Source organism: Nothobranchius furzeri, chromosome 7, assembly GCF_043380555.1.
Source record: "Nothobranchius furzeri strain GRZ-AD chromosome 7, NfurGRZ-RIMD1, whole genome shotgun sequence".
Lineage (NCBI taxonomy): Eukaryota > Metazoa > Chordata > Actinopteri > Cyprinodontiformes > Nothobranchiidae > Nothobranchius > Nothobranchius furzeri.
This window is the reverse complement of record NC_091747.1, coordinates 31,000,895-31,072,983: the sequence shown is the minus strand read 5'-3', so window position 1 is coordinate 31,072,983 and position 72,089 is coordinate 31,000,895. Positions and strand designations below refer to the sequence as shown.

Below are 72,089 nucleotides of genomic sequence, written 5' to 3'. Positions count from 1 at the left end.
GGATTGTAGAACACTTTGTTTTGATTCAAAAAAGAGTCAGGCTTATAAAAGAATTTATTTTTAAAACAATTCAAACATGACAGGTTAACTAACATTTACTGTGAGTGGATGGAGCTAGAAGGAGCAGGTGTAGTGTACGGTGCCTATGTGTGAATGCAATGTTATCAGAACTTCCGTATCTAGGGAGCTGAGTTCTGGATGTAAAAGAATTTGGTTTGCTTTAAGCTAAGAAGTTGGTTATTATCAAAAGGCATCAGACGTTATCTGTGTGTCTACTTCACACGTTCTCAGAGACCCTATTTGTGGATCCGAAGGTCAGAGAGGTTGGATGACCTCTGGCACCGAGGGCTGTAGAAACCGTAGTACCGACTCTTCAGTCCAGAGATGTCTCGGGCCACGACAGATGGATGGAACCGCGCGTCGGAGTAGGGCTGGGCGGCGATATGGCAAAAATAGAATATCACGATTTTTCCAATATTTTATCACGATTTCGATTTTATCACGATTTTTTAACCCATGAATAGCATAACTTCAATTGCGTATTAAAGAAGAGAAACATTGAATAAATAAACATTTATTCATATTAGGGATAATCAGCACAGTGCTAACACACTTATATTTTAAACTCACACCAGAGATGATAAAAGCCCTGAGAGAAACAATTACAAAAATCTGTTTTTCTCGTTTTTCAAGTAACTTAACATAAATGAAAATCGTAAACATATTTAAAGAGCAAACATGTCAATTGCAAACGTATTGTGCAAACATTAACTTGTTCAAAATACTATGTAGCTCCCAGTTGCTCATGTAGTGGATAGTTAAGCTCAAATACGGCTCTGATGTGCGGCTGGACCAGAGATCGCTTGTGGTAGCAAAAAACTGAGCATTCTGAATATTTTCTGCAACAAGTCTCTAAATAAAGTAAAAATTTCCAGTGCAGATTGGAGACAACCCATAGAAGCACTGATTTGATCTCATTTCAGAGAAAAATAGAACAGGTTAGATGCACCTAATAAATAAAATTACTAACAAACTCAGGAATCTTTCTTTGCTTCACTGTTCTGGTGCTGAAAATATCACTAATGCGGATAAAAGGAGATACACAGATGAATGCTCCTCTTATTATTTGGAAACGACATTTACTGCAGCTGGCAGAGGCAGAGATTGTTTCTATTGATACACGGAGTTTACAGAATCATTTTAAATTTTAATAGGGGAAGACTGCAGGAGGGAGCGGTAAAATACAGGGGGTCCCCAGCAAAAACAAGAAACTACGAGTCTGATGAAACCCGCTGGTTTTCCATCAGGCAGTCATGGGGCAGCTCCAACGACCCAGTGACCGAGCTCAGTCCGGCTCGGCAGAGGGTGGACGAGCCGAGGCAATGTCATGCTCTGCTTAAGAAGTGGTGTTATTTTCCTGCTTCAGAAGAAGCGTCCAACGTGTTTTTACGCTTTCTCCGAGACATGTCATGTCGCTAAGTTGTTAGCGCCACGCGCTAAGGAAACCCTGCGTTCCTCTTCGGAACGAAAACGTCGTTGTCACTCTCAGCCGCGGCCGAAGCCATGTTTGTTCACACACAGGTGAAAACAAGAAGCGGGGCACTAATATATTACTATGACTCACTCTGATTGGTTAAGGGTCAAACAAAGGCGTGTCATTCGCCTGGGGTAAGTTCCATTTTCATTCAGAGGCAGAAATTCAACAGCAGAGCTGTGAATCGTGATAAAACAGGTCTCTCAAAAATGACAGACCATCAGATGTGTAGATCGTAAAACGGTCTAAAATCGTCATATCGCCCAGCCCTACGTCAGAGACTCTTAAGCAGTCAACAAACAATGTCAGCTTGTTCTGCAGGAACTGTTTGCTGTATCAGCTTTGCAGGTGCAAAAAGATTTTGATGACATGTCAAAAGCTTTGATGGGTTAGAGAGGTTTTGCTTCAGATGCCGGTCTGAAGCTTTCACAAGACCTGAGCTGAACTGCTGAACTGAACTGCTGAATCACCAGAGTGATCCAGTTTTAATGTTCTCATGTTATGATTTGTGTAGCCAACCAGAGGTTGACAAGTTGAGGAATATTACCAAGGCAACCTCAGAAACACGCCTTCCTTGATACCGATGCTCTGATCTGGGGTAAAAGACTATCTATGTGTCACGCGTTTGACTGAACTTTACTTTGTCCTTGTATGAGTGCAAATGGTGATGACCTTGTCATATCAACGTGCTGAAACATATGTCAATCAATGTAATCATAACATAACATTAATTTCAAACTTCAATCGCTCAAGCACAGATTAATGAAAGCATCTCATTATATTATGATTATTATAAGTAGCCATAAACAAACATTTATTTAATGATTATTTAACTTATACGTTTTAAAAGTTCATATTTAATTTAAGAAATCATTCTTTGATTTAGCAACTAATCTGAGCTGCGAATGTTCCTTATTCGGAGGCATGAAGAATCCTGTAGGACGATAAGGGAAGCTTGGACCTTGAGGAGAGAACATCATTGTTGACAATACCTTATCATGTGTTCAGAGCTGCAGAGAGGCTCTGAGCTCCAGCTGATGGGATGAAGGCAGGCCGATTTAAAGGGAAAACATGCAGTCTCGTGTCTCCATTTTGACCAGATGTTGAATGGTCAAACAGTACCTAAAAACTGACCATTGCTGGACGTTACATAACCCCCCTTTTCAAAGTCACGGGGCCCTGGCGGAAACCACGGGTCGTTGAACAATCCCAGAGGCCCTAGGGACTCAGTCGAGGAAGGAAAAGTTAGTTCCCAGGCAAAGGCATCAGGAGTAAGGAAAGCAAACCCCCACACCAGAGAATAGTCAATGGTACTCCCAAACTTGAAAAGGTAAATCCAAACAGGCAATGAGAATTCCACTTAACATAATCCACAGGAAGGAAGAAGATGAGCAGGGACCGGAGCAAGCCCCAGGCGAACCGTAGAACTCCAGCAACCATGGCAGGAACCACATGACGGCCAGACCCAAGCGAACCGGACCCTCAGGCAGCAGAATCAGCCAATGGTGTAGAGAGGTCCTCCCAGGAAGTGAGGACCACAGGCAAAACCCAGGAGAGGAGAAGAGCACACATGCAGGGCACTTGAATGTAGACACACATAGATTGCATCTGATGTAAATTAACAAACAAAAATTAACCTAGCACTATATGTGCCTATTTGTGCTATGTGAAGCAAATTATGTGAACGGAGTTCAGGTGAAGGAAATGAATGCAGTAAACTACATGTGCTGGAAAAGTGTTGCTAAAAGAACAAAATTAACATAACCCTATAATATATGTAAGGGAAAATCAATGCTTTCGAGCAAAAATGTTGTCAAAACAGAAGGGCAAAATAATCTGTAGCCCATAACAGGTAAAAATCAAACTAAAGTAGATCATACATACAAAATGACGAAAAGGAATCAGCTGTAATGAAATAAAGCAGAAATGTAAATCTGTGAATATATCATTAAAATAAGTAATAAAATCATTACTAGTAATATAAAGAAGAACCGCTAAAATGTAAATCAGTGGTGTTGGTAATCAAACCTATATGTGAATATACCACAGTAGGAATCAGAGATTAGTAGATAAAACAAAGCATAAAATGGACTCAAATCAGTCACAAAATGTTTAAAAATTGCAAAAATGATCTAAATCACTAGGAGTTGGAGGGCAAGATGGTTGCGGCAGAGTAAGTCATGGTTGGTGTGGCTCCCATCTTGCTGTGGCAATTTGGTCCATTATAGAATATGATAGGTAATTAGATTTATCCCATATTACCTTAAAGGACGACACACCCGGAGAGAGAGAGTAAACTGATTATTTGTAATGTCCATGTGGGCGAATCAACATGTGAGAAGCTGGACTCAACCAACCAGCCCCCACTCTGCTCCAGCCTCAGCCTTCTGCTCTTACCAGCTCTGCATACCCTCCACCATTATGTTTGGTAATTAAATGTTAAGTAATATTTAATCTCCATAACCCTGGAACCTGAAATAAACACACATGACAACAAGGAAGACATTTTACCCTGAGTCCCCAAAACATGGAGAGTTAACACAGAGAAACCTCCTCCGAGGCTTCCCCATGTCACTCCCGTGTGCTCCCAGTTCGTCAGGGGCTTTATTCACAATGGATGGAGGAGAAGGAGGGCCTTCTCAGGTTACAGAGGTACAGAGGTTTCTTACAATCAACATCCTTGCTCAACCTTTCATGAACAGCCACAGTAGTTGGCAAACACAGAGATTCATGATGTGTTATGGCATATTTTAGGCCTCAAAAAGGTACAATTATAAAAATACCCAACAGAATACATCTCAACAGTCCCTTCAAACACAAGAGATAACAGTGTTTCATATCAAACTCATCCTCACTGAATGAATAAATGGGTACAAATCTGCAGAAATGTAAATATACCGGAGGAGCTAACGCGGCTACTGGTAGGCCCGACGCCCTTTCAGGCCAGAGCTCGGGTAAGCCCCCGGGAGGACTCGCCTCCGACCTCGCCAGAACGCAGTGATATGGACGTTCTGAAGTCTGAGATTCTCCTGGCTCTGAAAGCTGACATTTCAACCGTCAAAAAATTGGAACTAAAGAACGCTCTGGCAGAGGACTTCGCCTGTTTAAAAGGCGAACTCCAAGATGTAAAAAACGAGATTAAGAACTACGGCCGTCCTTCACGGAGAAGTTGACCAGGTGAAAGCGGAGATAAAGGAAGTGCAAGATGGCCTGTCTATGTGGTCGGATGAGGTGATGTCACTGCAAAATACTGTGAAGGGTCTGAATAAAGAGCTCTCGGAACTAAAAGAAAGGTGTGAAGATATGGAAGCACGTATGAGGAGGTGCAACATCAGAATCCTCGGTGTTCCGGAAACACCCGGCTCCAGCTCTACAGCGGCGGTAGCTAAACTTTTAACCCAGGTGCTTCACCTCGTCAAGGAGCCGACAATTGATCGCTAAGCTCCCGGGGGGGCAGGTGTGTTACATTCACAGACTGTTTTGCTGGCATGAGAGTGGGGGTGGGGCAGTTTACTTCATAGCTGTGGAGCTAGAAGTTCAGGCATGGCGCAGAGGAAACACTGGGAGTGAACACGCGGTTGGGTTTTAGTAATTTATTCTCTAGCATCAGCATCTGCCTGTGCTCATACACAGTCCCTAAAAATGCTGTAGGTCTGATCAGTTCCATGAACATAACTCCATTATGTTTGTTTCTGTTACAGTGCATAGAAGCCAAGAAGTACTGCTGGTATTTTGAGGGTGGATATCCCATCTACTTTATGTAAGTTTGACTCTATTCTGTGTTAACCAGCAGTGTTGGGCAAGTTACTTCAAAACTGTAATGCATTATTTATTACTTGTTACACTCATTTTAAAGTAATTCATTACATTGCAATATTACTGATTTTAAAATGTAAGCCATTACACTACTTTTGCATTACTTTAAGTTACTTTCACCAAAACAACTTCAATATGAATCTGGTAATCTGACGCTCAGTGAGCTCATGACATATATGTGGAAAGTGATGTGGTGTCTGAGCTAGGACTGCTGTTAAAAACAGTCAGATATAATAACAGTGCTTTAAATGATTGTTTATTAAATAAAAGCAACAACAATCTGTACTCTCAGCACGCTGCCATCTTATATTAACTGATCAGGGAGTGAGGTGGTGGGGGCTCCAAGCCTATATTTGCCTTGGTCCCCAAATGCCTTGATACGGCCCTGGATGTGGGACTGACTTCTGGGGTGATCTGATTCTATCACCTGTATAAATATTAAATGCTTATATATTATTGCTTTTCACTGGTAAAAATGTGTATTGGGGATAAATCTACCTACTTTTTTCTTTTTAAGCACTTTGTTTTGTTTTCTTGATTTTATTTGAATAATTTTCTGCCCTTTCTCTCTCTAGCCTTCCTGCATGCTGCATGTTTTCTCCGTCTTCCAGAAAAACAGTTTGCTAGATTTCCTACTTTCTAACTAATCAGCCAAAGGGCTCTACCGAATGCAAAAAAAAAAAAAAAAATAGTAATAAAAAAATAAAAAGCTTCATATGCACTGCGCTCCAGCAGCAATGAGTTGAAATCACTGGGGCACAGATTATGAACTCGGCTGAAAAGTACATGAAGTACCAGAGAATATGGGCTGATACAAACGATCACAAACGAAATACTTTGTTTTGGTGGAGCGATTTTGTGAATATAACAGCGGCTGCGCGCAGGACGCAGCTGGAGTATTTGAGCCATTACCGCTGCGTCCTCTCTGCTCCTAGAATGCCCCCAAAGCTGAGTCCATAAATGACGCCATATATGTGGATACTGGATCTTTTTTCAGGCTTCCCGCAATTAGAATTTTTAGGAAACCCACATCTTGATTCTGGGTTTAAAAATGCATTGTAATTACCGCGTTACTGACAATTGTACCGAGTAAATATTACCATTTTCTTTCCCTGTAATGCCTTACATTACCACATTACAGCAAAAAGTAGTGCATTACAGTAATTAATTACTTTTGTACCGCGTTACTCCCAACACTGTTAACCAGAAGCCTTGATGTTTGTCTCTGTAGTCTGTTAGAGCCGTTTAAAATAATCATATAATCGATGCATTGCGATGCGGACATAAATGATTATGCATCGATGCAGAAGCGCACTATAATCGATTATAACATAATGTTTGTTTTCCAACCGCAACATGAATCTTTTAGCCTAGCATTGGCTGATTTTGTCCCTTGATTCATACGTCATATGGAGCGACAACTGCAGCTGCGCACTGGCGCCTTTGCGGTCATGGCGGAACAAAGCTCAGAGTTAGAGTTACAGATAAAAGACCATCCAAAGACAATGAAAGCAGACATATGGAGCCATTTTGGATTTTACCAACAATCAGAAAGACATGATTTGGACATGTCATATGCCGTGTGTAAAACCTGCAAGATTAAATACGTCGGGAACACCACCAATTTAAGGAATCACGTTAGCCGTTTCCACCCTGAGTTGCTAACAACAACACCGGCTGTTGAACCGCCCAGCCCTGCGCAGCCAAGAATTGATGCGGCTCTCTAAATAATACCTCCCAACTCAGAAAAAGGGAAGAAAATAACCCAGGCTGTGGGGGCTTTCATTGCGAAGGATTTACGACCGTATTCAGTCGTGGAAAACCCTGGGTTCAAACACATGTTAAAGACACTGGAGCCACGATACAAGGTCCCTGCACGTAGCCACTTTGCAGAAAAGGTAACTCCTGCACTGCATGATGAAACCAAAGCCAAGATATTAACCTCCATGAGCAAAGCTAATTTGGTAGCAATAACATGCAATTCCTGGACTTCAGTGGCAACAGAGTCCTATATTACTGTGTGGCGAGTGGAGCAGAGGTAGGATCCAATCGCGGGGAGGAAGAAGGCGAACAGGTAGGTCCGTTTAACATAGTTTTATTAGTGAAGCACGCTGGACACTGAAACAATGACACGACATGGAACACAGAACAGAAGGGACGAGGAACGGGAGCTATGGTGACTGGGAAACAAGAGGCAGGTGGGAGCAATTAACGGAGACACAGATCAAAACCCAAGAGAAGACAGGACAGGGTGTGACAGTACCCCCCCCCTCTAAGGGCGGAACCCAGACGCCCACAGGAACAAGGAGCAGGGCGGGAGGAGGGGGACCCGGAGGGAGGGCCCAGAGGAACCGAGGGACCACAGGAGAGGTGGCAGGGATCAGCAGAGTCAGGGGGCCCGCGCCTGCGGCAGATGAGGAGGCGACGGGCCCTTGGAAGCCGGCGCCTGTGGCAGAAGAGGAGGCGACGGGCCCCTGGAGGCTGGCGCCTGTGGCAGATGAGGAGGCGACGGGCCCTCGGAGGCCGGCGCCTGCAGCAGAGGAGGAGGCAACGGGCCCTCGGAGGCCGGCGCCTGCGGCAGAGGAGGATGCGACAGGCCCTTGGAGGCCGGCACCTGCAGCAGAGGAGGAGGCAACAACGGGCTCTTGGGGCCCGGCGTCCACGATAGAGGAGCTCCGCAGGCTTGGCCGGTGACAAAGTCTCTGCAGGCTGGGCCGGCAACAAAGTCCCTGCAGGGTGGACCGGCAACAAAGTCTCGGCAGGCTGGGCCGGAGCGACCCCCAGAACCACCAGTGGAACCAGAGACGGAGGAGACGTCAGACCAGAGGAGACGTTGTCCTCTGGACAGGAGGAAGCGTCGACCCTGGGAGTGGAACGAGCGTCGACATCTAGGGTGAATAAGGCAACTTCCGACGAGGCGACTTCAGCGGAGACGTCGACTTCAGCGGAGACGACTTCAGACACGTCGACTTCAGAGGAGACGACTTCAGACACGTCGACCTCAGAGGAGACGACTTCAGACATGTCAACCTCAGAGGAGACGACTTCAGACACGTCGACTTCAGACACGTCGACTTCAGAGGAGACGACTTCGGACACGTCGACTTCAGAGGAGATGACTTCGGACACGTCGACTTCAGAGGAGACAACTACGGACACGTCGACTTCAGAGGAGACGACTACAGACACGTAGTCTTCAGAGGAGACGCCTTCGAACACGTCGACTTCAGAGGAGATGCCTTCGGACACGTCGACTTCAGAGGAGACACCTTCAGAACAGGAAGGGGTGTCGACCTCAGGGGCGTCGACTTCAGAACAGGAAGGAGCGTCGACTTCAGAACAGGAAGGGGCGTTGACTTCAGAACAGGAAGGGGCATCGACTTCAGAACAGGAAGGGGCGTTGACTTCAGAACAGGAAGGGGTGTCGACTTCGGAACCGGACCGGGCGTCGACTTCAGAACAGGACCGGGCGTCAACCACCATCGACTTTTGGTCCGGGGGCGTCGGCTTCTGATCCGGGGGCGTCGACTTCTGGTCCTTCGATTTCTGGACCGTCGGCCTCTGGACCAGAACCGGAACCGTCTGCTTCTGGTCCGGGGGAGTCGGCTTCTGGTCCCTCGACTTCTGGACCGCCGACTTTTGGACCGGATCCGGTACCGTCTGCTTCCGGGCCGGTACCTTCTGCTTCTGGGCCCGATCCGTCAGCTTATGGGCCAGTTGGGGTGCAGCCTCCGAGACCACCGCCGGAACCGGCCGAGAGAGAACCGGCCGAGAGAGAACCGGCGGTGCCGGAGACCGTGAGAGCAGGGAGCACAGACCGTACAGCTGTGACTCCCTGAGGCGGAGCGTCCAACAAAGCTGGGCCAGCTCAGCCCGGTGACCGGCGAGCTCCGCTGGGTGAACCCCGGGCTCGCTCCTCTGGCCCTGAGATGAGGAGGATAGAGCGTCCAGGTGAGACTCCTGGAGGCTGATGAGTTGGCGGAACCGGCCGAGCTCCGCCTGGAGCTCTATCAGCCGGGCTGCGAGTGCTGCTCCTCCCCCTGCAGACGACGGAGGCGCCAGTTCGGCAGGAGACGGGATGGGTGGTCTGGCCGGGGGCGAGTCCGAACTGCCGCACCGGGCACGGCCAGCGGCGGGCTCGCAGCTCCGTCCTGAAGCGCAGGGCTGCGTTGGCTTTCGGCGTCTTTTCCCACGCCGTGGACCGACTCCGGGGGAGCAGATCGCCAGCCTCGTGCCCTCATAGCTGGAGCGATCCAGGAGCGTCTCCCCATCCCAACTCCCGTCCGGTTCCGGAAGGGCGGCGGGGAACGCTGAGGCTGACGGCCGGGGACGCCGGGGACGCCGCCGGCGGCGAGGCGGAGCTGGGGCTGGAGAGGGAGAAGCCGGCTGGTGGGTCGGGGTAAGCCACTGGAGCAGGTTCTCCCACGGAAGAATCTCCCCGCTGGATCCTGTAACGGGTCGTGTCATTCTGTCACGCGCGTGCCTGGCGAGTGGAGCGGAGGTAGGATCCAATCGCTGGGCGGAAGAAGGTCAACAGGTAGGTCCGTTTAACATAGTTTTATTAGTGAAGCACGCTGGACACTGAAACAATGACACGACATGGAACACAGAACAGAAGAGGTTTAAATACACGAGGAACGGGAGCTATGGTGACTGGGAAACAAGAGGCAGGTGGGAGCAATTAACGGAGACACAGACCAAAACCGAAGAGAAGACAGGACAGGGTGTGACAACATGAGCGAGGACTGGCAGATTATTTCCCACGTGCTGCAGACGAGAGCTGTTTATGAGTCTCACACAGGTGCACATCTGGCAAAGCTACTTTCAGATGTTGTTTCAGAGTGGCAGCTGTCAGATAAAGATATTGTCCTGGTTACAGACAACGCTTCAAACATGATTCTTGCAGCTCAAATCAGAAAACTCAAACATGTCAGATGCTTTTTCCATACCTTGAACCTGGCATCACAGCGTGGGCTTCGAGTTGCATCGCTTACTAGGCTTCTGGGAAGAATCAGACGTATATCCACATTCTTCCATCGTAGCATGACAGCAAGCCACTGTTTAAAGGTAAATCAGAAATGCTTGGGTCTGAAAAATCAAAAACTACTCACAGATGTATCAACAAGGCGGAACAGTTCCTACGACATGGTCCAGAGGTTTTTGGAACAGCAACCTGCCATTTGTGCCACCTTGTTGTCACCGGAAGTTAGAAAAGGAGAGTCTGACATCTGCACACTCAACGAGACAGATGTATCTAACACTGAAGATGCTGTCAGTGCATTAAAAGCAATGAAAGATGCAACCACACTAATATCTGAGGAAAGCAATCCAACCATCTCCTTGATTGCTCCACTCAAGGCACAACTTCTCCAAAACATGATCAGCAACATCAGTGACTCACCCATGATTCTCAGAACAGAACAGATCAATCAGTCAATCAGATTTATTTATAAAGCTCTTTTCAAACAAAGTGCTACTCAAAGTGCTTTACAAAATGACCCCAGGTTCCCCTAACAGGTTAAAAACATTAACAGACATATGCAAGCGCGCGCACACACACACACACACACACACACACACACACACACACACACACACACACACACACACACACACACACACGACAATGTAATGTGTCTATAGTTATATTGTGATTTTCTTAGTAAATATTCTACTTGGTGAGAGATAAACTTTATTGTATTTATCCTAGTGGATCTATAATTAAACGGATAAACTAGTAGTAGCACATCCAACGTCAAGGAAAGCAAAAAGTTATTATCAGGAGAGGGAGAATGTTTAAGTGGTTAGCAGCAGTGTGCTAGACGATGGCCCCCTCCATGAGGCCACCACAGCTCAGCAGAACGTCGTTGTAGCTTCTTCTGGGGAGAAAAACACTTACAGAGAAAATAAAGTTAACAGCTGAAATTGCAGAAAATAGTACAGTTAAAGAGCAGACTGTAGAAGAAAGCAGTAGAGTGTGAAAAGTGGTCAGTGTATCCTCCAGCAGTCTAAGCCTAGAGCAGCATAACTACAGAGATAACTCTGGATAATCTATCCTATTTAGATGGAGGCATGTTGGAGTAAGGGCAAGGGAGAGCCGTCTTTACCGACTGTACACTCCACCTCCCTCTACTCCCCCACTTGTCCAGATTTAGGCTAACATCAGATTTTAACCATAGGCCCTATCAAATAAAAATGTTTTAAGCCTAGTCTTAAAAGTAGACAAAAGTGTCTGCCTCACGGACTAAAGCTGGGAGCTGGTTCCACAGGAGAGGAGCCTGATAACTAAAAGATCTGCCTCCCATCCTAATTTTAGATATTCTGGGAACCACCAGCAGACCTGCAGTCTGAGAGCAAAGTGCTCGGTTAGGAACATATGGAACAATCAGATCACTGATGTATGATGGAGCTTGATTATGGAGTTATGTGAGAAGAAGGATCTTAAAATCTATTCTGAATTTAACAGGTAGTCAATGAAGGGAAGCTAAGACAGGAGAGATATGATCTCTCTTTTTAATTCTCATCAGAACTCTAGCTGCAGCTTTTTGGACAAGCTGAAGACTTTTAATTACATTCTGTGGACTTCCTGAGAGTAATGAATTACAGTAATCCAGTCTTGATGTAATAAATGCATGAACTAGTTTTTCAGCATCACTCCTGGAAAGGATGCTTCTAATCTTAGCAATATTCCGAAGGTGGAAAAAGGAAATCCTACAAACTTGTGAAACCTGGTATTTGAATGACATGTCCTGGTCAAAGATAACACCAAGGTTCCTTACTTTGTTCTCGGAGATTAATGTAATGCCATTCAGGTCAGGCGATTGGCTATGCAATTTCCTTTTCTGGATTTCTGGTCCAAAGATGAGAACTTCCTTCTTGTCTTGATTTAAAAGCAAAAAATTTAGAGTCATCCAATTTTGTATGTCCTCAAGACAAGCCTGTAATCTACCCAACCGATTAGGTTCATCAGGGTTAATGGATAAATATAACTGAGTATCGTCAGCATAACAGTGGAAGTGTATCCCATGCTGTCTAATGATTTTACCAATTGGGAGCATATATATAGTAAAAAGAATTGGTCCAAGCACTGAACCCTGTGGTACTCCGCAAGTAACCCTGGAGTATGAAGACGATCTGTCATGTACATTTACAAAATGAAATCTGTCAGACACGTAAGATTTAAACCAGCCTAGCGCTGTTCCTTTGATCCCTACAACATGTTCAAGCCTTTCTACAAGAACATTGTGATCTACTGTGTCAAAGGCAGCACTGAGATCTAACAAGACTAGAACAGACACAAGATTCTTATCTGAGGCCATGAGAATATCATTTGTAACTCTCACTAATGCAATTTCAGTGCTGTGATACTCTCTAAAACCAGACTGAAATTCCTCAAACAGGGCATTAGTGTTTAAATGCTCACATACTTGGATGGCCACTATTTTCTCCAGGACTTTGCTACACATCCCCCCTTTTCAAGGTCAATGTGGTCCTGCAAGAGACCAATTGGTCGTTGAACAAACCCAAGTTATGAAGAAACTTCACAACCAACAGGATGCAATCCCACTGGAACAGCCAACTGTGGTGAGGTACGAACCCCACGCCGAAGAACAGTCTCGCACACACCTCAGGAAGAACACAAGTCAGCAGGTTATTAACTATTCCCCAGGGAAGCCCCAATTGAAGCAACAGCAGCTTTATATCCTCACGGGCAAAAAAGCAAAGCAGGAGCAAATCTTGTTTATATCCACGAGCAGGTAAGTATTCCAAAAAGCAAATTGATCTTCATATCCACTGGCAGGGTAATATTCCAAATAAAAATTGAACTTCGTATTCACTGGCAGGGTAATATTCCAAATATAAGAATGACCTTTGTGTCCACTGGCAGGGTAATATTCCAAATAAAAATTGAACTTTGCAACAGTACTTATCGTAATCCACAAAAAGGGAAGAGTAGTAGACAGTAATCCCAACGAATGAGGTGTCCCAGCAGCCATGCCGGAACCACGGTCGTCCAAGGCCAACGAGCCGGAGCACCACCCAGGAGTAGTCGATGCAGATGACGAGTCACGGATCCACCCCCAGGAAGCAGGATCCTCACGAGCTCAGCAGAGGAGAGAGAGCACAGTGCAGGCACTTCAATGTAGATACGACAAAATGGCATTTCATGTCATCAAAGAAATAAAAACCTAACTCTATGAGTACCTGTTGTACTATGTGTAAGTTTTATGTGAATTACCTATTAAGTGAAGAAATGGATGCAACCCTCTCTGTGTAAGATGCAAAAAGGATGATGCGAAAAGCAGAAAATGAAAGAACCCTAACTGGTATCAGTGAATCCTCACTGGAAATACATGCTGTCAGGATAGGGGCAAAATTGGTTATGGCCCGTAAGATAAATCAACTTGATAATCATAACAATCACTTTTAAATCAACCTCAAAGATACTATAAAAAACTGAAATGTAAATCAGTACTAAAATGTAAATCAGTAGTTAGTAAACCCTTCATGTGAATGTACCCATAAGGAATTGTGATTAGTAAAGAGAAAAAAAAATTTTGGACAACAGTACTATGTGGCCTAACCCACTTACTGTTACCTGGCCGTTTACCTGACTCCAGGAGCCCCAAGCACGTCCATCTCAACACACCCTAAGTCTGCACGTGACGTATAACATGAAAGACAACCATGCACACTCACAAACAAATAAATTTGTGTAACCTGAGATAGAAATCTGTGGAACCAACGGGACGTATTTTTCACCCCCCTTTTGAAGTCGGTAGATTGTTGTTGTCATCGGCCAAATCTGCGGAACCCTTGTGCAGTTTGATATGGTCCCTGTGTACCCATTTGTAGATGGGCGCCCTGTTTTTGCCGGTGATCTTGATCTGATACACGACCGGAGAGATCTTAGCTGTTATCAGGTATGGACCCGACCATTTGGGCAAAGGTTTCTTAGCCAGCTTCCCCTTAACGCCACCCGTTTTGGGAGCAAAAATGTAGTACCAGGCCTCATCACCCACCTCGAGTTCGGAATGTGAGGCTTTCTTATCGTAATAAGTTTTTCTGCCTTCAGCCGACTTCTCCAGAGACGCCTGTGCGAACGAGAATGCTGCAAGCAGGTGAGTTCTCAGGTCCTGCACATATTGGTCGCTCGTACATGCCGGGGCTGTGTCGGGCTGAACTCGTCGATACAGCAGGTGAAGCGGTAGGGTCATTTGTCTGCCCGTCATCATTTCAAACGGGGAGACACCTGTAGACTCGTGGGGGGTAGCCCGTATGGCCATGAGGACCAACGGAAGCTTTACATCCCAGTCTTGGTGGTTAGCCGACACGTACTTCTTCAACATGCTGATAACTGTGCGGTTCACCCTTTCGACTTGTCCAGAAGACTGGGGGCGGTGGCTAATGTGTAACTTAGCCTTGACACCCAACAGTTTCCACAGATGTCTCATCACTTCAGAGGTGAAATGGGTACCCCTGTCCGAGTCGACCCGCGTGGGCAGACCGAAGTGGGCAACGTGGTTCATCAAGAGGATCGCTGTCGTCTTCGCCGTGTCATCAGGCACTGGCAAACATTCAACCCATTTGGTGAATGCACAGGTGACAGTCAACATATATCTACTTCCCCTAGTGGTTTCTGTCAGAGGCCCCACCCAATCGAATTGCAAGTCAGACCATGGAGTGGTCGGCCCTCTTTCCTGTAGGGGAGCTCTGTGTGTAGGCTTGGACGGCTGAAACTGACAACAAACCAAGCAACGCTCGACGTGGTCCGAGATGTCACGACGCATTCCCGGCCAATAAGCAACCTGGCTCAGGGCACCGAACGTGGCCTTGACACCTTTGTGACCGGCGGATGGAGAGTCATGAGCCTGCGTGATCATGGCCCTCCTTAGCGGCTTTGGTGTGACAAGGACGGGCGGCAAAGGAGGTTTGGCGGCGTGCATCAGCAGCCCTTCGACCATCCTCAGCGTGGATCGCACGCGAAAGAGAGACCGAAGCTCAGGAACGGAGTCAAGTTCGATGGAAGTCGGTAGCTGGGTTTTAGGATCAGAAATGTATTTGATCATCCTGCTGATAGCAGGGTCCCGGGATTGAAGACTGACAAGATCGGTATCCGAGCAGGCAGGTCCAACGGAGGTGGACGCCTTAGCGACCTGAGCTCGAGTAACAACACACACCTGGTGTTGATCAGGGAAAGACCACACCCGTCCCTCAAGCCACCCGCGGTCGAAAACCCACAGGGGACCCTCGGTCGCGCCCCGCTTGGCCAAAGAGTCTGCAGGATTGTTCAACTCCTTTTCAGGACCGGGTGCGCGAGAGTGGCCTTTGACCTTACGCCAGTAAACGTGCATGTCAAGTGCAGTCACCAGAATGTCACATGCTCTGAAGAGTGCCTCATGTTTGACGGGCTTCCGGTTAGCGGTCTGGAACCCGTTGCTCTTCCAAGATGGGAGATGACATAGGAAACTTAGACGCGTGTAGTCCGAATCAGTGCAAATCACTAGTTTACGGAAGCCACGGTCCCTAGCGCCGCGTAGCACGATCACGATCCCCGCTACTTCAGCAAACTGTGAGGTCCTCTCACCCAGAGAGTAACATTGGGACTCCCTCCGGTCACCGTCCACCCAGACGACACCCACGCCCGCTCCAGGGGCAGGACCGTGCCGAAAAGCACTGCCATCTACGTACATACTATTGTAGTGAAATATAGATCGTATATTTATACACTGTAATTAGATCTAGATATTATAATCAGAAGCGGTTGTTTTTATCATCAGGTAGTTTACTTAAACACTTTGTATTGACTGAGAGACAAGAAAAGAGAGAGTTGGGATCGTTTAAGAATCTTTAATTTCTATAATTATAAATTCTTACAATCTACCAGGACTAACTCTGTGATGGATGCATATGGATTAGAATGTTATCGTGTTGGTGTGTGTGTGTGGGTGTGTTCAGAATCTCTAGGCTGACGTAGGCGGATCTGGTTGTTATGACTACAAATCACGAGGCTTCAGAAGCTGATATGAGCAGCCATTTTGCCGTGACTACGTACCGTATGGAGCCTCCCGTGTTAGATCAGGAAATGCCAGGTCCTCGGACCTTCAGATGTACTGGAGCTGGTGGAACAGCGGTCGCAGCACGACAAAGCCCGTCTGCGGATCAACCCCGGTAGCAGCGGCAGGCGTCAGCGAGTTAGCTCTTATTTTGAAGGAATGTCGTCTTGTTGTTCAAACGACGGAAATCTCCAGCTTGACAGTTCTCAGCTTAAAGTAGGAAAGTGCAGCTGGCCAGCCTGCACTTTTCTTAGCGATGATAAAGGAACTCCTTAGGAACTCAGATTGAACAGAGCTGAGGTTAAAATGGAACTGAGGATAAAATGGCGTTGCCTTGTTTTATATCCCCTAGGTGTTTATAAATCTTAGTAAAACGGATTGGACAACTTCATTAAACAACCCAGATTCTGCCCTACGACAGACGAAAGTTCTGATTGGCTGAGAACAATGTGTCATGCGTTTCCATGTTAATGTAGATCAGTCTGTCTGGTGCAGTCCTGTTTATTCATTAAACACATAACTCATGACATCTTTATTTCACAGATCATTCACCTGATTATTATTGATCAACATATGTTTTGACTAGCTTTATCACAAATAAAGTACTTTGATTAATTAAAAGCGTTCTTCTTTTCTCCTTCTGGCTCTTCTCCTGGAATGTAAACATTCAGAAACCAGCACCTGACCTTGGCAATTCCTACACGTTGTTACTGTGTAGAGGGGCAGCTGTTAAGGGCAGACAATTATAATATTCATAATGCTACCCCCCCCCCCCCCCCCCCCTTTCAAGGTCAATGTGGTCCTGCAAGAGACCACTTGGTCGTTGAACAAACCCAAGTTATGAAGAATCTTGACAACCGACAGGATGCAATCCCACTGGAACAGCCAACTGTGGTGAGGTACGAACCCCACGCTGAAGAACAGTCTTGCATGTTCTGGTGGTCGTCCCTGTACACAGATGTCAAGAGATACATCACTGCCTGCCACATCTATGCCAGAGGTAAGAGCAGCAACCAACCTCCCGCTGGTCTCCTTAAGCCCCTTCCTATTCCTCTACGACTCTGGTCCCACATTGCCCTGGATTGTGTTACTGGATTATCCCCATCTAATGGATTCACAGTTATACTATCTATAGTAGATTGGTTCTCTAAAGCCTGCCAACTAATCCCATCGAAATCTCTTCCTTCATCCTCTGTTACAGCTCAACTTCTGATTAAACATTTTTCCATTTACATGGCATCCCCCAAGAGATCCTGTCTGACCGGGGTCCCCAGTTTATCTCACGCCTCTGGAAAGAGTCTGCCGCTGCGCTGGGGGCCAGGGTCTCCCTTACCTCTGGGTTCCACCCTCAAGCAAATGGCCAGTGTGAACGGCTCAACCAAGAGTTGGAGGTCACCCTGCGCTGTGTGTGTGCAACTAACCCCTTGAGCTGGAGTATGCAACTCCCCTGGGTGGAATATCTACATAATAGTCATATCTCCTCCACTGGAAAGTCCCCTTTTGAGACCTCTCTGGGCTTCCAACCCCCTTTGTTCCCCTCTGACCAGGTTCAGTCCGCCTCTTCTGTTCCTCAGTTTCTTCGTGGTGCTCGACGGGTCTGGACCCAGACCACTTTGGCCCTACAGAGGATGGCCGACCGCAACAAACGTCTCACTGGCAGTCAGACATCCTGCCCCTCCCTATGTTCCAGGTCAAAGGGTGTGGTTGTCCACCCGGGACATCTGTCTGAAGGCCTTCTTCCGTAAACTCTCCCCACGCTTCATTTGTCCCTACACTATTGCCTCAGTCCCTAGTCCCACCACCGTCCGTTTGACCCTACTCCTCCCTTAAGGTCCACCCAGTGTTTCATGTGTCTCTTGTTAAGCCTGTTGTTTCTAGTCCTCTATGCCCCTCTCCTGCTCGCTTCTTTGAAGGGGGCCTCGTCTACCCTGTCAGGAGGCTTCTCGGCGTTCGTCCTTGGGGTAGAGGTCGCCAATACCTTGTGGACTGGGAAGGGTTTGGTCCCGACGACAGGTCGTGGGTTCCTGGGTCCTTCATCACGGACCCTTCCCTCATCACCGAGTTTGAGGCTTCCAGGGCCTCTTCCTCCTCCTCCGCCTTCTCCTCCTCTGCTCAGCCGCCAGGGGGGCGTCCGTTAAGGGTGGGTGGGGGTTTACTGTCAGGATCTGGGGTGAGTCAGCACCATTCTGTTCATTATGCCTCAAGTCTCTGCAGGTGGGCGGTTCCGGAGAGCGGTCAGCTGCAGGCTATTCCTAATCAACCGGTCCAGTGTTCATAAGTAGCTGAGAGATCACTTCGCCGGATGATTACTCACTTTGGGTAGCTCTCGCCAACTTGTTTTTGTGCCCACTTTAGTAATTGCTGTTGAATTTCCTCCGCCTTGTCCTCGCCAGGAACTCTCGCCTCAGACCACCTCTGCTATAACCTGGACATCACCTTTGAGTCAGATCTCCCTCCATGCCTGGACCGACCCGCTCTCCCACCGCTCACCCCCATTGGATTTTGGATAACCACAGACACTGCTCACCCCAGTCCTGCCTGCCCTCTCAAGCTCCAGGATTTCTGGCCACAGTAAGAACCACAGAGACTGAGTCCTCCTAGTTCTGTTCCTCTCTGCCCAACCCCTCACCAGTGTTTATCTCTACAGACCCAATCCCGGAGCTGTGCTCAGCATCACCGCCACGTCTGGAGGTGCACCCTCGGCTGCCTTTAAATAAATATTTGTTTTCTCCTTACCTACGTCTCCTTGTTTGATTCTGCATGTCTAGGGTCAGGAAACTCCCCACAGTCACGGCAGTCTTTTAATCTTTCTAACTAGTTTTTATTGTTTTACTTGAAGTGATCCGTGCATTCACTGTGTGATACAATGTTTTTATTTTCTTGACCTAATGTTTTATGTTTCTACTTGATCTGTGTAGCGCCTTGGTGGCATGTTTTAGTCTGTAAGGTGCGATTTATAAATAAAGTTGAGTTGAGTTGAGGAGTGGCACAACACAGCTGAAACCGTCAATGTTGTGTACTTCGGAGAGATCTGTGACAGATATTATAAATGGTCCGATCAGCATTCGATTCCCAGACTCCCGAGTGAGAGTCACACGTGCTAACCAGTCAGCCAAACAGAGACTTCCCTTGTCTGAGTAGCCAGGGTGCATGATCAATCAGGTCACAGTAACAGGATGCTCACACTGTCACAGACACATGATGTTCTGTCTCAATCTGCCCCCCTGCTGATATTCAGCATTCTGTATTCTGCGCTTCAGGGTGTGTGTGTGTGTGCGTGTGGGGGGGCTTGTTCCATGTGAACACAAAGCGGTACAAGTGATTGCAGGATTTCATAATTGTATCTTCTCAGCAGCAGCACTGCAGGTGCTCTTCATGTCCAAAATCTGCGTAAGCCAGGTCCTTAGTCAACTTAAAGTTTCGCACATTTTTTTGTTACGTTTTCTTTTATAAATCCCAAAGTTTGCGTGGAAAGTTGCTTACGCAGTTTTCCCACCCCGTTTTGTGCGTAAGGACGCTTTATAAATGAGGCCCCTGAACTTCACTGGTCACATTAAGGCTCTTACTAGATCAGTGTTTTATCATCTGTATCAAATAGCGTGACTCAGAGGTCTCAAGTCCAGACAAGACCTAGAAAAACTCATTCATGCATTCATCTACAGCAGGTTGGACTACTGCAATGGTCTCCTAACTGGTCTTCCCAAAAGAAGCTGTGAAGCAACTGCAGCTTATTCAGAATGCTGCTGCTAGAGCCTTAACAAGAACCAAGAGAACAGAGCACATCACTCCTTTTCTTAAATCTCTACCCTGGTTACCAGCAAACCACAGAATCCATTTCAAAATACTTCTACTACTTTATAAATCACTCAATGGCATGGGGCCAGAATACATGTCAGATCTCCTTCAGGTATATATGCCCAGCAGGGCTCTGAGATCCTTAGTAAACAGTTAGCTGGTAGAACCTCGGGTCAGAACCAAACAGGGTGAAGCTGCTAATACTGCTTACAGATGGAATCAGCACCCTTATGACCTCAGATGTGCCTCAACTCTAGAAACTTTTAAATCAAAATTGAGAACCTTCATGTCTTCATCAGCATTTGAATAAATGTTCTTGTGCTGAACCTTCTGCCCTGTATCTGCTCACCCTTTACCTTTATTTTCTGTCAAGTTGATTTTAATGTTCTTGCTAACGGAAAGCACATTGAATTGCCTGTGTGTGTGAAATGTGCTATAGAAATAAAGCTGCTTTGCCTTTAATAATGCACATAAAAGGGGCACAAGCTGCTATTTGCTGGTTTGCTCTTTATGCAGATGATTTTGATATTTTTGTTGCAGATGTCGGTCCTATGAGGACTGCTGTGGAACTCGCTGCTGTGTAAGAGCCCTCTCCATCCAGAGACTGTGGTATTTCTGGTAAGTTATAGTAAAGGTCGTCTTCACTGACTACAATGTACGATACAGAAAACACATACAGTATTCCAGTAAGGACATGCCATCGACTCACCCTTGGTTACTCCAATAATTAATTTCACCAAGTCATACTTTGGTCACCACACACACCTTCTACCTTTGTTCTACCTCTAATAAAGACAAGGGGTCACTTTTCCTTTTATGTTAGACATATTGTACTATTTTTGCAGAGTTGTATGTAATAAAACAAAAAAGACACTTCTGTGCAACAAAGCAGAATAATAATCCACAGCAAAGCAAAAAGTGAGTTGATTCAAAGAAAGATGCCTCACTTTGCAATGGAAGGTAAGGACAGTGTTGTCTTGCTGTGTATTTTTTTTATTCATCTCAATTAGGGATGGGTACCTTTCACATTTGAATCAATATGGTACCAATTCCCGGTACCTACAAATCGATACCGGTACTTAATGGTACCAATTTTCGATTCTTTTGAGTGTTTAATAATTATTTAAATAGCTTTTTTTTATTAAATATATTTTATTTTTCAAATATATAACCATATTTGATAAATATCATGATAAATAACATACAACTGTTTGTATTTTATAATCGTAGTGTTGTACAAAATTCTTCAATATGAAAACCTTTAACAACTGTTTCTAAATGATGCAAAAAAAACAGCTCCATGTACTCCTAATCCTTTTCTAATCCCTCTGGATTAACTCTGATTAGGAGATCATGTATTATGAACTACAAATGAAACTAAAACACACCTAGATACCATACAACAGTGTGTATTTAAATATTGTGGCATCTCACAAACTAAACCAGCTCTGTGTACTCCTTCTCCTCCCCTTTCTCCTCTGGACAAACTGTGTGATGGTGGTGGTGGTGGTGGTGGTGGTGGTGGTGGGGGGGGGGGGGGGGGGTCCTTATAGTTTTATAAACTGCTAATTACACTGAAGCAAACATCTCTGCTGTGAACTGCATTTACTGTTTATCTTCATTCATTTTGCCATTCATTTTGAAACCTTTTATTTTTCCTGCTCAAAAGTTGGAATTTCCAAGGAGAAAGTGGACGCACCGTTAGCTATGTAAACTAAAACTAAACTATCAAGCTAATTTTATCTTAAACAGTTTATTTAGCTGCTGGAGCAGATTAAGACGCCTCACACTCAGATCGTTGTTGCTGGTTTCATCATCACCCAACAGCCCCATCACAATTAGTGAAGTGAAGCCAAACGTTGGAGCACGTTTGCTTTCTTCTAGTTGGAATGTCGGCATTCCGAGGAGAAAGTGAATGCATCATTAGCTGAACGGAAGCTAACATATCAAGCTAACGTTATTTTAAACATTTTATTTATCTACCGAAGCAGACTAAGATGATAATGTCTCACTTAGATCGTTGTTGCTGGTTTCATCATCACCCAGGTACCCATCCCATTTAGTGGACCCAAACTTCAGAGCACTTCCTCTCTGCTATGCTGCTTTCTTTACAGCCCGCCCACAGTGACTGACAACAGTACGCTCGTGTGCCAGCGAGCGGCATGGGTACCGAAATAAGGAACCGTTACGTGACATGAATTGGTACTCAGCCGATACCATGGAATTCAGTCGGTGCCTTAAAAATTACAGAATTCGATACCCATCCCTAAAATATATTTACAAGATAGGTTTTCCCTCATTTCCTACAGAATCTGCATTGCTGAGTCAGTGGGTCACTCAGATACACCGGGATAATTTCAGGCCCACACAAACCACCTGGTTGTGTACATGAATGCATCCATTACATCTCCACATTTACTGTGTTAAACTCCACACAGGATCTGATGCAACCCTGTCAAACATTACCTGGTGCACACTTTAAAACACTAGTCTGGTATTTATCTGTGGTAGAGGGCCCCTTAATCTTAGAATCTCAAGCTTCCAAGCATCACACATTTCTAATAGGAGCATTATTTGCAGGGACTCTATTCCACTAAAACACAAAAAAACATAGAAGTCCAAGTCTGTCTAAAATGAAGTTGCAAGGAAGCCATTGAAGGTTTCGGGGGCCAGAATCTGTGGCACAGGAGACGGCAGGTCCTTGGAGGCCAGCGGCAAGGAACCAGGAGATGGCGAGCCCTAGGAGACCTGGGACACAGGAACGGGACCCTAGGAGGCTTAGACGAGGCTGGACCACAGGACAGGAGGCATAACCACAGGTGTCGTGTTCACATATAAATTCGAGGGACTTCTCAGGAATGCGGAAATCACCAAGGCTGTGGGTGGCACTTCATACGCATGGGAAAGGGTTACCCTTGATTTACAGGATGCAGGTGTGGTGAAGTAGGCTGATGAGAAGGAGGCTGTGGTTACAAGGGAAACGGAGCATAGATAGAACATGACAAATATAACATTATTGCAGCACTAAAGCTGCAGAAAAAAATGTTTAACAATGAACTTGCAAAAATTCTCAATATGAATTGTTTTAGAGCCATTTTGTTGGCAGAATCTCATTCATTTTAGCTCTTAACCAGGTGTTACGACAGAACATCGGAAAAATATGTGTCCTAACGTGGTTTGTGCACAGCAAATTCAGCATGCTCAAAATAACTATCAGAGTTGATTTCAACACTTTAAAAGTGTTTATATGGGTCCACCCCAGTAAGTGTTAATTTAACACTTTTTGGAGAGTTGGTACTTTAACTCTGATTGTGTTTAACACCAGTGTAAGTGTTAAGATAGTAACCCTAAATATTTAACTTATACACGTGCTCGGAGATGCGCTCATGACATCACAGGCCACAGACTGCCCATGTGCACAATCACATCCGCATTCCCAAGGCAGTGTGGAACGAAGGGGTCGGGGGTGGAGCCAATGCTAGTGTGGAAGTGGCATTAGTAACAGATCGTCTCTTCACAAGGGCTTTATCATCTGAGCACAGAAACAAGATTGCGATCAGATTTTCCCAGAGGTCTTGCTTCTGAGATGTATGAATCCTTGACATTGGTCCACTGCTGTTTCATTTCCCTGTAATGCTTTTATTATTACAGGGTAAGGTCAGTAATGAAACCGATTTAATACACAAAGGGTCTGCTGCCATCAGAGATAACGTTTTAGTTTCATGTTTTCAGCATAACTGATAAATAAACCACAAGGTTTATTTGAAGTTAAAGTCCCATCAGTCATCACACAATGGTGAAATTCATCTCTTTGACCCATCCTTGTGGGCATCTGCAGCTGCGCTCAGGAATGATTTGGTGATTTAAGCCCCAATCCAACACTGAGTGTCAAGCAGGGAGGCTTTGGGTCCCATTGTTATGGTCTTTGGGACTAGGAGTGTGGAGTTCAAATCCCGGCCGGATCCTACCTAAGTGGACACTAACACTAGGCCACTGAGGAGGTTATTTATTTATGTGGGCTTCCAGAAAAGTTGTGAAAGTTGCTATGTAAATAAAATTTATACAAAGTGAATTATTTGTTATGGAAAATGTAGACACTGCTAAAAAAAGTAACAAAAATAAGACATCCTAGACCTGAAAGGATGAAGTATCCTCATTAAACACTTTGTTCTTTACATGGTCGAAAGAGCAGACAAAAGAAAAATCACAAAAATTATCAATGGAAAGGAAATTTACCAACCCACGGAGGTCTGGGGTCACACTCAGTGGAAAACCACACACTACAGGCTGGCTGACCCAACTGTGCTGTAAAGTGCTCGACTGTTTGATTTCACAGAAGCGTGAGTGACTCGGAGTTATTGTGTTCCTGTTTTTAGCAGTGAATGTGTTTCCATCTCAGCGCCGTCCTGCTGTAGTTGATGTTTGTTGTGCAGCTCCTGAACTCTGACGGCTGTTCTGTTAGGGTGCTGCTGATGATGGGGGTGTTGTTCTGCTGTGGGGCGGGCTTCCTCCTCCGTAGACGGATGTATCCCACCTCTCTGCGAGATGAGCCAGCCTTTAACGTCTTCTTCACCAGGAACCCCGTCACCACGCCAGGTGAAGCTGATCCACACAACAGAACTCTAGCAGCAAAGATTTAGAATACTTTTGTTCAGTGTTGCTTTTTAATTGTTTATTAAATAAAGCTTGATTGAATTTTGCTAGCGGTCAAAAGCATACAAACCTTTTTCAACTCAGAACAAATACAGGAAAGGGCCATTGGTTTATTACAGACGCCCAAAGTCGGGTTGCTGGTTCAACTCTTCCACCATTGTGCTTTTAAGTACTTTGATTTTGCAAAGTGAGGCATTCTATGTGCTCATCTTCTCTTCCTTTGTGTTTCAGTTTCTCAGCAGCCATCGGGTGTGCAGGGCTTTGGGGTAAACGGGACAACAGGAAGTGAGCCCGGGGTTGCAGTGACAAACCCTGCATACCCTGTTCATCCTGACCCCACCTACAGGATGATGGGCTCCTACCCACCTCCTCCGTCCTACTGCAACCACCCACCACCGTCATACGAACAAATTTTTCAAAACCACGACAAGAAGTGAAGGTTCTGAAGGGGTGGGATTTGGACACCAAGCACAGACGAAGAGGAAGAAAACCAGCAGAATCAACCGTTTGCAACTTGAAGGGAAGCATTTGTGGACGAGAGAAAAGGAGGAGGAACACAAAGCCCAGACGGGTGAAACTGCTAGAGCGCTTAGGTAACTGGACCATGTAAATATTTGTTCAGTGACCCGGTTCTGGCTGGTGTTTGGGGTCTTTTACGGTCAGATCCTCCCATCCGTCTCTCAGTACAAGTCCGTTTTTACCTTTACACTCTAGCTACCTTTTCCCAGTATCAGTTTTACTGGGGTGGGGGTGGGGTGGGGGGGGGCATTTATCTGGTCACTGAAGGACAAAACGAACCGTTCTCTACAGGACTGTATTTGTTCGTGAACGTCACATCACTATTGCAAAGCACAAATGTGAAGGAGTGAGTGAGCTTCCTTCTGGTCGACTGCTTCTGAGAAGAAAATGGACACATCTCTAGCGAGCTCCAGGTTTGAACTACCCCAACCCCCCGTAGGATCACCAGGTGAGAGGCAGAGGACATGTGGACAGGTCTCCTGCACCCTGCCTAGTGACATATCTATTTAGGACAGAGTTAAGTTGCTATTAGATGACTGATTGATTATTGTGCACAAGTGTTCTTTCGGACATTTTATTAGTTCCCCATTCTGCTACTTTTCCAAGCTATTCCATACACTGTATGGAAATAATAAATGACTGCCATGATCCTTTGGTTACAAGAGAAAACCTCTGATCTGCAAACTTTTTATTTTCAGATCTACAATTGTGTGCACCACACAGCCGGGTCTATATAGCATCTTAATATTTATCAGTACCATAGCATTATTATTGGGCAATAGTCACCAAACTGTGTCTGATGAATTGTAAATAAAAAACAAAACAACATCTGACATTTACAAGCTAGCACCGACACGCCCAGAGCCAGCCATCACAATGGTGAAACGTGTAATACCGAGGTGTTCCTCTTAGGCGTCATCACATACACGATACAGCAGCCTTGTTAATCTTCATGATTTTCCTGTATAAATCGTTGATGGTTACAATAAAATATTCCAGTTAAATATATCATCTAGGAGACACAGCTAGGTGATGTTTGAGAAGTGAAACTAAGTTTAGAGGATTTACAGAAAGTGTTCAATAATTGTTGAAACTAAAATAGTCAGATGCATAAATTTGGGCACCACAAAAGGAAATGAACTGAATATTTAGTAGATCTTCCTTCAGCAGAAACAACAGCCTCTAAACTCTTACTGTAGCTTCTGGATTCTGGTTGAAGGTCTTCTGGACCACTCTTCTTCACAAAACATCTCTAGTTCATTCAGGTCTGATGCTTCTGAGCATAGACATCTCTCTTTACTCACACCACAGATTTTCAATAACATTCAGGTCTGGGGACTGAGATGGCCATTCCAGAACATTCTACATGTTCCTCCGCATGAATGACTTGGATGTTGAGCGGTGTTTAGGGTCATTGTCTTGTTTAAAGATCCAGCCCCGGTGCAGCTTCAGCTTTGTCACCGAGTCCTGGACGTTGGTCTCCAGAATCAGCTCATATTGAGTGGAATCCATGTGTCCATGCAATGGTCACACAGCCCACAGCATGATGGAACCACCACCATGTTATACTGTAGGTAGCCGGTGTTTTTCTTAGAATATTGTGTTCTTTTGACCTCCATACATAACACCCCTTGTTCTGCCCAAAGAACTCAGTTTTTGTTTCATCAGACCACAGCACCTTACTCCAGAATGAAGCTGCTTGTCCAGATGTGCTTCAGCAGAACTCAAGCAGCTCTTTTTGAGCTGTGGGTGGAGAAAAGGCTTCCTCTGCATCACTCACACACACAACACCTCCTTGTGTAATGTGCACCCAGTAGTTAAACGATGCACAGTGACTCCATCTGCAGCAAGAAGCTGTCGTAAGTCTCTGGTGCTGGTCTGTGGGATGACTCTGCCTGTTCTCACCATTCTTCACTTCTGTTTGTCCCAGATTTATCTCTGTCTGCCACGTGGAGCCTTCACATGAACTTAACTTCCATTTCCTCAATATGTTCCTAACTGTGGAGCCAGACAGCTGAAATCTCTGAGACAGCTTTCTGTGTCCTTCCCCTCAACCACGATGGTGAACAATCTTTGTTTTCAGCTCATGTGAGAGTTGTTATAAGACTCCCATGGTGCTGTTCTTCAGAGAATATTCACAAAGGAGGGAAACTTACAATTGGACCCTTAAAAACTCTCTCATACCTTGACTCACCTGTGTATGGAGGTAAAAGGTCACTGGGCTTACCAAACCAATTCTGAGTTCCAATATTTAGTTCTAAAGTTTTTGGAGTCAATAAAATAACAACAGTGTCCAAATTTCTGCATCTGCATCATTTAATTAAAAAAATTATTACACACTTCCTGTAAATCCTACAAACTTAAGTTTCACTTCTCAAACATCACTGTGTGTGTCTCCTAGATGATATATTTAACTAAAACGTTTTACCATAACCAACCACTAATACAGGAAAATGAAGAAGACTAACAAGGCTGCCCTAGGTCATCACAGAGCATTTACTTTTATCTACTGGGACAGTCCTATTTTTATTTTCACAGGTCGTAAAATAAAAGACCTGTTTGCATTAGTGCAAACCCCGGAGCACTACGGTTGTGTTGAGGAGAACAAGTAGACACATCGTAGAGGAAACTACAGTGGTGTGAAAAACTATTTGCCCCTTCCTTATTTCTTTTTCTTTTGCATGTTTAATGGTTAAATGTGTTTGTCACACAAAATGTTTCTGATCATCAGTCAAAGGTAACACAAGTAAACACAAAATGCTGTTTTGAAATGATGGTTTTTATTATTTAAGGAGAGAACACAATCCGAACCTACATTGCCCTGTGTGAAAAAGTCATTGGTAAAAAGTAAAAGGATTTTGTTCTCTCCCTAAATAATAAAAACCGTCATTTCAAAACTGCATTTTGTGTTTACTTGTGTTATCTTTGACTGATGATTAAATGTGTTTGATGATCAGAAACATTTTGTGTGACAAACATGCAAAAGAATAAGAAATCTAGAAGGGACCAAATAGTTTTTCACACCACTGTACAAGCCACGGATTAATAAAATGTGTCATGATTTGGTCTAGAAAAGCACACCAGAACCCGGGGGGGGGGGGGGGGGGGGGGGGGGGGGGCTTTGTTGTGATTTTCTTCAAATATGCTACTTTCCATGTTTTGTCTGAAAATGGTGCATAAACCATTCTCTACATTTGGAGTTTTCTTTCCATGGCTCAAGTCTCTCAAGAATAAAGTTGAAATTACATCAGTGTGAGTTTCCTTTATTTAAGGTTTCGTTCTGGGGTCACACAACGCCCTCATGCAACATCATTCAGCAGGAAATCCGAGTGAGAACTGGGTTCAGGTGTCGGAATGACCACAGAGACTGTTCATGTGTCCTCACCATGATGTGGCTTTATGACTCAAAACCCAGAGCACCGACTCAACAAAGGGACATTAGTACAAATGAAAGGTTCTTTCTGAGAGGCGGTTGCAGCTCCAATCGGGTCAGCTGAAAAGGATTTTACCCAGAGTTCCACAGGGCCTGGGAATCAGCAGCAGAAGGACCAACACTACAAGGAACAGATACATCCATGCGGACTTGTTCAGATGAACAAAACTGGACGAAAACAGGTGAAGGTGGGACACAAACGGAGAAGAGCGGATTTAAGTAGACGAGGAGAACGGCACACTGACAGGAAACGCATCACGAGCATTCAGAGGTATCGGCACTAAACTTTTGGAAGTTCTCTTCTTGGTTTGACTGCTGGGACATTAAACTGGGATTCCCTTTGCCCTCACAAAGCAACATAATAGTAAAGGAGTCCATCATTTCTAGGAGAGCAGTCACAAAAAACAGATGTGTTCCAATAAACCAGAACGATCCTGGGTTGGCCAGTTTGGAACCAAAGCCGTTTCTCCCACTTCCCTTTATTTCAGCTTGGAATTACTTGGAACGTCTTGACCAAGAGGGAAAAGTTACATCCAGTCCAGGGTACCAGGTGGTAAGTTGACTTCCAAATTACCTTCAACCCCCAGGCAATCGGTTAGCAGGTCAAAGTTCAAAGGCAGGAAAGCAGGAAGCTTCCGGCCTTTCCACCTCTGACAGGAAGTAAATGGTCCCAGCCATCCCTGAGAAGAGAAGCATCCATTAGCTGTTTGTTGTTCCTTCACAGGAATAATCAGATAGCCTGGAGACGCTGATGAGCACACGCGTTAGCGTCATGAACAGGAAGAGAACACACAGCATTAGTGCAGAGAAGTTAGAAAAACCCAAAAGTCTTGAAATAAACTATTTTCATGTTTACATTTTGAAATCTAGTGTCTAGAGATCAAACCACCACAAAGTAACAGGCGGGGCCACCAGACAGGCTCCAGAGTGGGACCACCACTATTAGGAAAGTTGTAGCAACTAAATACTTCAAAAAAGTAACTAACTACCAGGAAAGTAACTATTGTGACCGAAGGTTATGAATTGTGAGCCCAGTGTGGGAGGCGCTGGGCAGACAGCGGACCTCCGAGAGAACAGTTCCTGTATGAACACGCTGTGAGCTCAGCTCAGAGAGACATGAAACATCACATGGGAGCTCTGGACAGAGAACACGAGAGGCTGCCTCCTCTTCGGAGTTATGAGGAGGAGAAAAATACCCGTCCAGCCTAATTGTTCTAGACCTGAAAGAGTGATGCGTTCAGGCGTGAACTCCGGGTTAGGACCACACAGCAGAACCGCCAACATCCCGAATCCCGAGGCTCGACGGAGCCAAGGACGTCGGCCACATCTCTTAGCTCAGTGGTTCCTAACCTGGGGGTCCCGACCCCCACAAGGGGGCGCCAAAGCCTCTCAGTGGGTCGCCAGGACCTCTCCACTTTACGGGGTTAAAACTTCATTTATTACTTGTTTATAGCCTACATTTTGCTCACATTTTTTTTCATGAGTGAAAAGTTTACTGATATTAAGACAGGAAATAATTAGTACAGAGACAGTAACACACTTTTAAGAACATTTTGCTCAGCTCACTGTTCTATTTTCAAGTGTCAAAAGTTCATTAAAGATAGGACTGGTTGATTAATCACAGCCTTTACAGTAAATAATCTAGTATAAACAGTAATATACACATTTAAGTACATTTTGCTCAGTGTATTTTTTATGTGTCAAATGTTTATTGAAAGGAATGATTGATTTATCCGTGTTTACAAGAAACAATGTGTTCAGAAAAGTAATACAAACTGTCAAGCACATTATGCTCTGTTTGGTTTTGTTAATGACTTTGTTCTGTACTGGAGCCTACTATTACTGTTATCTATTGAATCAAAGCATATTAAAATGTGCTTGAACAATTTTATCATTTCTTAATAATGTTTGTACTGGAAGAGAGAATGGGAGGGGGTCGTCAAAAATTTTACTGGTAAAAACGGGTCCCTTGGGGAAAAGGTTGGGAACCACTGTCTTAGCTGATGCTAGATCCAGCAGCAGGTGACAGGAACCGGAGAAGAATCTGACCCACAGGCTCAAACCACCGTTTAATCCCACTGAGGGACTAGCGAACGGGACACGTCTGTGTTCTCCAACGGCCCTCAGGAAATGTTTGATGAGGGGATAATTTAAAACCCATCTGCTCCAAACCCCTGATGGCAGGAGGAGAAAGCTGCAGCATAGGTTTTAATGGTGCTTAAGGCTGGAGCTCTCTCCATCAAAGGATGAAATGTTGGTTAGCGGACATGAGAGGGGGACCACACCCTGCTCCGCACACTAGAGCTGAATGCAGCTCAAGCAGCAGAATAAGATACTACAGTGGAGGAAGTCCTGGAGTCCTGCTTACTGTCACCATGTCACGAGAGCGCCCCGAAGCCTCTAAGCTCATCCGTTCAGCGGCTAAGCCCACAGTAGCCGGTCTGGTGCTGTGGGGGTGTCTGATTGGTGGGGGAGAAAGACTGTAAACTGCTTTTAAAGGACTTTGAACTGGGGTGGCTGAAGGAGCGGTTAATGTGGTGGGGTAGGGGAGTTCTGGTGATGACACGTGTAGAACAGCTCTGACCTAACTGGAGATCGTGGAGAGTTTTGAGGCAGACCGACCAGGAGTGAGTTCCAGTAATCTGACTGAACTGTGGATGAGAATAGAAGCAGAATGGGGGGAGGGAGAGAGAGGGGCGAAGGCGACTAATATTACCAAGGTGAAAATAGGCTGACCGAGAGACGTTGGTATGAGATTTAAACGAGAAAGTGCCGTCAGGGATGACACCCAGGCTCCTAACCTGAGGGGAGGGAGAGGAGTAAAGGAGTCAACAGTAAGAGAAAAGGTGGATTTGTTCCAACAATTAAGATCTCTGTCCCTCAACATTCACGACTCACCCATCCAGACTCACGACGAGGAAGGCTGTTGTTGGTTTTGCGTCCAGAGAACGTCTGGGCTAGTAGAGGCTCTCCTCTGACGTGGCTAACTTCTAAAGAGCGCATCTGGACATTAAAAGACCGTTTCTTCACGATGGCGCTTTTCTGGCAATGGTGGCTTTCGAACGGTAAATTAGACATCATTTGCATTTGTTAAACAAAAGTGTTTACTGTGTGTACAATCATGGTTTTATCACGTTGCAAATACGACACACTATCTAGACTCGGGAGTAATTTACCTGCAGAGTAAAAAGAGGTCATCTGGTCAAGATGGCAGTTGTGCAGCATAACTTAATGTGCTATTCAATCCATCTGTTGACAATTCCTGAATTTTCCATATTAAAGTATAAATCGCAGGGTTAGCAAAGTTATTTTACCCCCCAGGACGTGCAGTCCTGCATGTTTGGCTGTTTTATAACTGGCCTTAGGTAAAAAATGAGCAGCAAATCAGTTTATTAAAGTCTGGTACGATACTGGAGCAGAAATGTAATTGGTATAGATTTGGTACTAAGGCCGAACGGTTTATCGTTTTTGATCAAATTTGTGATCATGTCATCGTCAAAGCTGCGGTTTTTGTAGCACTCCTGACTGACCCTGGATCTGTTGTCAACTACTTAGTGATCCGAGGTTTCCCCTGTGTTACAGAGTGTGGGGGGGAGGGAGGGGCTACTGGAGCTGAGCCCAGCCGACAGAACTAAACATTTAGGTTATCTTCCTGTTTTTCCCGTGACCTAGCCCTGCTACCACAGCTTTTTTTTTAAATTATTTAATTATTTATTTATTTCCCCCCCGTGTCCTGTCTGGCTGTGAAGCAAACAGAATTGATGTCTGAATGCTGGTGACAAGCCTTAAAGATTTACTCTCAGGTGGAGCATCAAAGCATCTGCTTTTAATGTCACGCCTGATACTTAAAACTTTATTGTTATTGTTTTTGAATGCTTTGTAATTCCGACAAGACACGGAGTCAGAGGTGAAAGAGAAAGGAAAAGACAAAAGGTGGGGAGGGGGGGGGGTTCCACAAAAATAAACAATAATGAACAAGTCTGCTTCTAGACCTGCAGAAAGAGAAATAAGAGAAAAAAAGAAAGAAAAAATGGGACACAACAGTACAACAGGAGCAAGCTATCACTGCGTCAACTTGATGAAGACATAAATCAACATTGTTTAACTGAACAATCATGATAATAAATCATAGTGCATTTAGTGGGAACCACAGCCTTAAGACATGTGTTGAACGTGCCCAAACCCATACTTATGGGAGCACTATGTGAGCACCTGTGTGTGTGCATGCGCTGGTTTATGTAAGGTTTCTCTAAAAAGCATCCAATAGAGAGTGTGAGGGACCACAGATCTGCCCCCCAAAGATGTGTAGGAGATGGAAGGAGCTCCAGGTCCCAGAGATCCAGGTGCTGCCCCAGAACACCGGAACCCCAAGGAGACTGCAACCAGAAAAGCCCCCGCCCCCCTCAAAAAGCGCAGAGAATCGCCCCGGGGGGCCACAACCAGCAGCCGGCAGAGTCCCGGGAGATATCAGCTGCAAGCCCACAGGCCCGCCCGCAGCCTCCCACCCCCTAGCCGGCCGAGCCCGGGACCCAGGGGCGACCACCCCCGCCAGGGACCCAGCAGAGCCCAGGGACCCAGACCCCACCAGGCAGCCACCGGGATCTATCAGGCAGACGCCAAAAATCTTAAACCCCCAGACCCGGTTGCCACGAACACTCAGACCAAGGCACCGCACTACACACCAGGTGTGGCAGGGGGAGGGGAGACGAAGATCTATATCATCAAAAGAAGTCCCAGGAGAAGGGAGGAGTCAAAGGCCCCACCTGACATATACAGTCACACACTTTCTCCCTCATGCTCACACATACACATACAACCAAAAACTTACAAAAATGCACGCCGGACACCCACTCATGCTCCCCATACACACCCTATTCACTCTGGTCCCGGTACTGCTGCACATGGGGTACAACCATTACCGGTTCCCAGAGTTTGACCCTTTCTGCTGGGGTGCTGATGGACAGGCTCCCCCGCCCAACGCTGAGCACAGCAACCCACCACCCCAGACCCCAACCAGACGGCCAGATCTCCCTCCTAGCCTCCAGCCCCAGGAAGCCTAGCAACAACAGAGGTGGCTAAGACCCCTAGTCTCCCTCCACCTGCTCCAATATAGTGTGTTGACGAGGTGTATTCCATGGCTGTGGTGAGCGGGCAGTGCGGGCATTGTCTGGCCTATGCCAGCTGATGGCACCACACCACCCCACTTGCACCCACAGCCCTCTGTGTCTAAGTGCAGTTTAAAATTGGAAGTGGGCACCGGCACTCGGGATGAGGCTGAGAAATCCCCCTGCTTAGTGCCGTTGAATGTGCTCACTCACAAGGCCCTAAGTGTGTGTTTGTGTGGAATGTCGTTGGTGGAAGTGTTTAAGGTGCAAATAAAAATGGGGGGGCAGGTTAGCACAGGAATGCGGAAATGGGGTCCATACCCGCACTGCCTGACTTGTCCACCCCCAAGGTCCTACGTATGTGCATGTTTGTGTGATGATGTGAGGGAGCAGGAGGAGAGAAATGTGTGGGGATGGGGAGGAATAGCTGGTTGGGCTTAGCCCTCCAGGGAGCCAGCTCCCCCACTGGCCCCAATAGGCACCTCTGTTCCCAAAATGCCACCCAGGGCATGGAGACCCCAGCCCATCTTGCCAGGCCCCAAAGAAGCAGCATTGCAGAGCCTCACGGAGTCCGAGGACAACAACCCAGACCCACCCCAGCAGAATATCTACGCCCATCCCTGCATTTGCACAACTTCCAGAATATATGACATAGGACATCCAGGTAAGGTTGGGTCCTCCCCCTCCTGGACCTCCCCCTCCCCTGTGATGGGACATCAGAGGAGCCATGGTCTACCCGAGGCTCCTGAACCCAGGCCAGGCACTGCTGCATGTTCCTACCTTCTTCCCGGTAGCATACATGTCAAGACCCGACCCCCAAGGCCCCGCCCAGATCCCCGCACGGGGCCAGCCACCCCCACACCCCGAGCCCCCAGGCCCTCACCCAGACCTGCCCAGCGGCAATGCAGCTGCCAGACAGCGACCCGTGGCCGCCGCCAACACCTCCAAAGGGCCCCACTCAAAACCGCCAGTAGTCCACTCCCTGAGGCAACCCAAGCACCTCCAGAGGGGGGCAACAGCCCCCCAGTCCCAGACATGCCAAGTGAACCCACCTTTAGGGATACTCCAAACTCAGACCCTCCGCCCCCTCACCCACATCATCCTGCAGGACAATATCAATGGTCCCCCATCATCGCTATGTGATGGAACCGATCAAAGGAGCCCAGAGAGATTGATTTGAAGTGGAAGCAGAGGCTATATCAAGTGTAATATGATCTAACAAATGATTTCTATACTGGTTAATGCAAAGAGTATCTCTATTTTTCCAATTCAAGAGGATAGTTTTCTTAGCGATGCATATGGCAGTCAGAACCACGTGAACCAAAGATGTTTCAATCGGGACATCGTCCAGGTTTACCAGTAAACAAAGAGAGGGGGAAGTTGGGATATGACATTCCAGACACTTTGACAGGTCTTCACATACTCTACCCCAAAATTCCAGGACAAGTTGGACAGGACCACAGTGTGTGAATGTAATTGTCAGGAACGTTGTACAGCTAATTTTTAACCTGACGGTCCGTCTCTGCTGCGAATGTTCAGTTCGTCTCTCAGCAGTGTGTGTGTGTGAGAGAGAGAAAGAGAAAGAATCTCCAACAGCTGAACAGGATTTATCATAATGACACCAAGTAGACCTGAAAACGCTACTTCTCTTATCAAAGCCACGTTTGTGAAAACGTGTCGGACATTTACGACGCGTTTTAACATTGTCAAATGAAAAACATTAAATCTTCAGACATGTTGACTAGGGATGAGCGAGTACACCACTATCTGTATCTGTTCAACCAACAAAATTATCTGTATCTGTACTCGTAATGGGCGTGGCATAACCCGGAAGTGGACGTGGCTTAACCGGAAGTGGTTGTGGTTTACATCAATATATTATTTTAAGTCTGAAATTGATATGGATTGATCAGAAGTTGATATGTGTGTGGTTTATTTGAAAACTATTTACAGAGCTGCCTCAGAATTGAGATTAAATATTTTTGATCACAATAGTAAAGAAACTATTACAAAACAAGTGTTTCAATAAAATCAGAACATTAATATTTAAGTGCATGGATTAATACATCTGAACTCATGCAGAAGGAACTAAGAAATATGAAATGCTAGAACCAGACACAACTTTATGTATATTTTTTACTTTTAATTTGATTAAACAGATTTTTTTCTTAACGTTCTTGGCATTTTGCCCCACACAAAGTTAAACAAAACAATGTTGATTGAGGTGTGTGTGTGTGTGTGTGTGTGTGTGTGTGTGTGTGTGTGTGTGTGTGTGTGTGTGTGTGTGTGTGTGTGTGTGTGTGTGTGTGTGTGTGTGTGTGTGTGTGTGTGTGAGTGTATGTGTGTGTGTGTGTAAGAGAGAGAGAGAGAGATAGAGAGGGAGAGAGGAAGAGAGAGAGTTAAAAAAAAATTTTAAAAACCCGACCGGAGAGGAGGTAGAGATGCAGCACGTCAGCTCTGTCTTGTCAAATGCACCATGTAAGTTACGAAAAAAAGTAACTTTAAATATTCAGCCGAAAAAGAGGCGAGCTGAAGAAAACCTAGAGAAAACTGAAGAAACGTGAGAAACAGTGAAGCAAGCACAGCGAGATCCGTTACTGTCTGTGTGTGCGTGGATGAGCCGGACGGACTGCGCTCCCGGCCGGCTAGAGAGTTTTGTGTGTAGGGAGGGGTGGGCGCTCTATGTGACTGGCCAATCACAGAGCGTGAAGACAGTCAATTACCCAATGAGGATTTTCCTTCAGCACGATTACAGATATTTACGGGGTTTACTCGTTTCATGCTCGTATTCGTCAAAAATGCTTTATCCGTACTGGATACTCATCTGAAACGAGTTTCCGGCTCATCCCTAATGTTGAATGACCTGCTTTCTTCAAGTTGCCAAAATAAAATAAACTGCCTGAAAACTAGACTCAAAGTTTGCATGGGTCCGTGACACACTCTCTGATCTGCAGCAGCCTGCAGGAGCCCTTCTGCTGATCACTTTAACCTGCAGACCGAACGCTTTCATCAGCTTAGAGAGATAACCTTAAGTCTTAATGTAACAGTTGTGCAGTTGTGCCCTTAACAGTGGTTTAGGAGAGCAGCTAACAGCCCACATCTCACTGCTTTCACAATCAACCACACGTTTCTTTAGTCTACACTCACAATGACCCCTACAGATCATTGCTGTATTTAAAGTTATATTCATACGTTTCCCGGTGTTGCATAATGATTCCTAATAAGTATAAAATGTTGGACTATTTATTGAGCAGAGGGACACTGGAAGCATCAGCGGTGCGGGCCGTCACTGGGGAAACTCGAGCCAGCTGCGCCACAGAAATAGTCAGGCACCTATCAGGCGCAACCCGCGACATCCTTAGAGATAGGATCAGGTTCCATCTTTGCCGCGAGTCTCTTCTGGGACACGACAGTTTCCACAGTTAACATAGGACTAATCAGGTTATCACACAAGGTTTCAGTGTAAAACCCCTGGTAATTTTCTAAGTAAAAGACTATTTCGGTGATGCAATTTCATATCTCTGTAGATTACGTCAATACATGTGACCTAACGGCTTATTCACTCCCAGCATTAATTAATAAAGAAAAATATTTACAAAGATAATGGATGAAATTAATAGCTTTTGATGTTTTTATGGTATGATTTACACGACTAATGTGCTGAACCTTGACTTGAAGAAAATCAAACTGGAAACACAATTTCGCAAAAAAAAAAAAAAAACATAAATCCTCTAATACAGGCCCGTATTCAATTAACGGCCGGGTCTCATATTTTGGCCGGTGTCGGAGTCGGCGGGGGTGAATAATGGCTGGTCTCTTATTGTGGCCGGGTGGAATGTGGTAACAAGCAAGTACGGGGGGCGGTTATGTCATCGTCTCACTTTTGATTTGCCAGTGATAGACCGCAAGGGTAACTTTAACCGTGCGGAGACGAAGAGGAGGCGAAAATTTGATATCAAGTTCAAAGAGAACGCGCGCTGCAGAACACTGGGGAGCAATAGGGGTTGTATGAACTAGTTGACATCACTATAGTGACTTTTTATGCCTGTCGTCGACTAGTTGCTGTCACGTGATAATGACCGACAAGATGCAGCCCTCGGAAAAGACAGCAGCCTGCTGTCAGCAGGTGACAAGCTCCTGCGCTCGGGGGGGCAACGCGCTGTGCCAGAGCGTCGGTACTGACACGCGATCGTTCATGTCGGCTCATTTCCTTTAATGTTTTCTGTCTTTTATTTGCGCCAGATGCGTTTCGCTGCTGTGGAGCGGGGCACATCACCTTGTCCTCCGACGCACCGATCACTGATGCGGCCGCCAAGCAGGGAGCACTCCGCTGTTTTTGCGGTCGGTAGATCTGCGTCCTGAGCACGGCCACAGTAACAATCAGGTGTCGCCACCTCAAAAACTAATTTAACACGCGATCGTTCATGTTGGTTCATTTCCTTTAATGTTTTCTGTCTTTTATTTGCGCCAGATGCGTTTCGCTGCTGTGGAGCGGGGCACATCACCTTGTCCTCCGACGCACCGATCACTGATGCGGCCGCCAAGCAGGGAGCACTCCGCTGTTTTTGCGGTCGGTAGATCTGCGTCCTGAGCACGGCCACAGTAACAATCAGGTGTCGCCACCTCAAAAACTAATTTAACATGCGATCGTTCATGTTGGTTCATTTCCTTTAATGTTTTCTGTCTTTTATTTGCGCCTGATGTGTTTCGCTGCTGTGGAGCGGGGCGCATCAACTTGTCATCCGGTGACGCATCGATCACTGATGCGGCCACCAAGCAGCGAGCACTCCGCTGTTTTCGCGGTCGGTAGATCTTTTAGAACTGCAGTTCAAAGGTAACTCATAAGGTGAATATATATGAACCCAGGTAGCAGTTTCTCTTTAGGATTGAGAGGAGATGCAGGAAGATAATAAACAGGCAGGACAGAAAAATAGTCAAATAAACACAAGTTAGTTTTTGTACCTGGTGGTTGCAACAAACAGACACCATTGAAAGTCATCAGAAGTGAGGAACAGAAAATGAAATAATTATTTTAATGTTTAGAGCAGCAGGAACTCCGAGAGGCTGCAGGCGCATCAGTGAGTTTGCGGCCGCTGCGCAGGGGGAGGGGGGAGAGGGTTGAAGCAGGGGGAGGGGGGAGATGGCTGAAGCAGAAACTACCGTTGTTAAAAGAAATGTGTTTAACTTTGAAAAAGTGGGCGCAATTTTAATTGTCAAAAACTCCAGCGAACCATTAGCTCATTTTGCTCAAATAGAAATAGAGGCCTGCCTCTAATTCTGGTCCTCCTTCCAATAAAGGCCTGGAGCTTGATGAGTTTGAGTCAAATACAGGCCCGGGCCTATATTAGAGGATTTACAGTAATCACAATTCAATCTTTTCCGTAAATTGTTCAGGCCAATTTGGTACCTTCAAATAGCGAGTACGGTCTGTCGGGGATGCGACAGCCATGGGTCCCGTAGTCCAGACACCACTCCGCAAACTAGAGAAGCAAAAAGCAAAGAGACAATACTTCTTCATCGTGGAGGAGATTCTCAACAACAGTTTTAAAAATCTTACCTTGTAGGCTCTGTACAGGTATTTCTTCTCCTGTGTGACATGGTAAAGCGACATGAAGCTGTAAGCGTTACCAGCGGTGCCATGACAGATTCCATAGCCTTTTCTGAGCAGCCCCCGCTGCCAGATGACCTCAGCAGATTCTGCAGCCTCCTTCAAATACTTCTCCTCTTTAAACACCTGACAGGACACACACACACACACATGCACACACACACACACACACACACACACACACACACGCACACACGCACACAGGAAGTTTGAAGGATGAGATTCAAATCACCATTCACACGAGGCCTGAACACTAGTGTTTGGAGTACAGATTTTACATGATGAGTGGTTCACTGATCTAACAGGGATACCTTAGTTTGTAAATCACTGGTAGCTTTGGCGCTGTGTGCAGGAGCCAAGTCCTGTTGGAAAATGAAATCTGCATCTCCATAAGCAGCAGGAAACATGAAGTGCTCTCAAACTTCCTGGTAGACGGCTGTGTTGATGTTGGACCTCAGAAACAATAATGGACCACCACCAGCAGATGACATGGCACCCCAACCCATCACTGACTGCGGAAACTTTATGGTGGACCTCAAGCAACGTGGATTCTTTGTCTCTTGTTCAAGAGTGGTCTGACACAATGACTGCAACAGCTGAAACCATGTCTTGCTCAAATCTGTGAGTGGTGGTTCTTGAAGTCCTGACTCTAGCTGCAGTCCACTCATTGTGAACCTCCTCCACATTCTGAATGGGTTTAGTGATCTGAGTCCCTGGGCTCTGCTGGGTCCCAGGTCGCTGGGTTCTGGGCTCGGCCGGCTTTGGGGGTGGGAGGCTGCAGGCAGGCCTGTGGGTTTGCCGCTGATATATCCCAGGCCTCTGCCGGCTGCTGGTTGTGGCCCCCCGGGGCAATCCTCTGTGCCTCTCGAGAGGGGGCTGGGGCTTTTCTGGTTGCAGTTTCCCTGTGGTCCCTGAGCTCTGGGGCTGCTCCTGGATCTCTGGAACTTGGAGCTCCTTCCATCTCCTACACATCTTTGGGGGCAGGTCTGTAGCCCCTTGCACTCTCTATTGGACGCTCCAATAGAGAAACCTTGCATATACAAGCGTGTGTACACACACAGGTGCTCACATGGTGCCCTCATAAGTATGAACTTGGGCACGTTCAACACATGTCTTAAGGCTGTGGTTGCCACTAAATGCACTGTGATTTATTATTCTGTGATTGTTCAGTAAAACAATGTTGATGTTATTCGGGAACTGCGATGCTCTGGGTGGCTGCATGTTGGAGTAGCTCTGTTGACTATATGTAAGTTTTTCCTTTTTTTGGACATTTTTTCTTCTAGTTTCTCAAGAAAAACTATTTTTTTGGACATTTTACTTTTCTGTTTCTGGTGCTGTGAAGCTTAGGGGATTTTTACTGCTATTTTTTCACTTTTTGAGCATTTGTTATGATACGTAACCATGGCAACAAGCTGATTTACAATCGGAGGCAGCTGATTAACATTGGAAAGGCTGAAAAAATACCTCAACTGAAGCCAAAAATCCCAAATGAGCTAAAATGCAAGAAGCAAGGGTGCAGAGCGGGAGCAAAACGGAGACAGACAAAGAGGAAATTCAAACCTTCTCTTCCATCGATCATAATGGGCAATGTGAGGTCACTGGCCAACAAGATGGATTAACTACAAGCCCTATCAAGGACTCAGCCAGAGTATCGGCAGTGCAGTGTTATGTGTTTCACTGAGACGTGGCTGCAGGACCATATCCCCGATTCCAGCGTCTCTCTGCCAGGATTCCTGACTGTACGAGCAGACAGAGATCTGAAGAGGAGCGGGAAAAGAAAAGGAGGTGGAGTGGCAGTGCTTGTCAACAACAGATGGTGCCATTCAGGTCATGTTTCAGTGAAACATGTCGTCTCTGCAGCCCAGATGTTGAACTCTTGGCAGTAACTTGTCGCCCATATTATTTGCCAAAAGAGTTCACAAGTGTTGTCATGGCAACCATTTATATTCCACCTTCAGCCATTGCTGAAAGTGCATGTGATGCCATCTGTTCTGTTGTCGCTAAGCTACAAAGCCAGCACCCCAATGCATTTGTGTCTATATCTGGTGATTTTAATCATGCCTCGCTCTCTGCTACACTTCCAACATTTCAACAGTTTGTCAGCTGCTCCATCAGAGAAAACAAGACATTGGATTTGTGTTATGCAAATGTAATGAATGCATACATGTGCAAAACAAGAACTCCTCTGGGACAATCAGATCACAATCTTGTTTTTCTCTGCTCAGAATACAAACCACTTGTTCAGAGGCAACCTGTGACAAGAAGAACTGTGAGAAAATGGTCACAGGACACTGAAGAAGCCTTGCAGGGTTGTTTTGAGACCACAGATTGGAGGACTATCTGCCGAGAACATGAAGAGGACATCAATGCCATGACTGGATGTCACTGCCATCTGTGTGGACATTATACCCACCAGAACAGTGAGATGCTTCGTTAATAACAAACCTGGATCACCAGTGAACTGAAGAATCTGCTAAATGAGAAAAAAAGAGCCTTCAAGGAGGGAGACAGGGAATTATTGAGGAGTATACAGAAGCAGCTGAAGATCAAGATCAGAGACAGCAAGGAGGCATACAGGAAGAAGCTGGAGAACAAACTACAATATCAGAGATGTCTGGTCAGGGATGAAGAAGATCACAGGCTTCAAGCAGAGCAAGGATTGCACAGGTGGCAGCCTGGACACAGCCAATGAGCTGAACAAGTTCTTCAAAAGGTTCAGTTCAGGAACAAACCCAATCAGACATCCCATCCTCCTCTGATCCAACATTTTCCTGTCACACGCCAACTCCTTTGTCCTTTAACACAGTCATGGACTCTTCTGGTTCTATAAATCTGTCTTCAACCAAGTCAGGAGATGCTGCTGCCCCACTTACCTCCCCCTCCCACCTATCTGTCTCTAGAAGTCCAGAAGGTGCAGGTCCAGAAGGTGTCAGCCCCAGAGTACTGAAGGCCTGTGCAGAGCAGCTCTGTGGGATTCTGCAGCACCTCTTCAACCTCAGCCTGGCCCAGGAGAAGGTTCCAGTCTTCTGGAAGACATCCTGCCTTGTTCCAGTTCCAAAGAAAACTCGCCCATCAGTCAATGACGACTACAGACCGGTTGCCCTGACATCCCACATCATGAAGGTCCTGGAGAGACTCCTGTTGGTCCACCTGAATAAGCAAACTAGAACATATCAGGACCCGCTGCAGTTTGCTTATCGCCATGGAGTTGGAGTTGAAGATGCCATCATCCAGCTGCTTCAACCAATCCACTGTCATCTGGACAAAGAAGGCAGCACTGTCAGGGTCATGTTCTTTGATTTCTCCAGTGCATTTAACACAATCCAGCCTGATGTACTTTGCCAGAAACTCCAGAAGACACAGGTGGGGCCTCAACTATCACCTGGATTAAAGACTACCTGACAAACAGACCACAGTTTGTGAGGCTGAAGAACGGCACATCAAACCAGGCGATCAGTAACATTGGAGCACCACAGGGGACTGTACTCTCACCATTCCATTTCACCCTGTACACCTCAGACTTCCAGTACAAATCAGAGACCTGTCATCTACAGAAATACTCAGATGACTCTGCAGTTGTCGGGTGTATCAGAGATGGACAGGAAGCTGAGTACAGAGAGCTGGTGGAGCGCTTTGTGGCATGGTGTGGAATAGGGCTGCAACAACGAATCGATAAATTCGATGAAAATCGATTACTAAAAGCGTTGGCAACGAATTGCGTCATCGATTCGTTGTGTCGCACAACTCTTCCAAAAGCGCCCCCCCTTCCCGCCCGCCGTTGCGCGCAGACCAGAGCAAGTCAGATCAGCGCGAGGGAGAGCCGCAGATCAGCGCGAGGGAGAGCCGGCAGATCAGCGCGAGGGAGAGCTGCAGATCAGCGCGAGGGAGAGCCGCAGATCAGCGCGAGGGAGAGCCGCAGATCAGCGTGAGGGAGAGCCGGTACCGGCAGATCAGCGTGAGGGAGAGCCGGTAGCGGCAGATCAGCGCGAGGGAGAGCCGGCAGACTTGCGCTGCTGCGAACTGGTTCCGCATTGTTGCACAGCGATCCAGGCAGCTGCTTCCAGCGCACGGTCCATTCTCAAAGTGGCGCAACCAAAAAACTATAATTAGCACACGATCGTTCATGTCCGCACATGTTCTCTATTTTCTGTCTTATTTGTGCCTGAAGCTCGCTACTGCGGAGCTCATCACCTGTGCTGTGGTGATGTCACCTCACGCAGCATCGAAAACGCGCTCTGCGCTTTTCAGTCAGGAGATCCCTTTGATCTGCTCAAAAGTAACTGATGAGGTGAAAAGGTAAGAATCCAGGCAACTGATTTTCTGGAGAATTAAGAGGAGATGCAGGAAGATGAGAGACAGACAGGACAGGAAAATAGTTCAATAAAAACAAGAAAACAAAACAAAGTGTTGAAAAGTAAAATGTAGGTAGATTTATCTCCACTACATGTTTTTACCTATAAAAAACAATAAGTTATACACATGTCATATTAATACATCTGATACAATTCAGATCACCTTCAAAACTCAGTCACACACCCAGGGCCGTTTCAAGACATTTTGGGGGCCAAGGCAAAATGCCACCCCCCCCCCCCCCCCCAAATAACTGGGCTCCCCAGAAGCCTCTGTGTAATTCATGCCCTCTCCAGTAGTGTTAGTTATATGGTGTTTATTAAAGCCCCTCAGACATTACTGACATGTTCTAATATTATCAGATGAAAAACTAAATTATCAGACATGCTGTCTCATCTGCTTCTTTTATAAACTTGCAAAAAGTAACAAAACCATTTGAAAGCCACTATTTGTGGATTCTCTGAAAGTTTCCATGGAGTGTGTGACAACTTATTTTTTCATTGATCCTATCGTCTAATCTCACAGCTGAAACAAGCATCCTTAATAATCTGTGCACAGGAAGCTTACCGATGCTGTAGTAAAACAAAAGGTATAATAATTTATTATTAATAAAACCTTGTTGCAGCACTAAAGCAGAAAAATTAGATTTTGCATTAAATATGCAAAATATTTACATATGAATTGTTTTAGAGCCCTTTAATTGGCAGAATCTGATATTAATTTAGTTCTTACAAAAAATGGGTCCCAACATGGTTTGTGTGGCATTGCCATAGTGTGACGTCATAGGCACAGATCCCCTGTCCTCTTGTTTGGAAATGGAAATATGGTCACCCTACATTAAACAAACTGTCCACCCGGGCTTTTGCGCTGCACAGAGACGCTTCGCTGCCTACGACTGAACGTCAGTTGAGAGTCAGTCTCATGCAGAATGACCAATGAAGAGAGGGCCTCAAGTTAAGACCCTCTCCTCATTGGTCAGTCCACACGAGGAGGGTCAAAGGTTACTCTGGGCGGGTTACGTGTTGTCAGGCATTCAAGTATTGAGTATATTTACTGCATATTACAGTAAAATATTCTGTATGTGACCACATTATGGTGATCCTTGGGTCGTGATGATGGAGCCCTTGAATATTGTTGCCCAGGGTACAACAAAGTGTTAATCTGGCCCTGGTTCCGCCGTCACATTCCCGCAGAAACTGGTTGATCACACCGGGGCCAGACTACTAGCATGTGGTTTTACAACCACAATGTCCTCGGAAGCAAAAACGCTTTTAAAAGGGAGGGAGGAGTCCCAACTGTTGCTGCAGGCGTGTTGTGTGAGAGTGCAGTTATATACTGGTTAATGTATTTTTGGGTTCAGTTGCTTTCATGTGGCCTAATGTGAGTCTATTTGGGATCATTGGAATGATCAGCAGCATTTCTTGATGTGACTTTATGGCAGTTGCCCAGGGCATCATCGCAAGGAGGATGGCATTAATTTACTTTTGCTTTATTTGGTATTTTTTCAGTCATTTTTGGAAATAGTGATCAATTTTGATTAATTCACAGCCTATGTTTAATTACATTTAAAATAAATGTCAACAGATGAGATCAAACAAAACAGATGAGAATTGCCCTTAAGCTGTTTAACTTGGACCAAGCATTTTAGATGTAGAGATAGATGTAGCTTAGGGTCTCTGTCTATACACCTTATAAGACAATTTAGGTGATGGCATGTTGTTTTTCTGCTATTGAACTGTTTTCTAATAATGTTGTGTTAAATAAAGTGAAGGAATGAGAGAAATAACGTTTCCCTAGCAGTTTTTAAAAATTTCTCCATGTAATCCGATTAATCGATTAATCGTGTCGAGACCCTATCCGATTAATCGATTATCCAAATAATCGTTTGTTGCAGCCCTAGTGTGGAAACAATCATCTGACCTTGAACGTGAACAAAACAAAGGAGACATTTTAGACTTTAGAAGAAACAGGGTGGAGTCAAACACTGTTTCCATCATGGGAGAAGAAGTAGAGGTGGTTGAGGAATACAAATACCTTGGAGTTCACCTGGACAACAGACTGAACTGGAGAAAGAACAGCAAAGCTGTTTACAAGAAGGGACACAGCAGACTGCACTTCTTGAGGACGCTTAGGTCCTTCAATGTCTGTAGCAAGATGCTGCAGATATTCTACAAGTCTGTTATTGAGAGTGTAATCTCTTCAGCCATCGTCTGTTGGGGTAGTAGCATCAGAAGCAGGGACCTGAAAAGGCTCAACTCCCTAATAAAAAAGGCTGGTTCTGTTCTGGGGATGACTGTGGAACCACTGGAGATAATGCAAAGAAGGATTCTCCAGAGAATCAAGAACATGATGGACAACCCTGAGTATTCTCTTCACAAGACTGTCCGACAACGGAAGAGCATCTTCAGTCAGAAGCTTCTTCAGTTTGGCTGCAACACTGACCGCTACTGGAGATCCTTCCTGCCAACAGCCATTGTAATATACAATAACTCTTTGATGACTTGATTATTATTATTATTCTGAGCTACTACAGCAATCAATTTCCCTCTAGGATTAATAAAGTATCTTTGAATTGACTTGAATTATATTTCTTCATCAGGTTGACGCAGTGATAGCTTGCTCCTGTTGTATTGTTGTGTGTTGTTTTTCTGCAGGTCTAGAAGCAGACTCTTGTTCATCACTGATTGTTTATTTTCCTTCCTTTTGTCTCTTCCATTCTCCTTCACCCCTGACTCCGTGTCTGGTCGGAATTACAAAGCATTCAAAAACAACAACAATAAAGTTTTAAGTATCAGGCGTGACATTAAAAGCAGAAGCTTTGATGCTCCACCTGAGAGTCAATCTGTAAGGCTCGTCACCATCATTCAGACATTAACTGTTTGCTTCACAGCCAGACAGGACACGGGCAGAAAATAAACAGTAAATACAAATAATAATGGGTTTAGTGCCACAACCCTTCTCCAGGGTGCGGTTATCCCTGCTGCTTATACACTTTTCCTACCACATCTTGTCCTTCTCTTCACCTCTTTATTGGACACAGAACTCTCAACAGCCAGCCTCTTTAGCAATGACCTTTCGTGTCCAGTCCTCCTTGTGCAAGGTGTCAATGGTCGTCTTTGGGAAAACTGTCAGGTCAGCAGTCTTCCATGATTGTGTAGCCTACATGACTAGACTGAGAGACCATTTAAAGGCTTTTGCAGGTGTTTTGAGGTAATTAGCTGATTTGAGTGTGACACCAGAGGTTTTCAATATTGAACCTTTTTACAATATTCTAATATTCTGAGACACCAAATTTGGGATTTTCATTAGTTGTTAGTTATAATCATCAAAATAAAAGAAGTAAACATATCAGTCTGTGTGTAATGTGCGCTACCATAACCATTCTGTTTAGTTTAGCAACAGACCAGTTTTAGTTTCTTTCATGAAAGAACCTAAAATCATCAAACGTGTACGTGTGATGAATCTTGTTGCATTTATCACACAGTGACTTTATATCTGTTGGCTCTCAAGGATTGGGTTATCTCATTCCTACAGCTGTCTTCACTTTCATAGGCTGAGGCTGTTTGCAAGTTAGGACATGTCTAATCTGTTTAAGCATCTATCCTTTAATCCAAATGTAATTCAAAGCCGATTATGATTCAGACATATTTCACCAGTTTTTACTACTCCAGAAGAGAAGCAGAGCTGCTGCACACAGCTGGACTTGTACTCGGCCAAGTTTAGCTTGGTTTCACTTGCTGCCTTGCTCCTTCCTCTAGTGGTGTAGATTTTCCTCACTGCTGGGACACCGCATCCCGTGAGATCTGACTGCAGCAGAGCAGGTTCCATTCCACAGTGATGTATGAGGTGTAATCACAATATGAGGGCTTCCAGCTTTAAGCTGCATGTTGACTTTGAGGGTTCAGGGGGGGGGGGGGGGCAGACACTAGCTGCTGTTGGGCAGAGAGGTGTCTGCACCAGACCAGGCGGTGGAGGGTGATGAGTTGCATGAGTGATTTGGCCCGGTGTGTTGTTTTTGGATGGCTTCATGTTCTTTTTACAGGTTGTGTTGAAGGAACAGAGCTTGAGCCGACTGGATTTGGACCCTGATCTCCCAATCCCAGGGCAGACATTCATACCACTAGGCCGCGGAGAAGGTTGTTGACAAGGTCTCTGTTTTAACGTCCAACAGTACTGATTGTTCTTACCTTATGGGCCATGAGAAGCATGTGGATGACGCCAGGTGCGCCATGGCACCAGTGAACCAGCCGGTCGCTCTCGTTGCTGAGGGATGATGGGAAATTGCCTGAACGAAACCTCTTGTGGCGGACGTAATCGATGCTGGGACGAACCAGCTCAGAGAGCAGGTCTGGGTGGACCTTTGATCCAGGCTGAAAAATAAAATATTAGTTCAAATAAATTCAGTTTATTTATATAGCGCCAAATCACGACAAGAGTCATCTCAAAGACCTTCACATAGTAAACATTCCAATACAGGTCAGTTCATTAAGCCAATCAGTAAAAAGTTTCCTATATAAGGAACCCAGCAGGTTGCATCGAGTCACTGACTAGTGTCAGAGTCTTTACAGCAATCCTCATACTAATCAAGCATTTAGCGACAGTGGAGAGGAAAACTACAAAGCTTAAATTCACCTCAGCTGTTCATAGGAATGTTCATACAGGATACATCTGACCAGCTAAATCAGCACAGCCTGTTCAGATGCAGGGTTTAAATTACGGTGAGCTAAGGGGAGCCTGGCTCCCCTTAAAGCCCTCAACTTACACACCCAGAGGGAGCCTGAAAAAAGATCGTGCTTCTACCTATATTACAGTATTTTCTGGAGTATAAAGCTTGGTTTATGCTTGACGCGTTTACTTTCCGCTTGGTGATGCGGCTCGCAGATGGGACGCGCTTCACAACTTGCAGCGTTTATGGTTCATACGGCTTGTCTCTGCGGTGAGCCAATATTCTCCCAAACTGTAGTGGGCAGCATGGAGCTCTACAGCATGCATCCAACACTACACCATAGTAGAAGTAAAAATGACAGTTGTTTACAACATGGCATTTCAGCATTTTTAACAGCGTTCTCGTCTTTTCCGACAGTGCGAGCTATTTCTCTCCAAGAATTATTAACAACATGTTGATCACGGTGATCTCTGAGAGCTGAATCATACAAATGTCTGTATTTACGAACCTCTGCCATACTAGTTCTTGCCGGTCCGCCATGTTTTTCCGCGTCCGACCGTCCGCGTGGTTAGAAATTTTCCTAGGTAAGCGCTGCGGAAATTTTGAGCCGTGCGGAGGCGCAGTGGAGGGGCGTGGTTGTTAAAATGATGCAATTTCGCAGAGCGGAGCCGTGCGGACGTGTCAAGCATAAACCAACCTTAAGTCGCACCAGCCATAAAATGTATAATGAAGAAGAAAAAACAACATATATAAGTCGCATTTTGGGGGAATTTTTTTTTTTTTTTTTTTTTACAAAATCTGAGACCAAGCGTTTCACATTGCAAGACAAGTACCGGTAACAATAACAGAATAAACAACCAGCTGTTGCATCAGCGGTATGCAACATTGAGACACTGAGGTGTGCAGCAGAGGAAGGCTGGATGTGCACCACTGGCAGTGGGCGGGGAGAGCTGCAGCCTGGGTGGGTGGGGGGGATTCAGGGCGCAGCAGCGCGCCACGGTCTCCAGCAGAGGATGGCGGTGGTGAAACCCTCCCAGCGGGACAGGGGAGCTCATTCCTGGGTCAGAGCTGGCCCACAGCAGCTCGCCACAGTCTTCAGCAGGTGATGGCTGTGCGTTTTTCATTCCCTGCGGGGCGTAGGAGCCGAGTCCTGGGTCGGAGCAGGCCCACAGCAGGGCACACCAGGCTCCAGTAGGTGATGGCTGTGTGTTTTTAATTCCCTGCGGGATGCAGGAGCTGAAACCTGGGCCAGATCCAGTGCGCAACGGCGAGCCACAGGCTCCAGCAGGTGATGGCGGGGCAGGGGAGCTTATTCCTGGTCCGGAGGTGGATTGCAGCAGCACGGTATATATAATTTGGTATATAAGTCACTTTGGTATACAAGTCGCAGGACCAGCCAGACTATGAAAAAAAGTGCAACTTATAGACCGGAAAAAATGGTACGCCCTTTATGTGGACTCTCAGCGTTTCCGGAATGCTTTAGTGCAGAGAGGACGGAGAGCGCGGATCGTTTATGCGCTCCAGGCAGCGGCGCACACCAACATTTTCTAAACGACGCCACCAAAAATATATAATTAACATGATGGGTCATGTTTGCTCATATTCTCTGGTAGCTCCTGTCTTTTATGCGTGCCTGACGCTGGTGATTTCCCCTCACTGGCATGGCCATGCTGAGCGTGCTCCGCTATTTTTGCGGTCGGTAGATCCCTTTGATCTGCTTAGTTCAAAAGTATCTGATAAGGTGAAAGAGGAGGGAGTCAGGCAGCGGTTTTCTGGAGAACTGAGAGGAGATGCAGGAAGATCAGAGACAGACAGGAAAATAAAAAACAAGAAACTAAAAGAGATTGAAGATGAGAGTAGACTTATCCCTCTTTACAAAGCAATAATTTATATATTAATATCCGAACCCCCCCCCCCCCCCCCCACACACACACACACACACACACCTCACAGGGCCCCCCTAAAGCCTCTGTGTAATCCGTATCATCTAGATGCTTTACTCATGTTACTATAGTCTTAGACTTGTAGCTACATTAACAGGAAGAGTTAACATTATGATTTATTGCCATTTCAACTGTAATTTCATCTGGTTTTCTTATGAAGCCATTGAATTAGAAGAAGCACCTGCATGAGCATGTAGTAGATGCCGGCCAGGCCATGGGCGGCTCCTATGTACTGCTTCTTGTGCCATTCATAGAGGAGAGGGCAGCGATCGCTCTTCTTCTGCTCTGCTGACATGTTCTTCCCAGACTCCAGTATGGCTGTCACCACCTGTAAACAACCACACCAGCTCATTATTTTTAGAGGTGCTCTTCACACAAATGAAACTCAGAGAGGAAAAACAAACACAAGAGAAAAAACAATCAAAGCTAAACTGAGACTATCCGACAAACAGCCATGGAGGTGTCCAGGGCGTTGATTTGTCATCATTAGCAGCCTATGAGAAGACGGCGGTTACCAGTCTGGGGGTGAGGTCGGATGCAGAGCAAGACTGGCCAACCAGGTCAACAGAACTGTGAGATCCTGCCATTTCCCTCTCAAGCGAATAGCCAAAATTAAGCAGTCTCTCTCACACAAGCATTTAGAACAGTAATTCACACCTTCATCACCTCTAGGTTGGACTACTGTAACTTGCTTTATGCAGGCATCAGGCAGGCCTCTATTAAGTCCTTTACAGATAGACATTCTGGAACATGTGTGGACAGTTCAGTCCGGTTTTTAACCAGAACTGTGTTTTCAGACACACCACTTTTGTACCTGAACTTGTCCTTTCGGCTGCCTTCACACAGCAGGGAAACGTTCCAGATGTCGGGGGGGGGGGGGGGGGGGGGGCATGCGGTGGGCGTACACGCGTCATTTACCCAAACAAAGCTATTCAGTCAAACATGGCAGAAGAGATAGAATTCCTCTCACTGATCGGACTCACGTTAAGCATAGTTCTGCGCAGACGAAGACGCATAAGAGACCTGGATGATGAAGCTCAATGGTTAAAAGGAATCACTGAAGCGGTGTGATGCACTCCATTGCGCGTCTAGACGGTACCGTAGGAGGCGAGCTGCCATGGTTCGCCGCATGCTACAGGAGCGGGCTATCTAGGTGCGCACAGCGTCCCCCGGTCCCCTCCTCCTCCCCCTCCTCCCTGTCTGGAACTCGACCTCACCAGTCTGAAGCAGCCACCATGACCGTAACAAGTCCGGTCCTGTTACTAGGGGCTTCGTCCGGTTTAATTACAGAAAAGGTTATCCGGATGTTTGTATTCAGACACGAAGGTCTTACGGACAGAGTCCTGAACATTTCCGTTTTTCATGGCCTGTCTGAAGGGGGCTTTGGAGAACTCTTATCGGATCACCTTTACAGTGTCGGTACAGGATCTGCTCGGGTGCAGGATCTGCTCGGGGTCCTTTGACTGCCGATGACATCACATTACTGCAGATCTACTCTGCTTTCATGTGAAAGTTTCACACACTTTTTGGAAAGACATCAGCAGTTTTGTTAATACATTCTTGTTTGTTAACACCTAAATGTTTTCTTTATAATTGTAATTTGTTAATAAAACACCAAGTCATCTTTGTTTTGTAAAGAATGTGAAATTGCATAAAACCAACATCAGACTGACAAAAAATAGAACAATTCTTATATGTGAAGCCATATCTGTTTGTATTAATGTGGAGTTCGTCTGTTTATTTCCTTAGTTGTTATCTAAATACATTCTTTGACTCAAAATGTTGCTTGGTGTCTTTCAATAAAGTTCTTATAATTTATTTTGCCCCATTTTATCAACATCAAGAGCTTTTGAGGGTCACCGTTTATCATTTGCTCATATTTTACATTTCCTTTAGAAATTCAACACATATTTTCTCCATAAGTGTTGATTTTTTGGACTGCAGGACTACGACCGCAAATTTGTTCTGATTAATCAAAATCATAACGTGATAACATCACTTCCGTAAGCTTCATGTTCAGCCAATCAACTACTTTGACGTCATCGGCAGTCGAAGGACCCCGAGCCGATCCCGCACCCGAGCCGATCCTGACCGACAGTGGATCTCTAGTTTTAAAGGGCTTGAATGGGGAGGCTCCTCCATATTTGTCAGATGGAATTCACCCGTGCATCCCTTCGGTCAGCTGGGACTGATGACAGTCATCCCCGATAGTGATGACAGTGCCCAAGCATAGACTGAAATCTCGAGGGAGTCACGCCTTCTTGCACCAGAAAATCAGGTGAGATTTGAGTCCTTCTACTGAGGTCATGGAAGATTGTGACACAGGAGGCGCAGTGCACAGGGCCTGGAAAGCGTGGGCTCCTCTGGGTCTTATCGATAGTAAAGGGGGTGACCAGTGGGTGGAGGTCAACGAGGGTGAGCGGGTAAACATGGGATAAGAATGTCTGGGATATGCCAAACCATGCAAGGCCTTATAAAAAGGAACCAGAACCGTACAGGAATCCAATGCCGAGCTGCAAGCGCGGTGCTGTGTCACGTCTACGAGGTCCCGCCCCCATACCCCCCCCACGATGGACATACAGAAGCCAAATGCTCCACACGCTACTACTGCACAGTGGTAGACACAATCAGCGACAGAGTCATGTTGCTGTTAGCCAATCAGAAGAGAGATGAAGCGTCTGAAGCCATTTTCTCCTCCAGCTGAAACCTCTCCACGAGTATGACGTTCATTCGTATTAGAAACCACTGCAAAGGTATTGATTAAAAGTGTGTTCAACACTTTTAAAATGAAGATCTGAACCAGTACAAACTAACCAAGACATGCTATTGTCATGCAGAGACAAAGCTAAATGCGTTAAGCACAACAACATGCGAGTAAAACACAATTATTAAACACATTCATAAGTGATGAAGAAAACTAATGCAAAGTGGTTATGAAGTGCAGCTCATCAGACTGAGACTCGTGCTCTGCAGTAAACCGAAGAGAAAAGGCAGCTTACTGGAGGTAGTTTCAGTGTGAATTCATTAAACGGGCTTGTTTTACATTAGAAATGCTAAATTCCTCCTGCTAACGCCACAGACTCAGAGAAACCTCACCTTTGCGATTATGCTGTCGTCCACAGCGTTCGCTCCAATTTCTTTGTTAACGTAGAGCAGAGCATACAGGTATCCGGCCCGTCCGTACAGCAGCTCGTCTGGCATCTCAGCATCTGGACCCACTACGGAGCGCTGCAGCTGCAGAAGCCTGGCAGACAAACGGCGGGCAGAGGAGACCTCTAAGCTGCACTAGTCACCACGGAGTCCAACAGGACACTGCTATCATATAAAATGTACTTCATATGTTGGATAAATAAAGCTGCAATAGTCTTAGTCTTAACAAAGCTCTAACAGTATTAGGGATGGGTACCTTTGACATTTGAATCGATCCGGTACTAATTCCCGGTACCTACGAATCATACCGGTACTTAACGGTACCAATTTTCGATACTTTTGAGTGTTTATTATTTTAATTCTCTTTTATAATTAAATATATATTTTTCTCAATATATAACACTATTTGATAAATATCACGCTAAATAACATTCAACTGTTTGTATTAACATCGTCCTTGTAGTTTTATAAGCTGATAATTAAACTGAAGCAAACATCTTTACTGTGAACTAAATTTACTGTGTATCTTCATTCCTTTTGCAGTCCTTTTTCATTTGATTTTTCCTACTGGGAAGTTGGAATTTCCGAGGAGAAAGCGAACGCACCATTAGCTGATAACAACGGTGGCAATGGAAGCTAACATATCAAGCTAATGTTATCTTAAACAGTTTATTTAACTGCTGGAGCAGATTAAAACGATGATGCCTCACACAGATCGTTGTTACTGGTTTCATCTTCACTCGTCGCATTTAGTAAAGTGAAACCAAACTTTAGAGCGCGTTCATGTTCTTCTAGTCGGAAATTCGGAGTTCCGAGGAGAAAACGAACGCACCATTAGCGGAATGGAAGCTAACATATCAAGCTAACGTTATCTTAAACATTTTTATTTACCTACCGGAGCAGATTAAGATGAGGATGTCTCACTTAGATCGTTGTCACTGGTCTCATCATCACCCAGTTACCCATCACATTTAGTGAAGTGGACCCAAGCTTTAGCATGCGTTCTTTCTACCACGCTGCTCTGTTTACAACTGGCTCGCAGCGACCGACAACATAACGCTCTTGCGCATGCGCAGCTGTCTTGGCAAGTTCTCGTTATGATGGACGGGTACAGATACGAGGCACCATTTGAAATTACGTGAATCGGTGCTCGGTCGGTACTATGGAATTCGGTCGGTGCCTTAAAAAGTACCGAATTCGGTATCCATCCCTATGCTATAAATATAATGTGGAGATTAAAAAAAAGACAGACATTAATAAAGTGGTTCTCTCGCATTCGTCTAAAAACCTCCGCTAATAACACGATTCACAAAGGCAACCACGGACCATCTGCTTATTGGTCTCGCCAAACCACCGCACTTCCCTGGGTCCTCCACTCTTCACACACTCAGGTAAGTGGCAACAGAACAGCACAGGTGTGTGAGGTTCTCCGCTCAATAACATCAGAGAAGGAGAAACCGTTCCAGCTTTAGGACAAACTACCAGAGTCCAAGAAAGAAAAACACCATCTGAAGTCACGGACAACAAGAGACATCTGGACCTAGAGAACGGTGTTTAGCACCCTCATTTCCTGTGGCAGAAGCGTCTCAGGGAAGATACCTGAGGGGAGGGGAGGGAAGAGGGTTTGGTGATCGTGTTCTAAACCGAGCTTGTTCTGTAGAGTCGCCATAACAGCTTTAACAACGTTTATTCAGTATAAAGTTTAAAGCAGAGCAACATTTGGTAATCTGTTATTTGGATGTGGACGTGGGTTACCCTTGGATCTGAAGCCACTACCTGGACAGACAGTCTTGACTGTCTGCAGTGTTGTTCAGTTTATGGTGGACCACAGCACAAACAGCAAGGGGCCCTGCATCTCCACATAGAAAGGTCACTTTACGGCCATTCAGGGTTCTCATGGCTCTCTTCACATAGTCAAGTGCCCTCTGCAGGTGGGCGGCCTCCTGGGAGACTCGATGCAGCTGCAGGTACAGCAAGGCGATGCCTGTAGGGGAAACAGAAGATTTGGATGGCATGGAATAGTTGGAATACCTTTGGGCAGTAAACTTAAGCCGTCACTCAATAGCCACAACCCTGAGCCAGCATCAGGGAGCCGTAGGACAGCTTTAAGTGGTCAGATTGTAATGTGGCGCAATGGCGATGGTGGCTTACAAGGGGGTATGCTCTGCGCTCTCACGGACTAACACTTCTCTTGGACATAACTTGCTTTTTATTGCAATCAAAGCCGTGCTCATTACGTTTATTTCACAAGTCGCTCCAAAAGGTGGCTGTCCTCCAGTCTCCATGAACATTCAGGTGATCCGAGCTCCAGGTCTAATGGAGAGAAGCTCCTGGAGTTTATAGTTTCCTGCCGAAGCTAGGCTCGGTGTGACAATCATGATGTTAATGTGACATTGGGCTCCTGCATGTGTGCATCTGCAGTTTTTGAGGTGAGCACAAAGAAGAGAGGAGCTCCTTTCCTTTTCAGAACTTCCTGCACACATGAACTTGTTGTAATAAATATATTTATACGTTGGTGTGTTGACAAGAGCTTGATTTCTTAAGAAATCAAAAGATTGCACGCTGTAAATTCTGGTGATGGCATCGTGTGCAAGCCCAACAATCAAACTTCCAGCAGCAGGAAGTCTCTGCATTAGTTGGAAACAAGGCGTGCCCACTGTTTGAAACCCATCCTGTAGCCGGACTCATGGTCCTCCTCTCACATTCAGAGGAAAGATCAGCAGAAGTAGAGGAAACAGAATAATCTGACTCCACCACCAGTCCACTTCAGACAATCTAAACACATCCATTTGTCCAAGAGTTTCAGGCTGCAAGATCTAATCCAGAACTGCTTCCAACGAGTTGTCCTTATCGTGCTCATTTGTTGCCACAAAAACTGAATTGACCAGATAATCAAACTCCAACGTGTTTGATGGTGCCTGAGCACAGCCAGGTGCATAAACACACCAAATGTTTTTGTTTTCTACACTTTAAAGTTCAGTAAGAGAGTCAAACTGTTTTATTTGCCTATCAGAGGTCAGGTTGACCTTTTGATTTCAATACAAACAGCAGAAGATCTAAAGAAACGTGTAGTTTCTCACCTGTGCCACTAATAGAGAAATGACTGAATTTGGTGGTGAACGTAAAAATCACAAATTTGACAACTTTGCTCCAAAATGAAACTAACAACACAGAAAGCACGATTATTTGATGCAGATGTTACAGGATGAAAAGCTGTGGTTTGAATGGAAGTCAATGGGACGTTTGGAATCTGCTGCTACACAAAAACTATTGATGCAAACATTTTAATAATCTGGATATTTCATAACATAACAAAGGCTGATTTATAATAAATGTCCCAGGAAGAATAAAATGTTTTTTTTTGGAAAATAACTCATTTTGTGTTTTTTCATAAATTACAGCAATGAGTAATCAAACTGGCATTTAAAGGGTTAAAATCCTGAAAATGATGGACGTTTTTATGTGTTTGAGCAGGACTGAAGTTGTTTAACAGATCTATGGGAAATAAAATAAAAAAAAATTTAAGCAAATGAATGCATTCATTTTTATAATCACTTTAACAAGCGGACGTTTTTGTCCTCTTAGGTCACAAGAGGCTAGTGGGTTTTTTAACAATTTATTTCTGATTATAATCAGTCACTCTGAGTTTTTCATGCAGGCCGAACATGAAAATAGTCTCCTACACCTATCTCCTGCATTAGCTTCTGATAGAAAACAGGCAAGTAAAACCTGACAGAGCTACGTCACACTGTCACTATCGTTGATGGGCTCGCCCATGTGGACTCACGACGGGGGAGGACGTTGGTGGTTTAGTGTTCAGGAAACAGCCGAACGTCTCGGGTTGCTAACCATTAGCAACTCCACAACACAGCAGGAGATGTTGCAGAGGACAGAGTCAGCAGTAGAGTGTTATCCAATCAGAGGAGAGACATCCAAATATCAGGAAATAAGAGTCCAAATACTGTCGACTGAAGCTCAGCTGTGATGTGGTTCACTTCTAGTTCCTGAGAATGGTGCACCAGGGCGTTTTTCCCCCCAGAATATGGCGTACAAGGCATTCGTTCCTACTGGAGACCACTGCAAAAGTACTGAACCGAGTGTTCCACACCTTTAAGGGGTGCAGCTTCAGTCTCAAAAAAAGAAAGTTACGTCTAATCTAAAAGGAAATCCAAGACAGCACAGAGACCGCCCCTGCACACCACCACCGTATAACCTTTAGTGAAAAACACACGATCGCGCCACATTGCCTCCACAGTCAGACCACAATCAGACAACAACCAAAGGCTCCACGATGCCGCCCCAGCTTTGCAGCTGATCGGCGGTATTGTTTTATGACAGAGGCTAAACAGGTCGAGCATCAGTTCTGCTGACGAAGACCTTTCACAGTGACTCGGGTCAGACCTGTCCAGCCCGTATAGGTGGAGAAGTCGTGAGGGTCAGCCGTCTTCAAGCCTTCTTCCATCTGCTGGAGGAGATCTTTGATCTTACTCTGGACTTTTGTCTGGAATCTTGGGCTAATCTAGACAGGAAGGAAAACAAGTCATTAACGGTATAACCCAGACAAAGAAAAGGTTTAATGCTTTGTTACGATTTTTTTTGCGTGTGAGTCTGTGTCTGAATATACAGTTAAAGGTTAAATAGGAAAAGAATAAACGTGAATAATTTCAGGTCATCGTGAAGCCTCAACAGATGCTAGAATGATGTATGGTACAAATACTGTCCTGCATATCGTGTAAACACGATGCCAACCGGTCCTGTTTCCTGTGTCAAAGTGTCTCCTGCTGGGAGCGAGCAGAGAAAGTGGAGCAAGTAAAGGAAATAAGACAGTGGTGAGTGTGATTGGAGTTTTATTTCAAAGTCTGTGGTTATTTATGCCGTTTAAACTTCACTAACAGGCCATCTGCTATCCAAGGCATTAACTTGTTAGCTTAGCATTAGCACACATGCTGCACATCAACTAAAATCCATCCACTGAATGAAAAGCTTACCCTTTTGATTAAACCAAGTTCTGTAAAACAGCCAAGCTAAGAATGCTAAAGCACTGGCAGAATTCAGTTAAATTCAAGTTTATTTATAAAGCGCCAAATCACGACAAGAGTCGTCTCAGGGCACTTCACACAATAAACATTCCAATACAGTTCATTAAGCCAATCAGAAAAGTTTCCTATATAAGGAACCCAGCAAAATGCATCGAGTCACTGACTAGTGTCAGTCTTTACAGCAATCCTCATACTAAGCAAGCATGTAGTGACAGTGGAGAGGAAAACTCCCTTTTAACAGGAAGAAACCCCCAGAGGATCCTGACACAGTATAAGCATCCATCCACCATGACTCACTGGGGATGGAGAAGACAGAGCAGGCAGGCAGACACACACACACACACACACACACACACACACACACACACACACACACACACACACACACACACACACAAAGTAATGCGTCTATGGTTACATTGTGATTTCTTAGTAAATATCCTATTTGTCGTTGTCTTCCTCCGCTTATCCGGGTCCGGGTCGCGGGGGCAGCATCCCAACTAGGGAGCTCCAGACCGTCCTCTCCCCGGCCTTCTCCACCAGCTCCTCCGGCAGGACCCCAAGGCGTTCCCGGACCAGATCGGAGATGTAACCTCTCCAACGTGTCCTGGGTCTACCCGGGGGCCTCCTGCCGGCAGGACATGCCCGAAACACCTCCCCAGGGAGGCGTCCAGGAGGAATCCTGACCAGATGCCCAAACCACCTCAACGGACTCCTTTCGATCCGGAGGAACAGCGGTTCTACTCCGAGTCCCACCCGAATGTCCGAGCTCCTCACCCTATCTCTAAACCCTTCTTTCCACCGGAGCCGTCAGCAGCATGTTACTGCAGCAGCACGTCTTGCTCACGTAAGCTGCTGCTTGGCCCTTCCCACGAGACGCGAAGCAGCAGGGGAGCAGCTGTCACCGACCGAGCACGAAGTCACACGAGTGACTTCGTCAGTAAACACAACAACAAGCAGGAGAAAACTACAACATGGTTTGTGTTTTATGTTCTGTCCGTTTTATAATCGCCAATACGGACCTGAAAAACAAAGGAGATCGCTAGCTAGGTGATAACTTCTCACGGGGCCGCACAGTTAGTAACCTTTTTTAAAGTAAAGCAACCGGAAGGAAGTACGTTTCTTTATTCTGAAAATCTCGGACAGCTTTGCTCTGTTTCCGTGTCCGATTTCCTGTCTTTCCTTCCCCAAAAAGGTCGAACTTGACCCGTTTCAGAGGAGTCACTCGTAGAAAATAGAACCGGCGCGTAAGGGCCGCGACATGCTGCTCCTGAGACGCGGCCGACTCACGCTGCTGATGGCTGCTGACGGCTCCAGTGGAAAGCAGGGGTAAGGCTGAGCCCGGCCACCCTACGGAGCAATTCTATTTGGTGAGAGATAAACTTTATTTTCTTTATCCTAGTGAATCTATAAATAAACGGGTAAACTAGTAGTAGCACAATGATTTGTTGAGGAGAATGATTTGTTGGGGTTAGGGTTACAGGGACGGACGCATGTTGATGCCCTTTGTTGTCAAGTTTTAATGTTTTACTGTCCCTGTTTTCTATTTGTACCCCGAGTTCTCCAAAAAATAAATGTTATTGTTGTTTTTAATAAATAAGGTTACAGCGGGCTGGTTTATTTACTCATCTTTGCATTATGCGATATGCAAAAGTAGTCCATGTGGAGACTGGTATGCATGTCTTTTATAATCTTTTGTATCGTTATGTCTCTTTTAATGTGGACCTTGAGTCCGATAATAAAGTTGAATGACTGAATGAATCAGATATGATTCTGCTGTTTTGGAGCCATTTTAAAATAACATTGCATTTGTTTCAACAATCATTTGTTGCTGTTTTTCTGCCTTTGTCTGTGTTCCGGGTCATTAAGAAGGTTTCTCCACAATTAAAGATGTTACTGCACCCTTTCCAAACCCCGATAATGAAAACTGTAGGTTTATTCATCACCTGATCTGCTCTTTAACTTTAATGATTTTCTGTGACATGATTCACCACCATTCATTCTTGTTATGTTTGTCTTTAGCTCAGTCACAATCCACATTCAGCACTACCACCTGCATCCACTGTGTCCCCACCCCTGGTTCATCAGACAGCACTGCTGCATCATTTTCAGGTGTGCATTCTAATTCCTTAGGATACCTAATCCTAATTCGACGTCAACCGCAGTAGCCTCCAGATTTGTGTGCAATAATGTGGTGTGCTTCATCTCTTTTTTTTTGTATGTTTCAGCTCAGGTAAAATCCATGAACACAGCATTATCCCTTTAAGATGCTAGCCCGGGGGTTGGCAACCCACGGCTCTGGAGCCGCATGCGGTTCTTCCATCCATCTGATGCGGCTCTCTGTGCTTGTAACATAATGAATGGATATTTAAATAAAATGCTTTATATTTTACTGCATTAATTTTACATCTGGATGCCAATTCTAAATGTAAAGATAGTCTGCGTAAACCTGAACAGGCCCAACCCGGTCTTACTGAGAGACCGGGTTGACGGGTCACGCTTGTGCGTAATCATATGCGCATTCTGAGCTGACGAGGATGTGAGATTCTAGGATTCTCCTCAGACGGCTCCTGGATGTGTCGCCAGACTGGACACAGGAACAAGCGCTATTCAGCCAAAGTTTCATAATCAGGGAACATTTTTTAAGTGACAAGTCTCGCTTCAGTCGGAGGAATCTTCCCGCATGCGCTCTGGTTCTGCGACACGCTCCAAGCCCCTCTCCACATCTTCAGCTCGCTGTGGACCTTATGTAGTACACGCTGACAGCGAGCTGCGCTGAGCAATGTCCAGCTCAGATGTTCAGATGGGAATCTTTTCTTGAGTGATTTAGCTACATCTGCAATTTGCGAAACAAATACAGTGTCAGTTCGTCTGCATGCGTCGGGGTAATTATTTCTATTCTTTCTCCGTCAAAAATAAATAGTAAAATACGGGAACTATCCGGTCAACACAAGCCCTGCTTTTAACTGTTCTGTTTTCTTGTGAAAATTGTCGCAAAGAGATATACCGTAAATCCTCTAATACAGGCCGGTATTCAATTAAAGGCCGGGTCTCCAATTTTGGCCGGTGTCAGAGTCAGCGGAGGTAAATAATGGCCGGTCTCTTATTGTGGCCGGATGGAATGTGGTAACAAGCAAGTACAAGCGTCCCAGCGGCAGGGTTATAGTCCCTAAATCAACCAGCAGGGGGCAGTAGGGGTTCACGCAGACATTTATTAGGCTTTTTCTTCAAGCTTTATAACGCTTCAGACACGATCCTCTATCACGCTCCTACCACACAGAGTCACGGTGTCAGTTAACCATGCTAATTCAACCCGCTCCACAGAACACACATCACCTTCCCTGTGGCTTACATAACACTCACACAACACGCAAATCAGCACATAGGAACTAGCAGAACGATAGGAAACACATATAACACAATACCCAGAATGCACCTGGCTTACAACCCCAGCCAGGTCATTACACTATCAAGTTCAAAGAGAACGTGCTGATTATGCTGCAGAACACTATGGGGAGCAGCAGTAGGGGGTGTATGAACTACAGTAATCCCTCGTTTATCGCGGTAGATGCGTTCCAGACCTGGCCGCGATAGGTGAAAATCCGCGAAGTAGGGACTCCCAGCATGCCCCTCGCGGGGATTCCCTCCACGTCGCATCTACGTCACAAACCGCGGCTATAAACGGAAGTCGCCTTTACAGCTCAGTCATCGTTTCTTCAGATTCATGATCAGAGTTTCCAACCTACCGATCAATCCAACGAACTATCAGCTCATAGTAAGTTATCTTACTTACTTCTGGAAAGCCCGGCATTTCTGTGTCACTTCGTTGACGCTCGAACGCTCGGGGGTTTCCTAGAGCAGCCGGCGTTTCACCGACGCTATCACTTCCGCGTCTGTGAAACCACGCTCCCTATTGAATTATCGTATGATCACATTCTCTGTGATCAGCAATGCGCTGTGCCAGACCGTAGGTACTGACACGCGATCGTTCATGTCGGTTCAATTCCTTTAATGTTTTCTGTCTTTTATTTGCGCCTGATGCATTTCGCTGCATGCTGTGGAGCGGGGCGGTGCGCGCATCAACTTGTCCTCCAACGCACTGATCACTGATACGGCCGCCAAACAGCGAGCGCTCCGCTGTTTTTGCGGTTGGTAGATCTTTTAGAACTGCAGTTCAAAGGTAACTCATGAGGTGAATATATATGAACCCAGGCAGCAGTTTTTCTTTAGGATTGAGAGGAGATGCAGGAAGATAATAAACAGACAGGACAGAAAAATAGTCAAATAAAAACAAGTTAGTTTTTGTACCTGCTGTTGCAACAAACAGACACCACTGAAGGTCATCAGAAGTGAGGAACAGAAAATGAAATAATTATTTTAATGTTTAGAGCAGCAGGAACTCCGAGAGGCTGCAGGCACATCAGTGAGTTTGCGGCTGCTGCGCAGGGGGAGGGGGGAGAGGGCTGAAGCAGAAACTACCGTTGTTAAAAGAAATGTGTTTAACTTTGAAAATGTGGGCACAATTTTAATTGTCAAAAACTCCAGCAAACCATTAGTTCATTTTGCTCAAATATAAATAGAGGCCTGCCTCTAATACTGGCCCTCCTTCCAATAAAGGCCTGGAGCTTGATGAGCTTGAGTCAAATACAGGCCCGGGCCTGTATTAGAGGATTTACGGTAATTTAACTTGATTACCACCAGAGCCAGGCGCACTGCGCCGTTATCTCCGTCACTGTAAATGAGGGAAAAACAAAATGATCGGATCCTTTTCTGACCTTCCCCACCTACAAAGTTTAATTACAACAATCAAACGTGACAGAGCCTGGATTTGTATTCTGAACAGTCTAAACATGTTTTAAAAAGAAACGTATGACAAAAGTGGCACCTGCTCAGTAAAACCACCAACAGGGTGAAAAATATCAAAATAGTGTAGGCAGAGACGGGCTACAACTTCTGGATCCATTTTATATAAATCGTTTTATTGATTATCTTTTTATGAAAGATAACTTTGACGTACACAAGCGACCGGTACCGGCTGCTGTCACCTGTTGTGAGCAGCTCTCTGCTGTCTGAGGGTAGGCCCCGCCCACAACGCCACAGCTGCTGTGGCTCCCAGTGTTTTCTTTACTGTGGGAAACGGGTAATAATGGCTCTTTGATGGGAACAGGTTGCCGACCCCTGTGCTAGCCCCACCAGATCTACAAATACAAGACATCGTTTGAAATCGGATGACCCTGAAAAATGGCCGAATTCCCAAACCGACAGTGAAGCGTTACTTGTCACATAAGGAGCAGTTCAAGTTATAATAAAACAGACTTTTTTCTTTATCAGTCTTCACAATTATACTTTTAAAATGCACATACTAAATGTACACATTTAATAAAGGTTGTTATGCACTTTGGAATGAAAAATGTTTAGTCGGTGATGAATCCTATTATGATGACACCTAGTTTGAGGGGCCCCTTGGACATTTTTCCTGGACCCCAAGAGACCCTTGCAGCGCCACTGATGCTCATTTGACCATGTTGTTATTTAAGCTAACGCTACCGATGTTTAGCTTGTTTGCTAGCGAGGCCATTTATTATCAGGACGAACACGCCAGCTCGTTTCTTAATATAAAATCACTCACCGATAAATGAAGACATCGGTTAAAACCAAAGTCCATGCTAAGCTAGCTCTGGTCGCAGTTATTACAAAACGCCACAAAAACAGATGTTCTGACCTTCCCTTCTGCGTCTAAAGGCTCTTTCCCGTAATCACTGTCTGCTTCGGGGCTCAGGCCGAGCCCGCCCTGGTCCCAGTCAGGGTAAGGGTTCGGGAAAGCTCGCTCCTCCATATCCGAATCAGCTGAGATCAACCTCAGCCTTTTGGACATGTTCTCTCCCATCTCTACGGCGGCTCGGAAGGGACAAAGCCGTCCACCACTCTAAAGAGACAAACAGGCAAGAAAAAAATTACTTAATTATGGAGGTCCGAAAGTGCCACAGTTTAATACATCAACAGAGCATTAAGAAGTTAATTTAGGGTTGCACCAACAAGGTTTAATGTAAACTAAGATTGGCACTAATAAGGGATTAGTAAAACTAAGTTTAAAATGGCCTAAACATGGTTTAAAGTTAAGAGAGGTTGTGTGTCACCACTTTAAAGAGCAAGTAACGTCTAAATTAACTTTTTTTTTGCTGATGAACTGTATAAATGAGTGTCTAATAGTGTTTTAAATGTGTGCATTCTTTATTTTAGCATTTTGGTGCATTTTCTTTAAAAATTAAAAATGCTGCCTAAATACCACAGTATAGCGCCATCTTCAGCTTAAAACATAGAATTTGACTCATTTTGAATAAATTTTAGCCAATGGCTAAAGAGTAAGATACTACGTAAACCAGTAGAGTACTACGTAGCAGCTCTGTGTGAACGTTATAAAAGCAACGAGCGTCTCGGCCACGCCTTGTGGCGAGTTGGGAGTTGGATTTGCAAGCGAGTGTAGGAGGTTAGCGGTAGTTCAGCCTTAGCATATAGCGTTAGCATATCCTAGTCTTCAGCATAGCTTTTAGTGTTATAAATACTTATTTAGTGTTAGTTTGGCTGTTGGATATTGTAGTTTAGTTAGTGTTTGGCTGTTAGTGTAATTGGGAAAGTAGTTCGGGTTTAGTGCTCCATATCGTGTTAGTATTGGTGAGTAGGTGTAGTGTAGTATGGTTGCGGTGGCTCTGTGGGCATTTTACCTGCGATTCTGCACATCTCCGTTTGAAGAGGGAGGCTGTGCCCACCGTGGCTCTTCCGCGATTTAGATGCAGCCCACCGACTCTGCTCCCCCACCACGGCGGGCTCCAGTCTGAGGTGAGTAAGCTAAATAAACGTTTTAACATCTTCTAAAGACAATTCCCTACCTAAATGCAAAGTCTGAGAGACGTGGTTCACTTCCTTTAGCTAGTCAGTCGGTAATTCTGCAACAGTGGCTCTAGTGACGCAGCACTAGTTGACAGACAGCATTACAGCGTGAAATCCAGCTTGTGAGGATATGTGAGGAATTCTGTTCAGGAGGTTGCATTTCAGGCTCTCCACATCATGTGTGACTGACTTTTACGTTATAACAACGATCACACACTAGGAATGTTATAAAGCGCCTTTATAGGACAGTTTCTTTTGTATTTTATCTGACTTTATAAACTCCCAACAACAATGTGCTTCTATTTTTTTTTTCAGGCTAAATCTACCCAAGACACTGGCTGTCAGACTGATTTAGCTGCAAGAATGCACTTGTCCAGGCTGACGTGAAGCCTTACCGGCGTAGCAAAGGTGAATTATTTTTAATAATCTTCTATGTAAACATTTTATTATTACCTTCTAGTTTTAATTTGTTTTACAGATTATTGTTACACGTGATTTTATGCTCTTTTAAACATTTATAAATGTGCTGCTTCTTTGTTTTTACATAGCCAGCCAGAATGGAGCTCACAGCTGCTGTGTGTCTGGTGGCACAGGGACCATGATGGAAATTCATCTTCCAGAAAGTCACAGAGCAGCGTCTACACCCCCTGAAAAGACCAAGATGTAAGGTGTCTGCTGTTGATTCCAGCTTCCACCTCAGTGACAGTGCAAGCTCAGTGAACTGTTCAAGGTAAAAAAAAATTAAAACATTTCAGAATTTTTAAGATATTAACAATTAAATAAGTATGTGATTACATCATGACATCATGAAGGAGGCTACTGATTCTGGCCCTGTGACACTTGGTGGTGACGTGTGAGCTGATTCACCTGGTAAATAACTTTTACATTAAATATTTTGTTTTTGCTATCAAAAGTAAATTAACTAATAACCTGCATTATTGCGGGACACTCAGCAAAATATGGACTCTACACCATGAGGCAGGCACACCTTAATTAATACTCTACAGTATAAGAGCACATAAGGTGAGCAACACCACATATTATTGTACACTGTCCTGGATTTGTTTTCTTTCTGCATCTCATCATTAGCCTGGCTGATCACCTGATAACTCTGTCATCTGGATATGACAGCATGAGGATGTCCTCACACACCTGTAACCTATCAGCTCATCTGGCAGAATAGAGAGAGAAGAGACAACACCACATCTCCTGTTCCTGGAAAGCCTTCAGCCATCCTTCGATGACTGAGAACCTCCATCAGCTCTGTCTCCTGTCTGCCTACAATTATTATAATAAATATTGTGTTTGACATTTTGTGCTGCCAAATATCTCATTTCGATTCCAGTTTTGATATTTTAATGGATATTTATAAATTACATTGATTATCACATTGTTGCATGTAGCTCAATTGTGATGAATTAAACTAGCACCTCACTGTTAAAAGCTCGTTTTAATTTCAAGCATGTTTACGTATTTATGGACATGAACAAAAACAGGAAATGTATAAATTGAGATTTATTTAATTAATATAACAAATAAGGGGGAATGAGTCATTGAAAGGCACATTCTTCTGGAAGCTCCTGATCCTGATGACACCAGCAGAGGAGACCAGCTGCAGACACCAGAGGACCTAGAACCAAGAGAGCAGCTGTTATCAGTAAATAAATCAGGGCAGTTCTAGTGGGCTGAACACATTACAGAATAATTTTCTCATGGGGTATTTTCATAACTTTGTATGCAGCAGACTGTAACTTGAGCCCAGGGCTACCAGAGAGCTGCTATCCAGCATGTTTCAGTGGTTTTCCTGCTTTAACAGGTTAGATTAGCTGTTAAGCAGCTCAGCTATTTGTTGCTGATTAAAGCCAGGTGTGCTGAAGCAGATAAACCTCTAACACATGCTGAATACTAGCTCTAGGGCCGTGGAGACAAACCCTGCAGCTAATCTGATGCTATGGCTAATGGCTACTTACATTCAGAGCAGGTTCTGTTGGGTCGGTTCCGCTAGTTTCAGGCAACTCACAAGCTCAAAACAATAAGGCTCAGGTCCGCTTGTCTCCTCCAAATAGACTTGGTCCCTTTCTTCTCGAGTGTCTGTGTAAGGAGGGGGAGAAACGTCCTCCACTTCTAATAACTGCTCAGAGTGAAGGGAGCTAGCATCGTCTAGTTAGCCATCGTCTTCGTCACTGCCGCGGCTCCGCCCTCTCGGTCCTCCAGGCAACACCTACTAATGTTGCATTTTTTTAAATTGTTACGTGGGTGGAAAAGGACTCCGAGGCTCAGTTGACCCGCTCTTTAAATTAATCTCAGTTTAGTTAAACCCAGTAAATATTTTTAAACTGGCTTAAATCGTTAAAATAAAATAAAGTCTAATAAAATATATTAATCAAACAGACTACATTATTAAATTATAAACATCAGAAGCTTCAGACCCCGGGGTCTCATTTATCAAACATTACGTAGAATCCTTACTAAAACCATACTTAAGCTCAGCAAAAAAATGTACTTACGCCAAGTAAGTTTGTGATCTATCAAACATGGAGTACGCACAGCCGTCCCTGCGATAATGGCGTTGCGTGTCTCTGCACTGACGCAGATGCATAAAGTAGGCTTTAAACCATGTCTCCTCACGAAGCCCTAGTGAGGAGAGACAGAGAGCTGCCGCAGCTTCAGTCAGCGGCAATGTTTACGTCTCGTTATTAAGAATAACAATGAATCATGCATGCGGGAAGTGCCCGTTGGTTCATAAATTAGAGACTAACAAGAATGTTTCTCAGCTGCTTTTTAGTCACATCCCGCCCTCACCACGCCCACTTACTGCCATAAATAGTCAATGAAAAGTGCATTCTCTGTTTGGCTGGCTGGTTAGCGCGCATGACTTTCACACGGGAGTCTGGGGATGGAAGCCCGATCGAACCTTTTTTTTTTTAATATCCGCCACAGATCTCTCTAAGAATTCACAACATTGACGGCTTCAGCAACGCTGTGCCGCTCTGTGGATTTTCTCTTATTTGTTTTGCAAAAGCACTTCCTTTCATTTCTCCACCTCACCCCAATTTCTGCTTCTGTGAAATTGTGCTTCCTTAATCTGCCTTGATCTACGGTCGCCATGTCATTGGCGGAGCGCTGCAACAGCCGGCTTATGTACATGCATGAGAACCACAAGGCACTTTGCATTGACTATTTATGGCAGTAAGTGGGCGTGGTGAGGGCGGGATGTGACTAAAAAGCAGCTGAGAAACATTCTTGTTAGTCTCTAATTTATGAACCAACGGGCACTTCCCGCATGCATGATTCATTGTTATTCTTAATAACGAGACGTAAACATCGCCGCTGACTGAAGCTGCGGCAGCTCTCTGTCTCTCCTCACTAGGGCTTCGTGAGGAGACATGGTTTAAAGCCTACTTTATGCATCTGCGTCAGTGCAGAGACACGCAACGCCATTATCGCAGGGACGGATGGATAAACAACATTTAATAAATACAAGGATCACTTCCTGATCTGATTCCACTCAGTTAATAAGGTCTCAATGTCACACTGAGCTGATTCCTGATGGTTTAGGCTGTTTTTACCTGCTGGAGAGTGTTTACAAATCTCCAATGCCACATTTAATGATTTTCCGGTTCTCCATAATGAAAAAAGCCCACGAGGTGGTCTGAAAACCGACCAGGTGTTACCAGCATACAATGTGTTTTGTTGCTGGTTTAGCGGGTGGACCAGCATACAATGCTGGGACAGCAATAGCTCATGAGGTAGAGCAGTTGTCCAGTAATTTTGAAGGTTGCAGGTTTGATCCCAGCTCTGACCACAGAATGCTGCTTTTGTGTCCTTGGGCAAGACAGTTAACCCACCTTGCCTGTTGGTGGTGGTCAGAAGGACCGGTGGCGCCAGTGATCGATAGGCCTCGCCTCTGTCAGTGCCCCCCAGGGCTGCTGTGGCTACATTGTAGCTCATCCTCACCAGCATCTGAATGTGTGGATGACTGTGTTGTGAAGCGCCTTGGGGGGGTTTACAACCCTAAGAAGGCTCTATACAAATACAGGCCATTTACCATTGCAAAATCAAACATGTTTATCACAGTCAGTAAGCAGAGGTGAGGAGGAAGTGATGTGCAGGTGTGTGATCTAAATCTTTTGGCATGTGCTAACCACTTGAAGGCAGACTGTTTTAGGCAACAAGCAGCAGGCTTAGCAGCAAATATCCTGATGGAGGGAGTTTATTTATCTATTTGAATGGGACATATGCCCTAGTTAGCAAGCTAGTTTCCATATGTAGTCCCGTAGACACACAGAGAAATTCCATCCATCCATCCATTTTCTATACCTGCTTATCCTGCGGGGTCGCTGATGCCTATTGTCACACCCTGTCCTGTCTCCCCATTCCGTTCAGTCATGTGTCTCTGTTAATTGCTCCCTCCTGCCTCTCGTTTTCCAATCACCCAAGCTCCCAGCCCTCATGTATTTAAACCCTCTCAGTTCTGTATGTTTTGTCGGTTCATTGTTTCTATGTCCAGCGTGTTTTATATTAAAGCCTTTGTAAGCCATTCCTGTCTGCCTGCCTGCCTGCCTTTTTCACCCGCGTTTGGATCCTTGCCTCCGCTCACCTCGCCCACACGCTGTGACACCTATCTCCAAGTCTCTGGTTAAACGGGCAGGGTACACCCTAGGCAGGCTCCCAGTACATCACAGGGCAAACAACCAGAAGCCCATGGAGAACATAGAAACTCCAGGCAGAAAGACCCCAGGCTGGTGTGTGTGAACCTGGGACTTCCTCGCTGCAAGGCAACAGTGCTAACCTTTGCACCACTGTGCAGCTCTCACAGATTACATGATAAAGGTAAGGCATGTTACAATACAAAAGGCAATTAAAACACAAGCAAAACAATCAAATTACACCAAATTACGACAGAAAGCAAAACAAGCAAGTTCAATCATTTCCTCAGCTTAAAAGAACAATAAAAGACCAACATGAAGCAGCTTCTTAACCTTCAAGAATATAAAAAGTCAAATTCCAGCTAATCAATAACAGCATTGTACCTACTTTTTTGTTTCAAGCTACTCCTGTGTTTCTGTCATGTTTAAGCATTAAAGATCAGATTGATTCGCTTTTGCTATTCCTCTACATTGGTCTCTAGTATAAATAAATGCCCTGTGTGGTTGATCTCTGGGGGTGAAAAGCTTAAAGCATGTGTGTGTGTGTGTGTGTGTGGGGGGGGGGGGGGGGGGGGGTCCAGGAAATTTCTGGGAAAATACTGACACTAAGGGAAGAGCATGGGAAGAGGGATAAAGTATGAGAGTGACCGCCCTGAAACTGGCTTATTCTTAAAAGCACTAATATGTCGCGTTAAACATGCCTTCAGTTTAAATACAGAAATCTATCAAATCCGAACAAAGTCAGTTTAGTTGGTAAGGCATGAGAAGTATTAAAGTTAATCAAATTTAAGGTAAAATTTCCTAATAAAATACAGAAAAATCAATACTTCACATTAAAAACTTGTATCAGTTTTGATTCAAAAGCAAATAATGCTCATTATCTTATCTGTAAACTGCTAGGAAATGTAATAAATGGGATTTTTATACATCACCCATTGCTGCAGACATTTATCAGCCTTTCATCATCACAAATCATTATCCATCAGCAGTCTGCACTCACTTTGAACATTCACCTATGCATGCACCTGTCTGAACTGCAGCTCTGAGACAGAAAAACGCATCCCAGTCCAGTCATCTTCACCTGAGCAGACATCAGTGATGGATGGAGGAAAACCACTGCAGCACTGAGATGCGGCGTGGGAGGACTGTGGAAAGCAGCCTGGAATAACTCACCTGCTTTTGTGTCCGTCTGTCTGTCTCCTAAGATCCTTAATGCCCTGTTCTGCTGCTGCAGTCCCTGCTCCCTCCCTCCCTCTCTCTCTTTCTCTCTTCCCCCACTCCCTCTCCTTCAACCACCCTCTCTCTCACACACACACACAGACACATCCTTTCTCCCTCCCTCCCCCTCTCTCCCTTTCTCAGCAGAACACCAGTGTAGCTTAATCTGGGGAGAGAAACACTTTAAAGAGAAAGAAAGGAAATAATGCAATTGGGGGATGGTGGTAGGAGAAAGTAGCAGAGTGTCACGTTTTAGAAGGTTGTTTGAAGGACCCGATTAAAGAACTGCAGGAAGCAGCAGAGTAGCTTGATGTAAAAAGTATTTAATTTTTGGGTCACACAAGAAGCGCAAGAAATAACCTCAAGGAGCGCATGAGGTTAACACGCACATTCAGGCCAATCACAAAACTCCCATGAGCTAGAGGTGTAGCCCAGTATGCCTTGTGAAAGTCCCCCTCCTTGGCAAGCAGTGACTTAGGCCTAGTCCACACGTAGCCGGGGTTTTTTAAAAATGAATATCCGCCCCTCCAAAAACTTGCATCCTCCCCACCGCGTTTTAAAAAATACCTCTGTCCACACGTACCTGGATAAATACGTTGTTAAGGACATGCCAGACCTGTAGGCGGCAGTACTTCCCCCGTTCTTAACCTCGTCCTTCGTCTGTGG

General features: G+C 45.3%; 2 protein-coding genes and 1 long non-coding RNA gene across 6 annotated transcripts in view; 2 read left to right on the top strand and 1 right to left on the bottom strand.

Annotated features, from left to right (window-relative positions):
* vopp1b (VOPP1 WW domain binding protein b) overlaps positions 1-25,600 on the top strand; it is a 29,754-nt gene extending 4,154 nt beyond the window's left edge. Inside the window, exons 2-5 of the mRNA XM_015955063.3 lie at positions 5,236-5,294; positions 20,743-20,820; positions 24,665-24,798; positions 25,087-25,600. Of these exons, the coding sequence (XP_015810549.1) occupies positions 5,236-5,294; positions 20,743-20,820; positions 24,665-24,798; positions 25,087-25,292 (477 nt within the window). The 3' untranslated portion in view covers positions 25,293-25,600. The remainder of the gene's footprint in view (positions 1-5,235; positions 5,295-20,742; positions 20,821-24,664; positions 24,799-25,086) is intronic.
* On the top strand, positions 17,185-20,736 carry LOC139070561 (uncharacterized). Its single transcript, XR_011521052.1, has 3 exons — positions 17,185-18,726; positions 18,801-18,978; positions 19,055-20,736. It is a non-coding gene; the product is annotated as an uncharacterized lncRNA (long non-coding RNA).
* Positions 25,601-28,621: 3,021 nt separating the features above from the next.
* Positions 28,622-71,512, bottom strand: lancl2 (LanC lantibiotic synthetase component C-like 2 (bacterial)). Of its 4 annotated transcripts, XM_070553028.1 has the most exons (11): positions 71,379-71,432; positions 65,391-65,514; positions 64,391-64,594; positions 58,031-58,148; positions 55,406-55,613; positions 53,576-53,723; positions 50,661-50,807; positions 48,058-48,240; positions 39,470-39,646; positions 39,320-39,392; positions 28,622-29,487 (listed from the first exon to the last, which is right to left on the bottom strand). In XM_070553028.1, the coding sequence occupies exons 3-11, from the start codon at positions 64,553-64,555 to the stop codon at positions 29,411-29,413; spliced, it is 1,296 nt and encodes a 431-aa protein (XP_070409129.1). In that variant the 5' UTR covers positions 64,556-64,594; positions 65,391-65,514; positions 71,379-71,432; the 3' UTR covers positions 28,622-29,410. The 4 variants fall into 4 exon arrangements, with proteins under 4 accessions (XP_070409129.1, XP_054607200.1, XP_054607197.1 ...); XM_054751225.2 differs by lacking the exon at positions 65,391-65,514 and having other exon boundaries at positions 71,379-71,512; XM_054751222.2 differs by lacking the exon at positions 71,379-71,432 and having other exon boundaries at positions 65,391-66,106.
* Between the last annotated feature and the right edge of the window lie 577 nt (positions 71,513-72,089).

Coding starts and splice junctions, on each gene's coding strand:
- lancl2 (XM_054751222.2), bottom strand. CDS start 65,534: ATGTTAAAACGTTTATTTAGCTTACTCACCTCAGACTGGAGCCCGCCG. Junction 58,149..64,390: donor CTTTAGACGCAGAAGGGAAG/GTCAGAACATCT, acceptor CTTCCTGTCTAG/ATTAGCCCAAGATTCCAGAC. Junction 53,724..55,405: donor AGTCAAGACTGTCTGTCCAG/GTAGTGGCTTCA, acceptor TTTGTCTGCCAG/GCTTCTGCAGCTGCAGCGCT.